This window comes from Silene latifolia, chromosome 9 (assembly GCF_048544455.1).
Source record: "Silene latifolia isolate original U9 population chromosome 9, ASM4854445v1, whole genome shotgun sequence".
Taxonomy (NCBI): Eukaryota; Viridiplantae; Streptophyta; class Magnoliopsida; order Caryophyllales; family Caryophyllaceae; genus Silene; species Silene latifolia.
The window spans coordinates 75,547,263-75,619,351 of record NC_133534.1 but is presented as its reverse complement, the minus strand read 5'-3'; the positions used below and the strand labels follow the sequence as shown (position 1 = coordinate 75,619,351).

The window sequence follows — 72,089 nt, the reverse complement described above, 5'->3', positions numbered from 1 at the left end:
GTTTCATAACATTCGGTGCCCGGTCGTGGATAGGACCTCCATGGTGATCCTAAGAGTCGATTCTTTTGACTATCGACTGTCTCTTGAGACTAAGGCAGATTTTGGGTGACTTTGGTTTCTTTCTCACGGTCATCCGTAACAGGGGGCCAAGTAGATTGTTTCTGGGTCATTTCATGCTGTGCTTAGATCGGAAGGAGTTCGAGTTGAAGGAAATATTCAGCCTTTATCAGGTACTCGATATTTCTCAGGGCCACTCGAGGAGTCAGAATCGAAATGCATGGCCATGCTCGAATACGAATTCGTTTTATCAGTTAAGTTACTCTCTAGTCGGGAAACCACTCTAGATACAGATCGATTGTAAAATACGACCTTTGCGGATCCGGATCTGCAAATTGTTTTACATTGAGTGGGAGAAATTTTAAATGAATATGAGAATCGGTTATCGCACATACACTTGTACGGACAAGTGGGAGTTTGTTGGAGCTGTGTCCTCCAGTTAGTGCGGATAACGTCATTGCACATACACTTGTACGGACAAGTGGGAGCTTGTTGGGGCTGGTGTCCTTTACAGTTAGTGCAAGGACTTATAAATCTCTAAAAGGATCAAAGGGTATACTTTTGTATTATAATCAGTTGGTCCACGTTTATCAATAACGGTTGACTTGCTAGATAAGTTTGACGTTATTGTCATACAGATGGCGGTGATCAACTGGTCCCTAAAAGTCACACCCATAGGATACGTTTGAGAGATGTGACGGTATGAAAATACAGTCATGTTTGATGCCAAATTTGACTAACCGATTAGTCGGAGTTATTGACTAATAATTAGTCAAACGCGATGTTGAGATAATTATTTAATACGGATTAAATAAAAATGGCTAAGACGAATTAAGCGGTTAATTCGTAAATTAAATATAAGCGATTTATATTTGATTAATGTATATTGGGTAAATTAATTATACGATATTGTCTTTATCGGACATGTATTAAGAATTCAACTAATCCGCGTTATTAGTTGATGCTTTAATAACCGATAACCGATGACGATTTATAACAAAACCGCGTCATATACATTTTAGCAATTTACGAACCGGACCATGAGCTAAAACTAAAAGGAAGTGGAAGCCCACTTCCCAAGAGGGCTCACGTTTTGGCCGGCCAAGAGAGAACAAAAGAGAGGTTCTCCTCTCTTTTGTAACCTAATTAATTTTGACAAAAAATTTAGGGCTTTGAGAGACATTTTTTCTCTCAAAACTTTAGATCTCACATCTAAAAGAAAACTCACAAAATAATCCTCTCAATATTGCAAGGCAATTAGAGGATTCATTCTAGCACAAGGGAATTTCTCAGGCGATCTTGGGTGCATCATTTAGGAGGAGATCTACTTTGATCTCTCATTGCCAATTTGCACTAGGACCGAAGGTTAATTCTTAATCTTTATCGTCTCTTTGTTATTTTCGTTTATGACAATAAATCACTTATAAAATTTGCGTTATAGTCCTAATTTTATAGGGTATTATACGGATATAACCCTTCAGTTGACTCGTGTAAACTTGCACCAATTAAATTTAGGTACATCAGACAGATCGAACACGCAGCTTAATATACGAGTGCTGGGATAATCACTAGCTACCCCCATCAACAAAACAGAAGCAATATATACAAGAAAATTCCTCTTAAAATCATCTCCAGCATCCCGCTGCTCAATCATATTCTCTAGTAAAACCTTCTTGGTAATATCTGTGGTACTAAATTGCTCCTTAAATCTCTGGACATCCTCTAAATAACCCTCTTCTTTACAGTACCTCCCAACTGGATTGATATCTAATGGCCCCATAGGAATTCCCGTGACAAGGTAGACATCCTCATCTGTGATAGTCAAATCCCCATTCATCAACGAACAACTGAATGGATTGAAAGACTCCACAATCCATCTAGCCAAATGGCCATGGATTTCTTCCCGAAGTTTTAATGACTCTCCAAAACCCATGCTCTGAATAGCTTCAATTTGCTTCTCAGACGGGTTTGACTTGATAAAATTAATTATCAAAGAAGGACTCATCCTAGTTACCAGCGTATCATAATCTTTATCACACTTCCTATGTGGACTTACTTTCCTACTAGCAATGCTGCTAGCATCTTTCTTATCAGTAACAGTGGACACTCTCCTTTTCTTGGTAGATGGTTCTTCAACATCTTTCGGTAAGACATCCTCATCAACTAGTCTTTTAGTACGAGGACTCACTCGACACGGAACAACTGTTTCTGTTTTAGTAGCTTCCTTGTCAGCTATTTCTGGTTTAGAAGCTTCCTTGTCAACTGTTTCTGTTTTAGTAGCTTCGTTGTCAACTGTTTCTGATAAGACATCCCCATCATCTGTCAAATGTTAAACAAAATTAATTAGGTGATATACAGAAGTTTTTAGTGAAGTAATGTTTCAGCATTTCACCTAAAATGAGAAATTTTAGCATTAATGCATCAAATAGCATAGCAACAGATGTAAAATTTTAATGCACATATAGTGCTTTGTCATACATGTAGAAGACTATTTAAAGCACATACTATGCTTTTTCATTCATGTACAAGGTTGTTTTAATAAAGATACCCTTGAGGGGTCGAGTGAACACTTTTTTGGGGACGGGATTAAATGTAGAAGGCCAGGTATCCTAAAACGGGACGGGAAAGGGTTGAGGGTTGGATTAGGCGGACCGCTACCGCGGATCCGCCTAATCCAACCCTCAACCCTTTCCCTTATTTTTTATACATGTAGAAGACTATTTAATGCACATACTCTACATTGTCATGCACATACACAATTGTTTAATAAACATATGTTGCCGGGTATCCTAAAACGGGACGGGAAAGGGTTGAGGGTTGGATTAGGCGGACCGCTACCGCGGATCTGGCTAATCCAACCCTCAAACCTTTCCCTTCTCACATTATCGGCCGCGAGACCAAGAGACACCCTAGAGGAGATGAGTGAACCCTATTTTGGGTACGGGATTTAAAGTAGGGGGCCGGGTAACCTAGAACGGGACGAGAAAGGGTTGAGGGTTGGATTAGGCGGACCGCTACCGCGGATCCGCCTAATCCAACCCTCAACCCTTTCCCTTCTCATATTATCGGCCGCGAGACCAAAAGACCCCCTAGAGGGGATGAGTGAACCCTTTTTTGGGGACGGGATTTAAAGTAGGGGGCCGGGTATCCTAAAACGGGACGGGAAAGGGTTGGATTAAGCGGACCGCTACCGCGGATCCGCCTAATCCAACCCTCAACCCTTTTCCTTCTCACATTATAGGTCGCGAGACCAAAAGACACCTTAGAGGGGATGAGTGAACCCTTTTTTGGGGACGGGATTTAATGTAGGGGGCCGGGTATCCTAAAACGGGACGTGAAAGGGTTGAGGGTTGGATTAGGTGGACCGCTACCGCGGATCCGCCTAATCCAACCCTCAAACCTTTCCCTTATTTTTCAGACATGTGGAAGACTGTTTAATGCATATACTCTGCTTTGTCATGCATGTACATGGTTGTTTAATAAACATATATTGCCGGGTATCCTAAAACAGGACGGGAAAGGGTTGAGGGCTGCATTAGGCGGACCGCTACCGCGGATCCGCCTAATCCAACCCTCAACCCTTTCCCTTATTCCTCATTGTAAGGTGATGTTGCATTTTGTGAGGTTGTCAAATTTAATGTTGATTAGTTCATGCAGGTGTAGGGTTGTTTAATGTACATATATTTTTCTTTCATGCATGTGCAACGCTACGTCATGTACTGATAAGGAATTTTGTTTTCATGAATGTGCAAGAGTAAACTTATTTTCTTACTCAAATTGCTTGGGTCAATGAGAATCGGTTGTTGCGACTTTCGATTTTCTTTGGAAAATAATCTTTGGTGACCGACCTCCTTTTAGTAGAACTTTTTTCTTGGATGCAACACTCTTTCGCCTCATATCTATCAATCATTTGAGGGATATTGTAAAGACAGTTGAAAGACAAACTGTTGTACAAATCACATGTTTATAATGAAGGTAGATTGCAGCATTTCACAGTTAATTATGTTGCAAAACAATGGTAAAAAGCATAATACAACTTGATGAATACAGATGAAAACTAAGTAAAATTGGGAAATGAAAGAACATAAGTTGTGAAAGTCAAACCAAAAAATAAAAAATATATATATATATATATATATATATATATATATATATATATATATATATATATATATATATATATATATATGTCAAACCAACATTCATAACAACTTCTACAATCCAAAATGCCAAAACTAATTACATATTTATTAGTAAAGCCTGACAAAAAGGAACATTTAAACCATAACGTTCAATACCCTAAGTGGCCTAAGTACAAATACAGTACGTTGGCCAGAAAGTTGTACAAACTTATGATAGACCTACATCAAATCAACGACTTCAACATAAGAGAACCTTCGACGAGCTAGTAAGGGTGTTGCTATTGCTTTCGCTTCTTCATGTAACAAAGGTGGCATATCTCGCAATATCTAATCAACTTGCTTAATTTGACTGTCATTAAGTGGATTGAGATGGGTGTTCTGAAAAACATTTCTTCGTTGGTGAACGTGCATGACGAATTTGGCTGCCATATTACCCATCATAAAACACTTGCATCTTTTGGAAATTAGTCTACCACGACTACGCACAATCCTCACGCCATTAATGTCATTAAATCGCAAAGTTTGCAGGTAAGTTATCAGAACACCAGGTGAATACGGGAAGAAAAGAAAGAGTTTAGCCCACAATTTGCACACATTGGCCATGCTTGCCCTATCAGAGCATTTATCAAGGTGATTGAAGATTTCTAACACAAGATTTTGATCAGTTAAGATATCATTTCTTGATTGATTGTGACGATTAGTGAACTCCACTTTGTTAACTTGACCAAGGTAAGTCAGAGAGTCAGTTTTCTCTTTGACATAATCTTGGATAAAAAGTTCTTGTTCTAATTCCTCGCGATTGACTACCCAACCTTTGCACCAATTTTCCATTTTTTAATGTTTCTGTATGCAGAATTGAAAAGAAGGAATACTTTTAAATGAAGAAAATATGTAAAAATTTACTTAACTCAGTATAATAGTTACTAACGTTAGTAGCTTTAGTCACAACGCATATGCTACTTAGTATACATTGTTTGAGCTTGAGATTTAAACAATTTCAGTAGAAAATCAGCAACAAACATCAACAACAACATGGGGAATCAGGGTTTGATTATTGCGTAATTAGTTTAATTAGCGAAAATGTGAACAACAAGACTACAAATCTAAGAATCTGCCATATAAGGACAATGAATTAGCGTAATTAGCAAAAATTTTGGAAGTTCAGTCCCTAATTTCATGATTTCAACTAAGAATCTGCCAACCCTCATTTCCATGTTTCCCCAATCTAATTCACAAAAACCCTAATTTAACAAACATAATTCATTCTTCCGACTGTAACACATTAATGAAGGCGTAAATTCAACTAATATGGTCGACAAATTTAAAAATTACAAAGACAGAAACACTGAAACCCTAATTTCGCAAAATCAGTCCTTAATTTCATGATTTCAACTAATGTACCTAATTTCACAAACATAATTCATAATTCCGACTATAACAAATTAATGAAGGCTTAAGTTCAACTAATTTAGGCGACATAAAAATTGCAAAGACAGAAACACAGAAACCCTAATTTCGCTAAAAATTAATCATGAATATCGGAAGTTTACCTCGTTGAATTACCAGGATCTGTTGCTGGAAAAAGAGTCGAAGATTTTGATGGACGAGGAAGTTGATCGGAATATTTGTGACGCTCGAAAATGGAGGAAGGATCTAGAACGATGTTTTCGAAGAGAGAGAAAGGGGGATGAGTGAAAAGGGGAAGTTGTAAAATGAAAATGATGGACGGGTTTGGGTAATGGCGTTAGTTACAATGTTTTGTTTAATTATAAGTGGTTCTCATGGTTCTCATTTTCTTGTTGGTTCTCATAGGTTCCCAAATATATATATATATATATATATATATATATATATATATATATATATATATATATATATATATATATATATATGATGGGGCATATTTCGCACCCGTGACCGATCAACATATTGAGCAAGGTCAAAGATATCCACAGCAAGTCAACGGCTTAGACGGCCTAACCGACGCAGCCTGTCGGTCTGTCTCTTGGGTCCCGGCTGGGGCAACTAGCCAGCCGAGGCACACATCCGCGAACTCATATCCAAGACCCCTCGGCGGTGAGTCAACAGGGCCCGTCGGCCTGCCATGGGTCCCTCGGCCGAGGGGTAGATCAGTCTTTCCACCTGCTTGCCACTTGGCCACTTGGCCACTACGTGACAAAAGGTGAAAGTCTATAAATACTCCTCAACTCTCATTGAGGAGGAGATCGACAATTTAACCTAAGAATCACTATTCATCTGGTAATATTTTCCTTATCTCTCTACAATATATACTTCGCCAAGTAACAACAACTTATCTCTCTAAGCTTACTGACTTGAGCGTCGGAGTGAGATCGCTCGGTCCAAATCCGAGCCCTCAGTTTGTTCATCGTTTCAGGAGACCGCAAGGAGGATTCAACCAAAGACGTCACTCTACAAGCACGGGTGGTAACAAATAACTGCTCTGGAATTACACCCGGAACAATTGGCGCCGTCTATGGGGAAGAAATACTAGAAGCTAGTCACATTCATTCCCAAACAAAAAGAAAACACAAAACAAAAACCCACCCAAAAAGCTAAGAGGATGTCGAAACAACAAGAGGTATTCATAACTGACGAAACCGAATTCTGCCAAGATGATACCGTCCACAATTCTGGGGTTGCGCAGCCCTCCACCGGCCGGGTAATTCAGCCCGAGTACGGGATGCCAATAATACCAGATACGCCGCTGCCTGCCAACCAGGTCACCATCATGGGACATGTGGTTGATGCAGCGAAACTGAAGCTACTCCTGGATATAATTGGTAGTATGCCGGCTCACACTGTCACACCGACAAGAGCGGCGGAACCCGTCCAGGAGACCAGGCCCAGAATGTGACTCCAAGAGACTTGAACGGAGCACTGGAGGAAGCTGGCCCTGTCAAGACGCCGGAGGAGCCCAGAGCGCTAGTGGTAGACCTTAGTCCTTCCCGCACTCGCGGGAGGGCGGCCACGGCCCGACGAGGCACCCCCGGAGGAGTGAAAGAAGTCCGACTCACCGAGTCGGAGAAGAAGCCCGACTCACCGAGTCGGAGAAGAAGCCCTTCCCGCCACGGGGAGAGGAGCCGGACTAGGGATGTGAGGAGCCTATCGCCGCGTGTCGTTCGACACGTGGTCGACACCCCTCGGCGCCACGTCCTAGATACCCCGGTGCCGACTAAGCTGAAGTTGCCACCCATAGCATACAAAGGAGAAGGCGACCCAACCGACCACGTTGAGGCTCACGAGTCTCACATGTCGGTATGGGAGCAACCCGATGAGGTTTGGTGCCGAGTCTTCCCTACGACACTGCATGGGATGGCACAAAGTTGGTACAAGGGGCTACCCGACGGGTCGGTATACTGTTACGCCGACCTTAAGGACACATTCCTAACCCAGTATTCTTGCAACAAGAGGAGGGCTGTGGAGACATCGGACGTCCTGACTATCAGACAGGAGGGAGGCGAGTCTCTCCGAAGTTATGTGAAGAGGTTCGACGCCAAGGTTCAGCAGATTCGTGAGCTGAACAGCGAACTGGCGGCCTTCGCGCTGATGAAAGGCCTCCCGCGAGGAGACCTAAAAAATGAGCTCATCAAGTGCGGCGGCCTGAACCTAGACTCCGCCAGGAAGATGGCTGATCAGGCCATAAAGGTAGAGGACTACCACAAAACCTGGGTAGGCCCCAGCGAGGCTGGGCACTCAGAGAGAAAGAGCCGCCGGGAGGATAACCCGGACGAAGGACGCCATGACAATACTAGGTCGCGGTCTGACAGGTCCACCAGAAAGCAAAACTCGGCGGGCGCCGGGGGGAATTCAGGACCGTACTACCAGAAGCGGTTCAATGGCCACACCCCCTTGGTCGTATCTGCCGCCGAGGTCTTCGCCCTGAGCAAGCACGAGGGTCAGAAGTGGGAAAGGCCCCCCAAGCCGAAGGGGGAAGGTGACACGAGCCAGTACTGTGAGTACCACGGCCACACCGGTCACCTTACTGACAACTGCCGGCACCTGAAGAATGGCATTGAAGAGCTGATCCGGAAGGGGAGCCTCGGCAAGTATGTTGCCAAAGGCCAAAAGACTGAGGCCGGCGGTTCAAATAAGAAATCCGTCTTTGAACGGATAGGAGTGATCCATGTTGTCATCGGGGGCAACGAGAACGGTGGGTCCGCTCATGGGCACAAACGGCACCTGAACGAGCTGTATCAGGCCATCAACTTTGTGCCCAAAACAGCGGTCCTCGCTTCCAACATCCCCGACATGACTATTGGGAAGAAGGACTACGAGGGAGTCATCGCCCCTCACAGCGACCCACTTGTAGTCCACTTGGACATATCCAACCACCTGGTCAAGAGGTGCCTGATTGACACAGGTGCCTACACGAACATCATGTACGTGGAGTGCTTTCTCAACCTCGGCTGAAGGTTGAAGACTTGAGCCCCCGCACCAATCCGTTGTCTGATTTTTCCGGGGCCGGCCTGGTACCCCAGGGTTGATCGGATTGCCGGTGATGTTCGGCGAGGGAGATGCGGCTAAGAATATCCTAGCTGAGTTCGTGGTCATCGACGGTTCGTCCGCCTACAACGTTCTCATAGGCCGAGTCACTCTGAGCGAGGCCGACGCGATGATGTCCATCGGGCCCCGACAACGATGTATGTCTCGGACCGGGGTGAAGCGCATAAGCTCGTCTCCAAGGACGAGAAGGAGGAGGTGGTCAACACCCAGATATCCGCCAGAGGGTGCAACATGCAATCCCTCAAAGTGGCAAAGAGGTCAGAGAAGGGGAAGAGCCCATCCTTGCAGCAGGAGGGCGATCCAATGAATACAAACGTCAGCATGGTTGAAGGAACCCCGACCGACCAAGAAGAACCGCATCCCGGCATATGGGAAATAACTACTAGCGGGCCCCCTACGGCGGCGAACGGCTCAGAGCGGCATCCTTATCACCAGCCCAAACGGGGACGTGTTTGAGCACGCCTTGAAACTTACCTTCTCGGCCTCAAACAACGAATCCGAATACGAGGCGGTGATAAAGGGAGTCGAGTTAGCTAGGGCTGCCGGGGCGGAGCACGTCGTGGTAAAAACATGCTCACTATTGGTGGCCAACCGAATCAGGGGAGAGTATGAGGCTCGAGACGACGGGATGGTAAGATACCTGGAAAGGATAAAAGCCGACACCGCCAAATTGAAGTCCTTCCGGATACAAGTACATTCCCTGTGTCCGACGCTCTCTCAAGACACACCTGCCGGTGACAGACATGGAGGGTGCGCCTTTGATAAGCCATTGGGACGGACAATCTCGGGGAAAATTTTGTATAGCGGCGGAGGTGCCCGAGACAACTGTGGGCACCCCGACGCATGTTTATATCTAAATGAAGAATCATCCAAGTTTCCATCAAAGTGTTCATTTTCCCCATAGTCACAATCAAGCGAGACACAACGGCGGTCACCCCAAGAAGTAGACGCTACTTAGTCACCCCAAGAGGTAGACGCCGCAGCGGTCACTCCAAGAGGTAGACGCCACGACAATCACCATCAAGAAATAGGCGCCACGGCAGTCACCCCAAGAAGTAGACGCTACGGCAGTCACCCCAAGAGGTAGACGCCGCAGCAGTCACTCCAAGAGGTAGACGCCACGGCAGTCACCATCACGAAATAGGCGTCGCGGCAGTCACCCCAAGAAGTAGACGCTACGGCAGCCACCCCAAGAGGTAGACGCCGCAGCAGTCACTCCAAGAGGTAGACGCCGTGGCAGTCACCATCAAGAAATAGGCGCCACGGCAGTCACCTCAAGAAGTAGACGCTACGGCAGTCACCCCAAGAGGTAGACGCCGCAGCAGTCACTCCAAGAGGTAGACGCCACGGCAGTCACTATAAGGAAGCAGGCGTCACGGCAGTCACTACCAGCACTGTTGATGCTCGCAAAAGCAATCGAACATGCCTTGGAAACGTTAAACACAGTTGAGATACGCACTCCAGACTGCCTCGGCCAGGCCGAGGCGCAAACAAAAGAAGCGCTCAATTAATAACGTAAGAAGACAACTCAGACGAAGACAAGAAAAGACCTCGGCCAAGCCAGAGGCAAAATAAGCAAACTCTTATTAAAAATGATAACAGGTTACAAGGAGAATACAGACGACGGCCGTCCCCATAAGGATAAGCCAAAACACAACCTACCAAAGTTGTACAAAATACAAGGAAAAGAAAAGCAAAAGGTTACAGACATATCATTTGAAGCGCGAAAAAAATGGCAGGGAGGGAAGGCTTAATAATTGGCTCCCGAACAGCTGAAGCTATCCGAGACGCCGGGTGAGCCTGGTGACGACCGCCCGTCTCCCTATGCCTGTTGCTGCTTGCCATCAGCAGCGTTAGCAGCATCGTCTTTGATGGGCGACCCAGAAGCTGTCTTGGCAGTCTTAGCTTTCTCAGCAGCCTCAGCCTCAGCAGCCTCAGCTGCCTTCATCCTCTCGGCTTCCTCTTTGGCCGCCTTAGCCTCCCCAGCAAGGGCTGCCTTCTCCGCGGCCGCCTCTTCCTCCTTCTTCACCCTTACCTCCTCCTTGGCCTTCTCCTCCGCGGCTTTCTCCTTAGCTTCGAGCTTATCATCAAACAACTCGTTAAATTTGTCCCACGGAAAGGAGCCATCAAGAGGGAAGAGCTCCCCAATCACTTCCCTGGCGGCTTCTTCGGCCAGGTCCCGGTATTGGGCGCACATGTTAGGGAGGATAACGGTTTGGAGCGTCTCAATGTCCTCCTCCCTTTGGGTGATGATAGCATCCTTGTTCCGAACCACCTTCCCATGGACCTGGAACAAGCCCCTAAATTCGTCCCTCTGCGTACGGTAAAGGTCGGCGTGCTTCTGAACAAGGTCACGCATCTCCGGCGCCTTAGCGGCTTCATTTGCCGTAGCCTCGGCCTTGGCTCTCTCAAAGCAAGGACTTCCTTTTCAGCGTCCTCCCGAGTTTTCTCTCAAAGACGGACGCCTCTTGACCTCGCCTTGGCCCTCTTAGCCTCCTTGTTCGCCGCGTCGAGTTCCAGCCTTAGCCGCTCGAGCTGTGGGGCGGCTTCACCATAGTCTTCTGTTGCTCCATAATGTGGGAGCCGGCTAGCTGAGTCCATTTCGCTTGACCTCTTGCATATTCTCATCCCCTCCGCGAAGCTCGGTGGGGGAAACCTTCGGAGTAAGGAGTTGACGGTGACATTTCTATCACCCGCCTTCTCGTGTCGCTTCTCTAATTGCCGCACAATGAGAACGGCGGCCGCCGACGGTTGATCTACAAAAATTCAATTAAAACATCCGTGTCAGTATACATGGACATATCGGAGAGCCTGTCATCAGGAACGCCTAATGAACCGGCTAAGTCTGAGCCACAGGATATATCTGTACCATGCTTAGCCTTCTTGCTCGCCAGACGCATCTCCTCGCCCGCAGCAGTTGCAACAATAGCAGCAGAAGCATCAGCAGCAGGGGTGGGCTCTTTCCTTTTACGGACAAGGGGAGACCCCTCCGCATCGGAGTCCTCCCCATTGGTAATATCAACGATCACCACCGTCTCCTTCTGGACTGAAAGGATGGGAGGCGGAACTGATGTCGACGCCGTCGCCGCCGAAGGCTTTGTTTTCCGCGTTCGGCGCGGCATGTTACAAGCAACCTTCGCCTGGGCCGCCTCCACATTCAGGCCTTTCACTGCGATCCATCGATCATTCGGCGACGTCCTGCGATCACGGGCTAGAGCCTTAGGGTGCAAATCAGCAACGGTCTTATCCTTGTGCAGCCCCATTCTCCGGAGGATATCCTGAGACAGGTCCGTTCCAAAGTGGTCTGCAAAGGAAACAAAGCAAGAGTTAACTAGAAGTAAATCGAAATTCAAGAAACAGAAACATTGAGAGCCAAGATGGGCCTCACACCGACCCCACTCATCCTGTGCTAGGGCCGGTATGAGGCCGACGTGTGAGCGACTCATCCCGAAGAATGATCTGCGTTGGGGGAATCCCTCTTTCGGCACCCCACTCTTGTCCGCCTCAAAAGCCTCATCGCCTTGACCTCTCATCCTCATTAAGAGGGACCTTCTTGGCGTCCATCTTAAGCTTATTCGGGTGACCCATTTGTCATGCTCCGCCTTAGTCTCGCACCGCAAATTAACCGTCTTTGAAAGGACCGGGCGGCGGATAGTCATCCGGCACCTCAACGTACACCCACCGATCTTTCCAGTCTTTGCAAGAAGTAAGCTTATCGACGGAGACGTAACCCGGCTCCATTTGCACGCTGTACCATCCGACGCGACCAGGGAATGACGGTCGAAGGTGGTGAAGCCGACGGAATAAATTAACCGTTGGGACCTCCCCCTTGAAGAGACAGAGCCAGACAAAGCCGACTATGGTCCTAATAGCCAACGGGTGCAGTTGGGCAACGGCGACATTCATGGCCCTAATGATGGCCATAACATAGTCATTCAGCGGAAACCGGAGCCCGTACTCCAAGTGCCGGATGTATACGCCGGTGCAACCCGGTGGAGGGCAACAAACGGCCTGACCCTCCTCAGGGATAACAATTTTGTATCCCCTGCCAAAGTAGAAATGGCCCTCGAAAAATGTCTCCCCAGAACAACTGGCGAATTTATTGGTCCAGGCACGGTCAAGGCGGACCTTACAGGCCTCGCCGTGATCCATGATGAACTGCCTCTCAACACCAGAAGGAATCCTTTCCTCACCGTCATCATCAAAGTCTTCATCAGCTTCATCGTCATCCTCCCAACCCTCCAGAACTTTCGGGTTAACTTCGGGAGAAGGCGACCTAGGACCCCCGGACCTTAGCGGGACGGCGGCCAGTGCCTCCTCTTCATCAAGATGCGACGGGGAACCCCCCGGCGCACGGTTACCAGGACCGGCATCAGCAGAAGACATGATTCACAGCGAAAACTTAACAATGAAAAAGTTAAAAATTTGTTTGTTTACCTTGAAGAAAAGTGCTACGCCGGAGTAATGATTCTGAAAGCTAGAGAGAAGTTTCGTCAAAGAGGGCTAGAAAGAAGAAAATTTTTGAGAAAATGAAATTAGTGGCCAATTTCAGGGATTAACTGCCCTATTTATAAGGGAAAGCCCATGAAGAAGAACCAACCAGGACACAGCCCATGAAACGTCAGCCAATCAGCGAACATACACGTGTCAGACATGCAACCACGGAATGTCAATCGTTGCAACAGTTGAACGTCAATCAATGCAACAGTGACCAAGCGTCTTCAACACGCCCCTTCAAATCTCTCTGCCCATTCATCTTCCTCAACAAATTCCTAAATGTCTGTTCTCCGCCGGCCACATGATCAACCAAGCTTGTCAGCACCGGCTGGGGGCAATCAAAAGCACACGGCGCTCACAACCTCGGTCTCGGCCAGCACCACTTTCTTTTCCACATCAGATGTCCATTACACATCCATGTGGAGGGGGGATATGGTACGGCCTAAGCAGAGCCACGCCGAGGTAGAAGAAGCCGGGGCAGAAAAATTTCGTCTTACGCAGAATATACGCTCAACACACATCGGAGCCCATACCACGGGATAGACTACGCTGGGGGCAAATTGATGGGGCATATTCTGCACCCGCTGACCAGTCAACATATTGAGCAAGGTCAAAGATATCCACAGCAAGTCAACGGCTTAGACAGCCTAACCGACGCAGCCTGTCGGCCTGTCTCTTGGGTCCTGGCTGGGGCAACTAGCCAGCCGAGGCACACATCCGCGAACTCATATCCAAAACCCCTCGGCGGTGAGTCAACAGGGCCCATCGGCCTGCCATGGGTCCCTCGGCCGAGGGGTAGATCAGTCTTTCCACCTGCTTGCCACTTGGCCACTTGGCCACTACGTGACAAAAGGTGAAAGTCTATAAATACTCCTCAACTCTCATTGAGGAGGAGATCGACAATTTAACCTAAGAATCACTATTCATCTGGTAATATCTTCCTTATCTCTCTACAATATATACTTCGCCAAGTAACAACAACTTATCTCTCTAAGCTTACTGACTTGAGCGTCGGAGTGAGATCGCTCGGTCCAAAGCCGAGCCCTCAGTTTGTTCATCGTTTCAGGAGACCGCAAGGAGGATTCAACCAAAGACGTCACTCTACAAGCACGGGTGGTAACAAATAACTGCTCTGCAATTACACACGAGGAACAATATATATATATATATATATATATATATATATATATATATATATATATATATATATATATATACACACACACACACACACACACACACATATATATATACGCATAAAATTATACGTAAATATAACACGTACTAATACTAACCCAATTAGTCAATTAGTACGATTTTATTAATTAACAATTAATTAATAAAATCCGTCTCTACCATTTATTTAATACTCGTGTAATTAAATAATAACTTTAACCGACACGAGTTCTCAACTCAATCTCTCTAAATTATATTAATCCACTAACTTTTAGTCAGTTTATCAAGGGACTAATTAAACTGTATCTTATACAAATAATTAGTTTAATATTAGGGCTCATTCGTATAGGTGTGACCTAAAGGATCAACTGATCACCACCGTCAAACGACAGTAACGTCAAACTCTAGTGAGCCAATCGTTACCGATAAATGGTTATCAGTTGACTATATATATTTAATCATCCCTTACGTATTCTTATTATGCGATTTAAATATGTGATCGCAGTATTGTCGAGGACACATACTCCAACACCTGGCACCAGTGGTTGTGGGTACGTCTGGGCGTGTCCCGGTACCGGCGTGACGCTTGGATAATTGTGTGTCGTTCATATCATGGTCATATTGTTGACTCATGCACTTGAGGCGTGTCACATTTTCTTTTCTCGTTACTGACGTTTGTGTGTCTGTGTCTTTGTCACCTATCTTTGGGTGGCCTGTGTTGATCCATATGATATTCTTTGGTCATATGGGGAGCAGGTTAAGTACAGGTTTATTTGTTGACGTAATCGGGATTCGGGCCGCGCTACGGACTTTGGAGTCGAGTACATAGTCACTAGGTATATGGCATAGTCATAGACGAGTTGTATTTCATTTATTAGTTTACGTTTGAAATAACTAAACTTGTTATTTATTTAATAAAGTTTCTTAATTGTAATTCCGATTTCACTGTCTCGGGAAACCGATATGGTAACGCTCCAATTATCTCGGCCGGATAGTTGGGTGTTATATCTATACACATCTACTCTAAATAAACACAATATCTAGTCCTAACAGCACACCAACAACATACGCATATCCAAAAAGTTCCCAAAAGGAACATCCACAGCCAATATTCCGTCCTCCTCCATGCTAATATATACAAGAAGAAAAGGACGGATAAAGGAGAAAGGATTGGAAGAATTTTACCAAGCGTCTTCTTCGATGAATTGCACGCATTGTTTATCAAAATGGTTAGAACAAAGCAATATATACAATATAAACAATGCAATTTTTATGGAAAGTTGGGAAATTTTTAAATTGTTAGGCATTTTTTGAAATTTTCTCAAATTTACATGTATTATTTACAAATATATACAAAATGGTTATTTTCCTCCCCACACTTAAGATTGAAATCGTCCTCGATGGAACGAAATGTAGGGAGGAAACACGAAAAATAAAAGACATGTTTTTGTATTTTTGAAAATTTTCTTGAAATTGAAAGAATTTGTTTTTGTTGTTTTTTTAAAAAAAATTCTTATAAAATAACTTGTTTTTGGGCCTCCTCTCGCCACTTGATATTTACAACATCCAACGACAGATGAAGTGTGATTGGGAGGCAAATTTTTATAATAAAAGAATATATTTTTGGATTTTTAAATATTTTCCAAATAAATAACATGTTTTTGCATTTTTAAATAATAGAATTTCCTCCCCACACTTATTTATTTACATAATTTCCAATGGAAATAAATGTGTGGAGAATATTCGGAAATGAAATACATGTTTTTGTAAACAAAAAAATTATTCTTCAATTTTTTTGTGATTTTTGAATAAAGTGCAATGCATGTCCTATTCTAAATGCAAATTTTACGTACGATGCAAATTATACTACATGAATGCAATTTCTAAATGTGACAATATATTACATGAAATAAAATTCTAATGCAATCCTATATGAATGCAACTATATGAAACTATTTATAATATATTACAAGTAAACTAAATGCAAGCTATTCTAATATGCATGAGAGATTTGAATTTAAGGAGTCATACTTGTGCTTTGGATTGAGTTTGGGAGCAAGACAAGCCATTGTAACTAGGCCGCCTACGCATCATCTTCATCATCCCCGTCACCATCACCAAAATCATCATCACCGATAATGTCATCCGTGTTCAGGGGGATCTCACCGTCACCGTCATCATGACTCAACCTCCCGACCCGCAAGCATCGATGTTTCACCCAAAGTAGGGCGTCACCCTTCCGAACAATTAGGTGCCGTGCTCCTATTGTTGTTATAGATAAAAAATACGAGTGGAAAGGTAGTCTGATTGGAGATTTAGGTCTCCATAGACAATGCCCCCGTCTTGGTTTGATATCTACCATTGAGCCATAAGTGGTAGGAGGGGTAGTTTGCATTGAAAGGCACGTATCCCCATCTACAAAAGTCGTCATAAACGAGGACTTAACATACGGCTTGGTCATAGTAGATGCGGTCGAGCTTCCTTCCCAAAACTTGTCGCTCGCTCATCGTTGTTTGCTGCCGAGGTTCATATTTTCCATCCAATCAACTAGAGATAGATGGAGAGGAGGTGGTTGGGAGGGTTGGCTTGAAGACCCCTATCCTTGTTGAAATGCTCATGGAGCGGGTTGTTGGAAAGAGCGAGTAGGCACGGTGTAGCGCGGAGTATATTCGGTTGTAACTAGCTGATCCCTTCCATATACAGTTAGTGGATCATTAGAAGGATCACGTGCTTCATCCTCCACCTCAAGTTCAAGGAGGTAGCTTTCTTCATCGGGTTTAACTTTCATTCTCCCGGCATTTGGAAGCGGAATGGAATTCCGCTGTTGGATTTGCCAATATTCAAGTCCGTCCAATGGGTGTCTTTTATTCCACTCAAGTGAGTGCATTAAGTAGTGTTTGGTCAAGAATGTATCCCCGGGTAAGTAGTTAAAGGTGGACAAGTCCACCGGCACGTCAAGACCTTTGACAATTCGGGTGTAACACAACCCACATGGAACGGGACTCGTTGCGACGAAGCATTTCCTAGATTCATTAGGTGAAGGGCCAAGTGATGACCTATGTTCATATGGTAAGGCACGAGTTGGTGATTAGATAAGAGCTCAAAATTTCAAGCTCATCGGTTCAGAAATACCATGGCTCATTCCTCGCAAAACAGTACACCCCATAAATCTTTGCATATTTTTATTGGGCCATTGTGACATGATGTTGCTGCCTTTTTTAACCCAATTTGATCATCAAGGCCTGAGATGTCCTTCCACACCCGAGAATGATGAATTTCCATGGGTACTTTATGAGACAGTGCATCCTCCAATCCGAAAATTCTAGCAAGTCGGGAAAGGGAGATTGAACGGTCCTTATTCATAATACAGAAATGTAGCGCGGTTACCATCCCCCTAGTGCGATGCTTGTCTATTCAGAGGGAACTCAAAAATTCCCATGTAAGGCGTGGGTATGTCCGTTCTTGAAGGTTATACATTTCTTTCATTCCTACCCCTTTAAATATTGCCTTCGTCTCCTTATCTTGTCCTAGGTTCTGCATAAACGGGCGACATATGAACCTAGTTAGGATAAGGGGATGATTTTTGAAAAGCACAAATTTAACTTTTTGGACGGCCGTCACAAATTCGACCGTTGGATAGTCTGGATCCGGTGTTATGTCGGAAGCCTCCTTCACCACAAGTTGTGCTTGGGCCCTTAAAAAATCGCCGCTTGCTCTCCTTGTACCCATTTTCTAAGATAGGGGAGGTTGGTGATGTTGTTGGGGTGGTTGGTTGTTGATTCGGTAAGGGTAGGAGGAGGTTTTGTGGTGTTTTAATGTAGATTTGTTGAAGAGGGAGGTTTTAGAGTGAAGGAAAGAAGAAGAAATAATGAAGAAAATGAAGGGGCGTCGTGTTGTTTTAATTCTGATTTGGGGCTCCCTGCCGGTCTAGGCACCGACTACCGGCAGGGTTTCCTATGCCTTTTGAGAAAATTTTCGAATTCTTTCTTGAATAATAAGGTCCCGCTACCGGTGGGGGAACTGGTTCCCTTTTACCTTTGCCTTGGTTTTGCTTCAGTTGTGTGCTCTTTGTCGGCTGCCGGCCTACCGGCAGAGAGTACTCATCTCCTCGTCTCTTCGTGATTTCCTCATAGATGTGTGTCCTTGCCGCTGAGCCGACAGCAGGCCTACCGGCACGCACCCCCCTTCACTTAAATTCAACAAAATTCCTCAAAATGAAATTGGTATCGCTGCCGGTAAGGGCACCGGCTGCCGGTCTACCGGCAGGGGACACAATTTCGTGAATTCCAAAAAAAAATTCAAGTCTTAATTTGAAATGAGCTCTGTGCCGGTGGGGGCACCGGCTGTCGGTCCACCAGCCGGGAGCTTCATTAGTTTGATTTTTGCTTGTTTTCCTCATCATTTTCGAAAAATCAAAACCCGAGTTCGTTACTTAGTCCATTTTCTCGTGTTTTCCACTTCCAAAATGACGTAACATGTCGGTTATGGGGCAAACTAAGGTTATGCTTGTGTTCCTCAATTTTCCATCGAATTACTTTCACGTGACAACCGTCACCAAATAAAATTTGCACAAGTTGAAAGATCCAAATGCACCCATGTCCTATCTAAATGCATGCAATATTTACAAAAAATGGTGGTTCTTGAGAAACTCCACCAAACCTATCATGTTTGAAAAGCTTTCAATCTGACTCCTCCTCGGGAAGGGGTTCTACGAGGTAGAGTACTTCTATGGTACCCCTTTCATCTCCTTGGTAATACCGCTTCAACCTTTGACCGTTAACTTTGAAGCTTCCAAATTCTTCGCTCCAAATCTCAAATGCATCATAGGGAGAGATGTCCATCACTTTAAAAGGTCCCGACCACCTAGAACAGAGCTGGCCCGGGAACACTTTCACCTTTTAATTGAAAAGGAGAACTAGGTCTCCCACATTTATCTTCTGGTCAACAACTTTGGCATGCCACTTCTTCGTTTGATCTTTATAGATCCTTGAGCTGTCATAAGCTTCCATTCACAATTCCTCTAACTCACTCATTTAGAGGAATATTGTTTCACCGACCGCATCAATATCAAAGTTCATATCCTTCAAGGCCCACCATGCCTTGTGCTCAAGTTCAACGGGTAATTCACAAGCATTTCCATAAACAAACTTGTACGGTGTTGTCCCAATTGGGGCCTTATACGCCGTTCTTAGAGCCCACATGACATCGGGTAGCTTTTGTGACCAATCTTTCCGGCTTTTGTTAGTTACCTTCTCCAATATTACTTTGATTTGGAGATTAGAAACCTCCACTCGCCCACTAGTTTGTGGATGGTAGGCTGACAGTCTTATGTCGCACTCCATGAGATTCCAACATAGCCTTGAAGGTGCTTTTTTGAAAGTGAGAACCGCCATCACTTATTGTAATACCTCACATTTTATAAGACCGTACTCGACCGAGTAGACAGTCCACTCGACTGAGTGGAACTTGGGAAGTGGCTTTTGAAACATGGTCACTCGACCTAGTGGAGCCCCACTCGATCGAGTGCCCGGTCGTGTCCAGGTTTTACACGAGATTTAGTTAGTGGCGTGTCGCTTTCGAGCCTTATACTTTTCAAATTTCCCCCACCTAAAGTCACTTTCAACCTAATCCTACCACTCTCTAAACACTTTAAAGACTCACCAACAACCACATAAACTTATCCTCTAAAAATCTAGTATCCACATTTGAAGAGTTCTTGCCATCCTTTCTCCCTAGTTCATCCACATCATTTGTAAGTCGATGTACACCTTGTTTTCTTAATCTTATCTTAGTAAACATTAATTTTTCGTAATATATTATTTCATAATTAATTTGGGTTATGGGTACTTAAGATGGGCAATTAAGGGATTAATTAGTAAGTTTATTGTAGTGGATTAAAGTAATGAATGTAGTAATTAATTTGTGTAGGAAACATCATTGAGGAGCATTTCTAGGCCTTAGCTTGAGGCTTTGTGAAGATAAGCTTGAGGTAGGGTTTTCCATACTTAGCTCTAATAATATGGATGTTTAATTATGCATTTATTGTCATTAATTATACTTGTCTCATGCTAGTTGCATTATAACATGTTTATTGGTAATTAGGGTTTGTGACATGATATGGTCTTGTGTTAATCATGCTTATGGTGAAGGAGTAAGTATGGTTAAATTTCATATAAATCGTTAGAATGCATTATAACATGTTAGGAAGTAATTACATGAAAAGAGGTGAATTAATGAAGTATTGAGCATTGTGACATATTATGCTTGGTGTGATTTCATGATTACTCTTGTAGGAAATTAATTTTATTCATTGTTGTATTGATTGGTGTTGGAGGATTGTGAAGTATACTTGGTTGTTGTTGTGGAGACGAAAGGCGGTTGGGAAACCGTCTTCCTCTTGAGTCACCTCTAGGGGCTTCCCACTCCAAGGGGGATGTGCACATTTAGTACTTGAGTTTTGGAGGGACTCGTGCGGTTGAGACACGATGTCTGGCAGGGGACTCGAGTCGCTCTCGGGCCCGGTACCACGGACGTGTTCTGAGTACCTATTGTTGGCATGTGGTGTCGTGTGCGTGTCCCTGGCATCGGTTATATGGAGGTGACAAACTTGGAGGATGGTTTTATGAAACTCTGACACTTGTTGGATTCATGGTTGATTGTCTTAGAATTTATTACATGAGCATCAAGTTTTTCTCATTTGCATTCATTGAGCATTTGTATTATTAAACTAACACGTGGGTTTTTAAAGTTTTGTGGTGAACCATATGCTGATTTCCGCCCATATGGGTAGCAGTGATTTGACAAGTTAACTTTGCTTAGATACGGTGGCTTGGGAGCGGTCTTCACTTTGTTTTCATCACTTTTGTTTGTCTAGTTTTTGACTATTTAAACTCTACTTTCATTTGTTATGGTTGTATTAAATGGGATGTTATTTGCATCCCTTAACATGTAACTAATTATTTAACTACAACTTATCTATTTAAAGTTTAGCGTCTTGAATCCTTCTTTACTCGTTTGTCCGCACTACAAGCTTGGGAAACCAAGTCTTGTGACGCTCCCATGTGTTGGGGTTGCCTTGAGGAAGGATTCCGACTTATGGAGGTGTTACAAAGTGGTATCAGAGCGACGCTTTTGGAGCCTAATCTAATGAACCAATGAACTTAGGTGTGTCAATTTAAAATAAACCTTGTTTGAGTCATAGAGAACTCGTGACAAGCTTGGGAGACGTCCCAAGGTTGTACTCTTGTTCTCTTAGTTCGAGTCGGTCACAACATGTGGGGTATTGGGACGTTATTGATGCATATGGTTGTTGCCTATCCTTGTTTGATGTTTGTGAATTAGCTTCATGCTTTATAGCACTTTAGTGGTAACATGGATGGTTGTAGTCAAGCTAAAGATAAACGTGTTGGATGTTTATTTGTGAGCATGTTGAAGTGTTAAAGTTGGTATTTTGAAAATAGGAATGTGAATCCCATGCTAATTATCATCATGTATATATCGTATGTCGTATCTATGCTCCTATTTTCCCGTGCTTGCATTTAGAAACATGCAAAGTAAGGTTATGTGTGGACTTATATGAGTCGGAATGAGTACATGGTCCTTTAGGAGGTGTACTCGGTCAAGTGGTAGAAGCAAATCGGCCGAATTGATGGCACTCGACCGAGTGGACACTTTTCCCGACTCTGGAAAAGTTTCTGATATTGAAACACTCGACCGAGTGGAGGACCCACTCAACCGAGTGGACAAGTTGAGGAACTTTGGAAACCTCCTGAAGTTGAGACACTCGACTGAGTGGGACACCACTCGACCGAGCGGAGCCTTAGTCGGCCGAGTGAAGTACTTCACTCGATCGAGTGGACCTATATAGTGGTCAATACCGTTTGTCTCTTATTGTGGGACATGTATTGACATTTGTTATGCCTATTGAAGAGATATTATACTGAGAACTCGCGCAAGGACTCCTTCACCACCACTTCGACGATCCGAAGAGGAGGTGGACCGGATCATTGCCCAAAATGAAGCTCTCACCGAGTCTCTTTGAAACGTCACTCGGGAGAGGGATGCGGTAATGGATGCATCGGCCGTGAGCACCTCCATATCACGCCACCGACCCACCAAGTACCTTGGAGTAGGTGAGCCTAACCTCTTCACGGATTGGGTGAGGGAAATGGAGAATGTTTTCGAGGTGGTAAGATGCCCCGACGAGCTCAAGGTGGAGCAAGCCGCCTTCTATCTTGGAGGACTAGCTAGCCAGGGGTTGGTGGTATTTGAAAATAGACGCTATGAGGGACTACTATGATGAAAGGGGTGAGGCCGCTATTCCTTGGGCCGACTTCAGGATGGAGATGAGGAATGAGTTCATTCCCGAGCACGTTAGATGTAAGCTCCGGGCGGAGTTTGATTGGTTCGTGATGACCGAGGCAATGACAGTGCAAGACTACTATATCCGCTTCAATGAGCTTGCCACCTACGTGGAAGACCTTCATCTTAGCCAATCTCATTTGGCTCTCAAGTTTGAGGGAGGGTTGACTCTGAAAATCATAGAGAAACTTCCACTGGGTGAGTTGTCTAGTATGAAGAAGGTGTATGCTAGATGATACCCGTCGCTGTGAGTACCAAAGATAAAATTTATAATTCCTATTAAGACTAACCTAGGCTAGTGGTAACAGGGTCGATCCGCAAGGAGGCAGTTGTAAACTTTAGTTGTCTAATGAAAGTCTAAGGTAACAATTATGGGGGTTGATTTGAATTGTTCTATAGCTAATGGCAATAAAAGGAAAATAAACTAAAAATATGAATTAAACAGATAAAAGAAGGGTACTAGGATGATCGGGTCATTATAGCTTTGGCGGCAGCAAACTAAGTCGGTCTGAAATAAACACAGGTAAGGCGGGAAATAAGAGGTCCTCTCGGTCCACTCCTAACAAATAGCATCTCTCGATCTCGTTATAGGTCCCTAATGTTACTAATACTGACTTTCGTCCTGAAAAGCGACTAATGGTCTAAACTATACCTATCTTTCGATTTCAGCACAGTTTAGTCGAATTAATTGACGGTCAAGCAACCTACCCTACCTTTCGGTCTAATGGGTCTGTCACAAAATAGGTATCTAACTGGTCGCATGCATTCGATTTGTTAAATACAAGTTTAAAAACAATTAAAACGAAGGGTAACCTTACAAGGTCAGTCGATCGACCAACAATGTCAGTCGATCGACTGACACGCGGGTTCAGTCCGTGTTCAATCTAATGCCGCCTAGCCATAACTCGCCTACATCCTAGCACTAACTATTTAGCTACTCATGGTGAATGTAAAAACAACAAATAAACTGATGACTATTACGGAATTCATATTTAAGATAAATAACAACGATGATGAAGCGATAATTGGCTTGGGAATGCTAACTATCAATTCTATACTAACAATAGAAGCGGAGCAATGAAAACTGGAATTAGGGCAGAACAATTACCAAGATTCAAAGGAAAGATTAAGAGCGAAGGCAGAAATCCAATGTTAAAATCGATAACCCGAAACCCTAACTCGTAATAAGCTAGAACTAAAAGCAATCGTATTGTGATCGAAACTTAGATGCAAAACTTGATTTGAAACTAGATGTTGGTGTTACGTTATATAGCAATAAACGCAGCAACTTATTTCTAAAACCTAAACTTCACGGGCCTTGAGATTCACGACTTTCTAATTCTCGTCTGGTAAAGAAATCTGGTCGATCGACTACGCAAGCTGGTCGATCGATCGCTCCTCAAACAAAGTAGCTTCGGGATCCGATAGTTGGTCGATCGATCGATGGGACTAGTCGATCGACCGGATGAGCTGCTACTTGACTTCTTTATTCTCGTGGTCTTGTCTTTTGGGCCTTGGATCGCGCACCAAGCTCGTTCCTTAAGTGATTCCTTTACGTCATTTGCAATGCAGATTACTCGGGGGCGGATTTGGCTTGATTTCCCGTCGATTTCTTCACATTTCTGCAATAAAGTACAAAATACGGAAGTAGACGGAAATAGGGAGAAAAGCAACAAATATTACACAAATGAGCTCTGAAATGCGTGTAAAAAGAGATGTAAAACATCATAAAATTGACACGCATCAAATCTCCCCAAACCAAACCTTGCTTGTCCCCAAGCAAGAACTAGACTCGATCTAACGACCTAATGGAACGAGTTCAATCTCAGAGCGAATTGACAACTGTAAAGCCTAAACCAATTTAATGCACAACCAACAATCAATTAGTAATGTGAATCATGCAAACGAGTTATAAAGTCGTCGAAAACTGCTGAACCGTCAACCATAGAGACTTATCAAATTGGACTCTCACGGGCCACTCAGATCACTCAATAAGCGCAGGTGATATATATGTAAGATAGGAAGAATAAATTTGTAATGACTCTCACCTAACTGCGACCTATGAAAACATGCCAGCAATAAATTATGAAGATGACCTCTATGACCGTACATATGCATTCCAACCAAACAGATGACCATTGACACATGCCGAGGTATAATTATGGAAGTGTGAGGTATGGGTAAGAAGGGGCAAAACATTTTATGGTAAAGTGGAGGTACAGGTGATCAAGCTAGTACCAAAACGGAACCAAGAGAACAACATCCAACTTCTTTCTCATAAACAGATGAACCGGTGCTATAGCAAGCACAAATCTCACAATCTCCAAATTATCAAATCAATAAAACTCCCCATAGGATATAAATGAAATATGGGAGCAAAAATCGCCAAAAGATAAGGTATAAGTCATGCGAATTGACTTTTTTTTTTTTTTTTTTTTCTCTTTCACGAACTTTAGTCGATCGACCTAACGGAGCAGTCGATCGACTGCTTTGAACAGTACAGAAACTTTTCTCTTTTCTTTCTTTTTTTCGAATCATTTTCATTTTTTTGGCTTTTCTTTTTTTTTTTTTCTTTCTTTCCTTCTTTCCTTCTTTCAACCATCATCTCAAACATGAGCAAATGCTACCAAAAACGAGTAACAATCCCAAAAACTAGGCTACTAGCTTGACAAAGGCATGCTATGTGTAGTATGTAGATAGGACAAAAAAGGATATTTTTGGCATAGTGGAGTTTATGGATAAAATGAGAAAAGGAAACCTCTACCACATGTGTCAACTAACCACAAACCGAATGCATACAGGTATTAAGTAGATCAAGTTCATAATTATGCAAATTAAGGACACATGTCTCATAAGGAGTACTACTCACATTCCTAGATGAACTGGTCATGAATGTCACCGATTATGGGCTCTAATACTCGAAATATGATGTAGTTTGCCAATTATTAAAGTCAAGTCTCAAGTTCAGCAAGAATGTAACGAAAACTCGTAGATATGCACTTACGATTCTACTAATAACATGTTAATCAAGCAAGGCTCAGGCAAAACAGGTGCAAATGCTAAATCATCATAGAAATACTACCGTTCCGACTCGACCTATATGCTAAAATAAACGTGCATTTTATGGAATTTTTTGAAATTTTTCAATTTTTTTTTTTTTTTGAATTTTGTATATATAAGAGAAATGAAATAAAACAATGCAAAACAAAATTAAACGTGAATGCAAGCAAATGATATGCGACGCAAAACCCTTCCCCAAACCAAATCGCACAATGTCCCCATTGTGCAAAATCATGTAATGAAAGCTAAGAGAAATGGGAATTTGCGAGAAAAAGGGAAATAAAAACACAAAGACATAAAGTAAAGACTTGGGAACTCACAAGACTTTAAGCGCAGCAAAGGAAACCTCCCCAAACCAGCGTGAGCTAGGAGGTTTCAAAGAGTTAGCAAGATGCTACCAATAAGGACCCGAAAAGACAATTAAAAACCACGCATAAGACTGAGAAAACAATTTTGGAGCGTAAAATTGTGCAAAAATGAGGCAATAGAAGAAATAGACAATTTGACGGAAATAAAGCGGAGTAGAAGACTCCCTTAGGACCGCATATCGACCAAACACAGCAGGGGAGAGGTCGTGAATGAACATAGCAGCATCAGTGGTCGATCGACCTAAAGAGGCAGTCGATCGACCAGGTGGGCGTGAACAGTAGCTCCTGTAAACCTGCAATTCAGTCGATCGACAAATGGTGCCAGTCGATCGACTGAAAATACTGCTGCAGCGTCTTATTTCTTCGTAATTGCTCAATGATTTGAGCTAATAAGCTCTAATTACCTGCAAATGCACAATAGTACGCGCCCAAAATTGCGCAAAACCCAGAACGAAGTCTAAAGTACTTAAAAATCGTAAGCAATCGAAATTAAAGGCGAAGTTTTCGCGCACACAAAAGCAATAAAAATAGTTCGAAAGCAATAAAGTGAAGTTTATAACGAATTTTGATCAACTAATAATTGATCAAAAAGGACCACGGTATGGCCCACTTCGTCGGCTTCTGGCTACTAGAGGTAGCCTCAATGGTGCTCATGTTATCAGTTGCACCCTTCTTAGCTTCGACAGTTGGAGAATTCAACTGATCAGCTTCGTCATCTCCCCAATCAAGGATTTCCTCGGAATCGTCAGTCTCCAAATCCGCCCATTTCACCTTAACCGGCTCATCTTCCACCTCCTCGTCAGTCCCATAGCTTAAGCATCCAAGACCTCCTCGTTGAATGATAGGCTTTGTCGCAGCTGGAGCATCCAGCTGTTCTTCCTTCCCCAAACCAGCTCCTGCATTATCTAAAACAACGAGTTCTTCCTCCTTCTTGCTCCCAGTTCGGGGCGGAGGGGTTAACACAGCAGTAGATATAGGGACAGGCAATTCAGGAAGCACAAAATACGATTTCTTTTCAGAAACCGTGTTACAGGTGACAGGCCAAATGGGATCCTTTTTCTTAGCCGGCTGGGCAAAAACAATAGAGTGTTTTCCCACTTTGAAAGTCAAGGTACCTAGACCGACATCGATGATGCACAAGTGTGCGAAATGGCCTACCCAAAATGATGGGAATATGGTCATCCTCAGGCATGTCAAGGACAACAAAGTCAACAGGGAAGAAAAACTTCCCTATCTGGACGGGTATGTCCTCTAGAACTCCTATGGGTTCGATCGCAGAGCGGTCGGCCATCTGGACTGTCATCTCAGTGATAGCAAACCTGGTCAGTTTAAGCTTCCTAGCTAGACTCAAGGGCATGACACTTATGCTAGCTCCCAAGTCACATAAAGCTTTTTCGATAGAAAAGGTACCTATGCTACAAGGGACTAAAAACGCCGGGTCTTTTAACTTATGGGGCGAGTGTGAGACAAGTAGGAGCAAGACTCTTTAGTTAACGCAACAATATGAACATGTTCAAGTGATTTTTTCTTTGACAACAACTGTTTCATAAACTTAGTATATCTTTGGCACTTGGTTAACTAACTCAAGAAAGGGTACCGAACATTTAAGCTACGAATAACTTTCTCAAATTTGCTAAAGGATACCTGTTCCTTGGTCGGCACGAGTCTCTCCGGATATGGGGCTGTAAGGAGCACCTTAGCCCTCTCCTCTAATTCGCGCGCGCCGGCGTCCTTGAACTTTGGCTGGAAGTCCGTCACCTTTTCTTTGTTGAAGCTAGACCCCTCCTCAGACCGTCTCAGATGAGATCCATTAACCGTCATTGGATCAAACTTGAGCCGGGATCGACCATCAAGACTCGGGTCCGCCCCTTTAATTGTCGGGACGGTGGTACCAAACAGGTGGTCTCGTAGATTATTTGGCATTAAAGGACGAAACTCTTCAACATCAGCAGTAACATGGGTCGATCGACTATCCTCCTCAGTCGATCGACTGGATTGCACAGTTCCAGAAGCTCCTGTAACCCGTGTTTCAGCCGATCGACTAGGTATGTTAGTCGATCGACTGAAATACCTGGCAGACGGCTGTTTTTTTTATTTATTCACATTCTGGCTTTGTTTGGACTCGGACCGCCTCATTCTTCTCAACAGGCTTTCTCGATCATGGCGGGACCATCAAGGGTGGACCCGCTCCTCAAGGTGATGGCATGTAGGGTCTCCTTTTGCTCGGGTTGAGTGGGTAGGTGCCCAGGAGCTCGAGTGTTACTCTTGCTAGCCAACTGACCTATTTGGCTCTCTAGCAACTTCATCCCGGCCTCTCTTGCTTGGGACTCCTTTAGCAACAGATTTTTCAGCTCGGAAAACTCAGAATTTTGCGTTTGTTGCTGCTGCGGCACATAAGGAGGCTTTTGGTATTGCTGTTGCTTTTGATGCGGAGGCACATATGGCTGCTGCTGCGGCGGAGGTTGAGTTGGATTCAAAACATTCTGGCTTCTCCAACTCAAATTCGGATGCGGTGGCTCGTAGTAGGTGTTGTTCTGCCTGTAGTGTTGAAAGGCAGCACAAGATTCAAAGGGACTAGGGCAGTTCTTCGAGACATGGCCCTCTACTCCACACCTTTCGCAAAGGAAGGGACCGTCTGAAACAGCGTTGACTTGGTACATCCCACCCTTAGAGGCTCCTCCTAGCTCATACTTGTCAAATCTTGCGGTGAGAGCCTCAAGTGCAAAGAACAGAGGAAGATTCAGCAGCTCTCCTCTCCGGTTCCCTCTCGAATTCCCATACTCGGCCTTGTGGGTAGCTAGATCGTCAATGATCTTCCACCCCTTGGTTGCTCCCAAATTTTCAAAGAAATCTCCCATTGGTGCAAAGATCCAAAATGGCCCCTCGATCGTCGTACAACCCATTGTAAAAATGATTGCACAAACTCCACTTTTCAAATCCATGGTGCGGTATGGTTCGCACTAACTTCTTGAATCGGACCCATGCCTCATGGAAATTCTCATCTGGCCCTTGTTTAAAACCCGTGATTTGGGCTCTAATAGCGATCGTCCTTGAAGCAGAAAAGTACTTCTTGTAGAACGCCAATGCCAATGTATTCCAATCGGTGATCTCCGAGCGGCTCGGTCCGGATCTCTATACCACTCCCTCGCAAAGCATCACGAAGGGAGAAGATGAACATGGTCTCTTTGATTTGATCCCGGGTCACGCCCCGGTGGTGGGGGAATGGAGCAGCAGAGTCGATAAAGGTCTCCATATGTCTAGTTGCATCTTCATTTGCAGCTCCCCAAACCGATTTCTCTCGACCATAGTGATGTAAGCGGGCTTTGGTTCGAATTTCCGGCATCTCCGTAACTCGAACCCTTTGTATAAATTGTCGGCTGTCGGCTCGGAAAAACTAGCTATACTTGCTTCCTCGGCCATGACTGGAATTTCCGGAGAAGTAACTGTCTCGGCTGAAGAAGTGGAAACGGGTGAAGACTGTGGGTCTTCTTCGAACAGTTCGTTCTCGTGATAGCTTGACAGAGTACTCAGCTCTTCCTCTGTCGGTAATACTCGTCGCGTTCGCCTCAACTCGCGCAAGGATCTCTCAATCTCAGGGTTCAATGGTACTAATTCTCCACCCTGTGACCTGCGCATAAGAGGAAACTACAACAAAATATAAGAACTGTTTAAGGAACGGATGTTCCTTAAACTAAGAAAGACTGAAAATTAAACAACTAAAATTAGGACTATTGCCTCCCCGGCAACGGCGCCAAAATTTGATACCCGTCGCTGTGAGTACCAAAGATAAAATTTATAATTCCTATTAAGACTAACCTAGGCTAGTGGTAAATGTGGTCGATCCGCAAGGAGGCAGTTGTAAACTTTAGTTGTCTAATGAAAGTCTAAGGTAACAATTATGGGGGTTGATTTGAATTGTTCTATAGCTAATGGCAATAAAAGGAAAATAAACTAAAAATATGAATTAAACAGATAAAAGAAGGGTACTAGGATGATCGGGTCATTATAGCTTTGGCGGCAGCAAACTAAGTCGGTCTGAAATAAACACAGGTAAGGCGGGAAATAAGAGGTCCTCTCGGTCCACTCCTAACAAATAGCATCTCTCGATCTCGCTATAGGTCCCTAATGTCACTAATACTGACTTTCGTCCTGAAAAGCGACTAATGGTCTAAACTATACCTATCTTTCGATCTTAGCACAGTTTAGTCGAATTAATTGACGGTCAAGCAACCTACCCTACCTTTCGGTCTAATGGGTCTGTCACAAAATAGGTATCTAACTGGTCGCATGCATTCGATTTGTTAAATACAAGTTTAAAAACAATTAAAACGAAGGGTAACCTTACAAGGTCGATCGATCGACCAACAATGTCGATCGATCGATCGACACGCTGGTTCGATCCGTGTTCAATCTAATGCCGCCTAGCCATAACTCGCCTACATCCTAGCACTAACTATTTAGCTACTCATGGTGAATGTAAAAACAACAAATAAACTGATGACTATTACGGAATTCATATTTAAGATAAATAACAACGATGATGAAGCGATAATTGGCTTGGGAATGCTAACTATCAATTCTATACTAACAATAGAAGCGGAGCAATGAAAACTGGAATTAGGGCAGAACAATTACCAAGATTCAAAGGAAAGATTAAGAGCGAAGGCAGAAATCCAATGTTAAAATCGATAACCCGAAACCCTAACTCGTAATAAGCTAGAACTAAAAGCACTGTATTGTGATCGAAACTTAGATGCAAAACATGATTTACGAAACTAGATGTTGGTGTTACGTTATATAGCAATAAACGCAACAACTTATTTCTAAAACCTAAACTTCACGGGCCTTGAGATTCACGACTTTCTAATTCTCGCCGGTAAATAAATCTGGTCGATCGACTACGCAAGTGGTCGATCGATCGCTTCCTCAACAACGTAGCTTCGGGATCCGATAGTTGGTCGATCGATCGATGGGACTAGTCGATCGACCGGATGAGCTGCTACTTGACTTCTTTATTCTCGTGGTCTTGTCTTTTGGGCCTTGGATCGCGCACCAAGCTCGTTCCTTAAGTGATTCCTTTACGTCATTTGCAATGCAGATTACTCGGGGGCGGATTTGGCTTGATTTCCCGTCGAATTCTTCACATTTCTGCAATAAAGTACAAAATACGGAAGTAGACGGAAATAGGGAGAAAAGCAACAAATATTACACAAATGAGCTCTGAAATGCGTGTAAAAAGAGATGTAAAACATCATAAAATTGACACGCATCACTAGAGCCGGAGATGCGGAAAGGCTTCTCAATATGACTTAGGATGACAAGGGAAGGATCGGGGAAAAGAAATTTACCTTCAATCAACTTAAGTACTATTCGTGAGGATCTCAAGTTAGTAGCTTTGGGAAATCGGGCAGCTATGTTGGAAGAGCCACTTGTGAAGGTAGTGGGTTAAGGTGCTATAATTGTGGTGGCCTTGGCCACAACAGGAATGAGTGTACTAGCACTCAAAAGGGGCCTAACCGCAGGTTCGGGCAAGGAAATTCTTACTACACCTCTTCCCAAAGCGGAGCAAGCAATTGGACCTCGGGGGCATGAAGCAACGAAAGGAATGCCAATCAACCCTACAATGGTGGAAACAACCATGGGAACTTCAACCGGGCAGCATAAGCAAGGGCGACGACCTACATTAGAGGCAATGCTTTGGGAGCTAGGCCAACCAATTCGGCAAGTACGGTACAAGGAGAGCCTAAGGATAGTGGCAAGCTCTTTGCCATTGACAAGAAAAGCACCGAGGAGGATGCCCATGTTGACTCCGGTACATTTCTTGTTAATTCTCATCCTTGTTTTGTTTTATTTGATTCGGGAACCACACATTCGTTCGTGTCTAAGAGTCGTGTGTCGACCCTAGATTTGAGGCAGGGTGAATTAGCCAATGATGATGTGTCCCTACCTTCGGGAGAGTCTTTTGTGTGTTCAAAGGTGTATAAAGAGGTGTCGGTTTTAGTACATAAAATAAATTTTCCGGTAACCTTTTTTAATTTCATTTGGAGGGGTTTGAAGTAATTTTAGGAATGGAGTGGCTAGGTAAGCACAAAGTCAATATAGATTGTCACCAAAAGAAAATAGCCTTGACGGGACCCAAAGGTGCTAGGGTGTCATACAGGGGTTACTTGGTCAAGCCCAAAGTAAAACTCATTTCAGCGATGACCTTAAAGACGTGTTTGAAGAAGGGTTGTCCTATGGTTTTGTGTCATGTGTGGGATACTAGTATGGAAAAGCCACAGGCTTAAGAAATACCGGTAGTTAGGGAGTTCGAGGGTATATTTATGAGGAGTTACTCGGATTACCTCCACCAAGGAAAGTAAAGTTCGGAGTGGACTTGAAGCCAGGAGCGGGACCAATCTCTAAGGCCCCGTACCGGATGGGTCCAAAAGAGTTAGAGCAATTAAAGAAGCAACTTTGGGAATGGGAAGATAAGGATTACATTAGACCGAGTGTTTCACCATAGATAGCACCGGTTCTATTTGTGAAGAAAAAGGACGGGACTATGAGGTTATGTATCGACAATAGGGAGTTGAATAATGTCACCGTCAAGAACAAGTACCCACTACCAAGAATCGACGATATATTCGATCAACTTGGTGGAGCAGGTGTAGTTTCAAAGATTGACTTGAGGTCAGGCTATCATCAATTGAAGATTAAGGATAAGGACATTCCGAAGACCACATTTAGATCGAGATATGAGCAATATGAGTTAGTGGTGATGTCGTTCGGGTTAAAAAATTCCCCGGCCGTGTTCATGGATCTCACGAGTAGGGTGTTTAGCCCATATTTAGACAAGTTCGTGGTAGTGTTCATAGACGATATCTTGGTCTACTCTAAGACCAAAGATGAGCACGAAGGGTACTGGAAAATTGTGTTGCAAACCTTAAGGGAGCACGAGCTTTATCCAAAGCTTAGTAAGTATGAGTTTTGGTTGGAGAAGGTAACTTTCCTAGGCCATGTAATATCAAAAGAAGGAGTTGTCGTGAACCCTACAAAGGTCGAAGCCGTGTCAAAATGGGTAGCACCCAAGAATGTAGCGGAAATCCGAATTTTCCTAGGTCTAGCCGGATATTATCGGCGGTTTATGATAGACTTCTCCAAGATCGCTAGACCTTTGAAGCCATTGATGAGAAAGAAAAACCATTTCTAGTGGGACGGAAGTTGTGAGATGGCCTTCTTGACCCTAAAAGAGCGCCTAACCACGGCCCCGGTATTATCCTTTCCGGAAGGGAGCGAGAATTTGGAAGTGTATACCGACGCATCAAAGAATAGCTTGTGATGTGCACTTATGAAAAATTGTAGATTCATTGCTTTTGCATCGCGATAATTGAAGTCCTATGAGGAGAACTATCCAACACATTATCTTGAGTTGGCAGTCGTTGTCTTTGCCTTGAATATTTGGAGACACTACTTGTATGGAGAAACTTTTAAGGTGTTTTTCGATCACAAGAGTTTGAAATATATCTATTCCCAAAAGGATTTGAACATGAGACAAAGAAGATGGATTGAACTCATTGAGGAGTATGACATGAAGATAGTGTACGATGAAGGAAAAGCCAACGTGGTGGCCGGTGCCTTGAGTAGGAAGTTGGTGCACTCCTTGTGTACCGCCTTCTCCATGCTAAGATTAAAGGAGGAAGTGAAGAAGATGGGCATTCATATGATACAAAAGGAGGAGGCAATTGGAAACTTAACCTTAGAACCCGAGTTGTATGATGAAATTCGGGAGAAGCAAGCAAGTGATGTGAAGATCTATGTTTGTGGAAAGGAGTGCTAGAAAGGGAAGAGCCCTTAAAAGGTTTTAGTTGCATGGGGATGGAAGCCTTAGATTCAAATGGAGATGGTGCATACCAAATGATGAAGAGCTTAAGAAAAAGATCATGAATAAAGCTCATAACACACCTTACTCGGTACACCCGGGTAGTGATAAGTTATACAAGGACCTTAATAAGACCATTTGGTGGTCAAACATAAAGAGGGAAGTGGCGGAATTTGAGGCAAGATGCTTGACTTACCAAAGAGTGAAGGGATAACACAAGAAACCACAAGGGAATGTTCAACTACTTGAGGTGCCGAAATGAAAGTGGAAGTCGATATCTATGGATTTCATAGTGGGGTTACCAAGAACTAAAAAAGAGAACAACATAATTTGGGTTATTATGGATAGGTTAACCCAATCAGCTCATTTCATTGTAATGAAAGACACTTGGAGCAAGGTGGAGTTAGCAAATGCATATTGCAAGTATGTGGTCAAGCTTCATAGTTTTCCAAAAGATATTGTGTCAGACCGTGATTCGCGATTTATTCCAAGGTTTTGGCAAGAGATTCAAAGCTCCTTGGGTAATCAATTGAAGATGCGTATGGCTTTCCACCCGGCAATGGATGGATAAATGGAGAGAACCATCCAAACATTGGAAGGCATGTGTAGAGCTTACATCTCGGAATTTAGGGGTTCTTGGGAAGATAGGCTACATTTGATCTAATTTTCCTACAATAATAGCTACCATGCTAGCATTGGCATGGCACCTGAAGCCTTAAATGGGAGGAAGTGTCGAAGTCCGATATGTTGGGATGATAGCACTGAAGCCGTCTTGTTGGGACCTCAAATGATCCAAGACATGATTGACCAAGTCCATATAATCCGAGAGAAGATGAGGGCGGCACAAGATAGGCAAAAGAGTTATGCCGACTTGAGGAGAATTGACATCGAATTTGCGATGGGAGGTAAGGTTTTACTCAAGGTTTCACCCATGAGGGGAGTAATGAGATTTGGGAAAAGAGGCAAGTTGAGCCAAAAGTTCATTAGGCCTTATGAGATATTGAGTAGAGTCGGGGAAGTGGCCTACCATTTAGCACTTCCCCCGGCCTTAGAGCGAGTTCACAATGTCTTTCATGTGTCTCAATTGGGCAAATACATAAGTGACCTTTCACATGTGCTTGAGGCGAAAACGATCGAGTTAGATGATGCTTTAACATATGTGGAAACGCCAAAAGAGATCCTAGACCGAAAGGTAAGGAACACAAGGCGCGGTGAGAAGGTTTTGGTAAAGGTATTGTGCTCTAACCATCTAGTAGAGGAAGCCACATGGGAGGCCGAGGAAACCATGAAAGAACTATACCCTCACCTTTTCTCACAGGTTTGAGTTTGGTTAAGAGGTTGTAACCGTGTTTCTAGAGGGGTAGGGCGTATTACACAAGTACAAGAAGTACAAGTTTTCCTTCTTTCTTTACATAAGTTGACATCACCGCACCTCATAGCACCTTAGTTTGTCACACCGTACTAGTCTCATGTTGTTGTGGTCTAAGGGACATAGATTTTATTTCAGTAGATTACTGTACCGAGTGTGAACTTCGAGAACGAAGTTCCTTTTAATGGGGGAAGATTGTAAAATCTCGCATTTTATAAGACCGTACTCGAACAAGTAGACAGCCAACTCGACCGAGTAGACAGTCCACTCGACCGAGTAGACAGTCCACTCGACCGAGTGGAACTTGGGAAGTGGCTGGAATATGCTGAAACATGGTCACACGACCGAGTGACTGTTCACTCAACCGAGTGGACCCCCAATCGATCGAGTTGACCAGGCACTCGACTGAGTGTCCGGCCATGTCCAGTTTTTACGCGAGATTTGGTTGGTGGCGTGTCGATTTTGAGCCTTATCCTTTACAGATTTCCCCCACCTAAAATCACTCCCAACCTAATCCTACCACTCTCTAAACACTCTAAACACTCACCAACAACCACATAATCTTATCCTCTAAACATCTATCATCCAAATTTGAAGAGTTCTTGCCATCCTTCCTCCCTAGTTCATCAACATCATTTTTAAGTCGATTTACACCTTGTTTCCTTAATCTTGTCTTAGTAAACCTTAATTTTTTCTAGTAGATTTTTTCATTATTAATTAGGGTTATGGGTCATTAAGATGGGTAATTAAGAGGATTAATTAAAAACTTTATTATAGTGGATTATAGTAATGAATGTTGTAATTAATTTGTGTAGGAATCTTCATTGAGGAGCATTTCTAGGCCTTAGCTTGAGGCTTTGTGAAAATAATCTTGAGATAGGGTTTTCCATACTTAGCTCTAATAATATGGATATTTAATTATGCATTTATTGTCATTAATTACATTTGTCTCATGGTAATTGCATTATAACCTGTTTATTGGTAATTAGGGTTTGTGACATGATAAGGTCTTGTGTTAATCATGCATATGGTGAAGGAGTAAGAATGGTTAAATGTCATATAAATGGTTAGAATGCATTATAAAATGTTAGGAAGCAATTACATGAACAAAGGTGAATTATTGAAGGATTGAGCATTGTGACATATTATGCTTGGTGTGATTACATGATTACTCTTGTTGGAAATTTATTGTGTTGATTGTTGTATAGATTGGTGTTGGATGAATATGGAGTATGATTGGTGTTGGAGTATTATGGAGTATACTTGGTTGTTGTTGTGCAGATGGAAGGCGGTTGGGAAATCGTCTTCCGCTTGAGTCACCTCTTGGAGCTTCCCACTCTAAGGGGGATGTGCACATTTACTACTTGAGTTTTGGAGGGACTTGTGTGGTTGAGACACGATCTCAGGCAGGGGACTCGAGTCGCACTCGGGCCCGGTACCACTGACGTGTTCGGAGTACCTAGTGTTGGCATGTGGTGTTGTGAAAGTGTCCCTAGCACCGGTTAAGTGGAGGTGAGAAACTTCGAGAATGGTTTTAGGAATCTCAGACACTTGTTGGATTCATGGTTGATTGTCTTAACATTTATTATATGAGCATCTAGTCTTTTTCATTAGCATTCATTGAGCATTTGTATTATTAAGCTAACACTTGGGTTTTTAAATATCTGTGGTGAACCATATGCTGATTTCCGCCCATATGGGGAGCAGTGATTTGACAGGTTAACTTTTCTTAGATACGGAGGCTTGGGAGCAGACTTCACTTTGTTGTCATCACTTTTGTTTGTCTATTTTTTGACTATTTAAACTCCACTTTTATTCGATATGGTTGTATTAAATAGGATGGTATTTGCCTTGAGGAAGGATCCCAACTTATAGGGGTGTTACACTTATGACCACTCTAAGGGTTACGAACCTTAGGAAGATTGTACCCTTGAACAACTTCATCACTACCTTTGAATCATTAGTAGGGGATGCTACCACTTCAATCCACTTGGAAACATAATCGATGGCGACCAAGATGTATTCATTTCCATATAAGTTTGGGAATGGGCCCATGATTTGACTCATATTTGAGCACATTTAGTCCCCGAATTAACCTCGTTCTTATGCTTTATAGCACTTATTTGGGTCATTTACTATATTTAGTTTCCCATTTTGCATATTCTTTGAGGTTTTGTCTCCTTGGTAGGAAAGGATTGCTAACCTTGCATTTAGGAGGCGAAATGGAGCTTAATTGATCGCATCTAATGACCAAGCATCAAAGAGAAGACTAACACTAGAGGCCTAAGTAGATAATAAAGTGAAATGGGCAATGATGAAAGGATCCTTGCAACCCCGACATGATCCTTGAGGATTGTTAAGGAGGAAAAGAAGAAATGCAGTCTGTCCAAGAATCCGAGCGGATCGAGCACGATTCGGGCGTCTCTGAACACCAAGATTCGGGCGTCTTATGCCCAAGACGAGCGGCTTTCAGTAACTGGATCCGAGCATCTTCCCCAGGATCCGAGCAGATCACAAGGCAGAACAACTCGTGCCACAGCACGAGACGGACGGATCACCACAGGATTAGCAAGAGGATCCGCTCATTTCCTTCGGGAGTAGCATTTCCTCTACTTTTCTTAGGGTCTTAATAGTCATTTAAGCCCTTAGTAATCCTAATCCTTGTACCTAATCTTTAGTATAAATACCCCTTTGTACTACCTAGATTAGGATCCATCCTTAATCAAGTTGTAATCCTCTCTTAATCTCACCCTAATACTCTCAAATTAGATTTAATTTAGTTGTAATACATTTCTCAATATTAATCACAACTTAATCTTTCCTTAATTTCTCTATTATTCTTCCTTTATTTTGGGTAATTAGAAGATTATTTGGGTTTATTTGGAGGACTGACAACCTTATATCAATCATCAAGTACTTCTATTATTCTTTGCTTTATTATTTGGAATCATCTTCATATGTATAATTCTCTCTTAATCTTGTTTACTTATTGTTAATCACTTTCATTTATTCATCATGTTTTGCTTTGATGATTGACAACCTTATTAGGATGCTAAACATGATAATGAGTGAGTAGTTTTCTTAGCTAGGGTTAATGGGGAATTAGTGGAAATAAACATGGGGATTGATTCATGCTTAATTTAATATGTCTTCATAATTAATTTGCTTGCTTGTTGTGATTTCAACTTATGCACATGTTATGTTTGATGAAATGCGAGCCTATGAATCCTTGCATTTTTTTGATCCATCACCTATCTTTTCGATGAGGCTTGTAAGCTTATACACCAACTTGAGCCTCATTAGACCATGCATATAATTGGATAGGAAGGATTAAGTCGACTTCTTGGTGTTGTACAATCTAATCGATTCGGCCCGGGATCCAAACCTTCTTAGGGATTGTAAGATATACACTAACTCGATTGTTTACATCCCCTTTTAAGTACCTTTCTTGTTTTCATTGCTTTACTTTTATCTTGTTAATTAATTTAGACCAATTTCATCTCAACCCAAATTGTGACACCCTAAGACACAACCATTTGCAATTAAGAATCCTACATCAATACCCGTCCCTTGGGATCCGACCTTTACTTACCTCTTTACTAAGAGTAGTTTGTGAAGTTATAAATATTGTTTTGGTTGGTAGCCTTTGACGACGAATTTGAACCGACCCAAAAATGGCGCCGTTGCCGGGGACGGTGTTAACTTGATTTTATTTTCATTAATTGTTTTTAGTTGTGTCTTTCTTTACCTTAGGGAAATCAAACTCCTCAAGGTTATTCTAATTGTTTTGAAGTTGTTTGATATTTTGCATGACTAGGAGATCACAAGGTAATCCATTACCTATTGATCTTGAAATTGAAAGGACCTTAACCAACAATAGAAAAGTTGCTAGAGGAACTTCAAGAGTTATAGGTATTGGTGAGATTGTGGACATTCAACCAAATAACATTGAGTTTACCAACCCTTTTGCAAGAGAAGGAGAGGACAACCCAATACAAAATCCACCACAAAATCAACCCACAATGCCTAAATTTTCATCACATTCCGTACCAACCGAGGAGAACCTACGAAATGGTACTCCTACACCATCACATTTAACCGGTAATTTCATTGCCAAATGCGCATTCATACAATTAGTTGAGAGAAGTCAATTTGGAGGGATGCCTAGTGAAGACCATCATTCACATATGGAGACTTTTTGTGAACTATTGTGATGCGATTTCTTAAACCAGAGTTACTCAAGATCAAATCCGATGGGTATTATTTCCGTTTTCTTTGATTGGTACCGCAAAGCAATGGTTGAAGAGCCTAGACATGGCTACCCTTGGTATTGAATCATGGAAGAAGTTGACACTTGCATTCCATAAGAAATTCTATCCTCCGGAGAAGACCAATATGTTGAGAGCCCAAATCACCGGGTTCAAGTAAAGAGATGAGGAATCATTGTATGAAGCATGGGAGAGATTTAAGGACACTTGTCGTTCTTGTCCACACCATGGACTTAGCGAGTGGTTCCTTGTGCAACAATTTTGGAATGGTTTATATGGCGATTCCCGCAAATTCTCAATATGGGATCCAATGGAATATTCACCGAAGTTGATGACAATCAAACACATGGGCCAAAATTGAAGAGATGGCGGTTCATAATTCACAATATAGTACGCCTCGAAAGGCTACTAGAGGAGGAAAGCATGAGGTAGATTCCATCCCTCAATTGGGTGCTCAACTAAGTGCTCATATTGACACCATCAATTTGAAGTTTGAGAAGGCCATGGCTAAGCTTGATGAAGCTTCCAAGTCACCCAAACAACATGTTAATGCTATTGTGGCATCATCCTCAATTCCAAGTGGAGTATGTGAGAGTTGTGGAAGATTGGGACATGATCAAAGTGAATATAAGGGAACAAGTGAATGTTTTCCAAGCATACAAGAGTGGCACCCCTTATTCCAACTATTACAATGAGAATACCAAATTCCATTCAATTCTTTCATACAAGAGCCAAAATGTTCAAAACCCTCAACCAACATACACCCCACCTCCAATGAGAAATCAAGCTCAAAGACCCTTTTACAACCAAAGCCAAGGTTATCAAAATCAACCTTCTTACAATCAATCCAATGACCAAGACTTTGATGTTCAAAAAGCGGTCCTGAACTGTTTGGGCTAAAAATAGCACATTAAGGAAGGCCCATTTAATAAAATAAAAGGCTAAGGGAGGAGTAATAAGGAGGAAGGAAGCCCGAAAGGGAAACGGGCTAAAGGAAGATCAGGAGCCCATCATAGAAGACGTCCGGATTAAGGAAAGGGAAGTTAGGGAGAAGTTAGGGAGAAGTTAGGGAGATTAGGGAGAATTGGGGAAGGTGGCCGAGTATGGAAAGAGTTCTTATGGAAATTATATTCCCTTTCCATAATCAAAGTAGGACATATCTAGGGTTCTCACCCTTTAAATAGCCAAGGAAGCGAATCCAGAAGGAGATTCACATATTCGCATTCAAGAGCACATCAGCACCACGACATTAGCACATTACTATACTCAGATATACATCCGTTCAAGATCTTGCAGGCCAGACGCCTAGGGCCAGCAGGATTAGCCTTGCGCCTCAATTGTAATCATCCTCCTATTCATGTATAGTGCAATATTTGGCAGGGTACCGTCCCACCCGCGGTTGTTCCCACATTGGGTTTTCCGCGTCACCAAATCTCACGTGTCAATTTACAGTACGTACTTTATTTATCTATTTATTTATTAAACATACGGACGATCATACAATCAACCAACGAGTAAGACTGCATTGACACTAATCAATCAACTTGGTAAAAAATACCTAAACAGTTTGGCGCCCACCGTGGGGCATTGTGGTCGTCAATCGTTGATACTCTAGATACACAATGGATAAGCAAGCATCGGAAGCCGTGTCAGGGAGCCGACAACCATCGCCACCACCGCCCTCTACTTAAAACCCAATATCAACGGTGGCTACACAGGCTCCCGGACACACCTCAAGAATCATACCGACAACAAAAACATCTCTACCTCCTAGGACTCCTGCCGTCGCGACCCAAGCCAGATCAGATAAGGGAGCCGCAAGTTCAGGCCTCACCCCACCACCTAGTCCAACACAAATCTTACTCACTGGCATAGAAAATCTTTAGAAAGCTATGGAAAACATGAGAGAAGACCAGAAGAAAGCTGAAGCTAAAGCAAGAATGAGGGATAGAGAGCTCTGGGCACAGATAGACATCCTGAAGCAGCAATCTGCCACCCCAGCAAGTAGGGTAGACGTGGGAAGGTCTCCACTAGTAGATCTAACGCATGGGGCATCAGGCAGCAGGAATCCGCTTCGACAGATACCGACTGAACTGGTAACCAGGTTGGATTTGTCCACAATACCATCAGATGGAAGAATAACCCCACGAGGGCTGGAATACCTCACGCCGGATAACTGGCCCGCGGCTAGCTTTGTGGAAGCACAAGCAGGTGGCATCCCCGTCAGGAGCCCCTCCACGATCGATCAGACACCTGAAGCAGGATCCGAGTCAAACCAACAAATGGACTGGCAGCAGGGGACAGTCGTTACAACGACTCGTCTAGCAGCGGGAACACATCAGAACCTTCAAGAGCTCGGATCAGGAGGCAATATATTGAACCAGCAGAAAATGACAAAGCGGACCCGCATTCAGCAAAGATAACAAATCAAAGAAGATTTAGAGTTAAAAGAAATACTGAGCAGGGTCCCAGGATTGCCACCCCCACTCGAGAAAGCAGCATTAGATAGCTATGGCGACTAACCATTCGTGGACACCATATCCATCACAGCCATGCCAAAGGGATTCACAAATCCAAATATGCCTCTCTTCGACGGCACGGCAGATCCTTTTGATCATATAAGCCAGTACAAGCAGAAAATGATGACAGTAACAGCTGTAGGGCAAGTCAAGGAGGCTTGCATGTGCAAAGGGTTTGGGTCCACCCTAACAAGACCGGCACTTCGATGGTTTGTGAGTCTGCCCAACAGGTCGATATCTACATTTGCTGAATTGGTGAACGCATTTACTCAACAGTTCGCAAGCAGCAGAAAACCACAGAAACACGCAGGAGATCCGAGTAATCGTCCGGGCGGGGAGAGAGCATTGGAGAATACAATACCAGGTTCAACAATGAGAAGGTAGCAATACGAGAGTGCGATGTCTCAACAGTAGTAGAAGCCTTCAGAAGAGGCCTCCACCACGACTCCGACCTATACAAGCAGCTAACTATGCATCCCTGCCATAGTTTCGAGGCAGTGCAGGTGAAGGCAGCTGTAGTAATCAGATTGGAGGAAGATATCCTAGCCAGAGCCAGCTTACAAAGCACACCAAGTTTTTCTAGTACCTCAGCTGTGGAGAAATCGGGAAGAAAGCAAACCACCAGGAAGAAGGATGAGAGGTACAGACCATATGGAACGGGAGTCAACAGAATCGAGGAAAATCAGCAACTCCCCACTCTGGCAGAGTATGGATTCACTACAGGTATCGGAGGAATCTTGAAGGCACTCAGGGAGATGGGAGATGGAGTCAGGTAGCCGAACCCACCAGTAGGAGAGCAAGCATGGAGAAAGGATAGCAAGAAGAAGTGTGAGTTCCACCGTGATATTGGGCACAACACTGAGGATTGCTACACATTACGAAGAGAGATCAAGTGCCTGTACGAACAAGGAAATCTGAGCCACCTATTACCACGTGGGGGCAAGCAGCAAGATAAGGTAGTCTCCGCCAAGCCTGCAGACCCACCCACATGCACCAAAATCATAAACGTGATAACAGGCGACTCAGACTTAAGCGGGCTGACATACTCAACAGCTAAAAGACGTGCCACCGAGACCAAAGGGGACAGGCCAGCCAATTCTTGCAGAATTTCTCACAGTGACCTACCAGCGGTCAGCTTTGATGAAGGAGATACATACGACGAGCGAGAACATCATGACGCACTTATCATCACCTTATCAATGGCCAATTGCACAGTCAGGAAGGTCTTGGTAGATACAGGAAGCTCGGTCAACTTAATCATGCTGAAAACTATAGAAAACATGGGATTCAGCGAGAAGGATTTGCAGAAGAAGATTATTCCGCTAGTAGGCTTCAGTGGAGAAACAGCCAGCTCATTGGGCGAGATAGTCAACCCAACCTATGTGGGAGGTGTCAACAAGCAAGTCAGATACCTGGTCATAGACGGCCCCTCCACCTACAACGTCATCTTGGGAAGACCATGGTTGCACCAGATGAAGGCAGTCCCCTCAACATACCACCGGTGCATAAAGTTCCCCACATCAAGGGGAGTAGAAACAATAAGAGGAGGTCAGGAGGAAGCTAGAGGCTGCTATAAGAAGGCACTTAAGTGCACTGCCAGCCCTCCCGCATAGCAATTACAGAAGCAACCTATCCAGGACGAATACATCAAACCCCAAGAAGAAGAGCTGGATCAAATCAACCTAGACAAGCTGCACCCAGAAAGAACCGTGCTCATTGGAGCAGGATGCACAGGAAGCTTAAGACAGCAACTAGTCAAGTTCTTACAGGATAACATAGATTGTTTTGCGTGGTCACATGATGACATGATAGGAATAGATCCGTCCATCATAACACATAAGCAGAGAAGAAGAAAGTTTGCAGCGGAAAGAAACAAAGTAATCAACCAAGAGGTGGATAGCCTGCTGGCAGCAAAGAAAATAAGAGAAGTAAAATATCCAGAATGGCTGTGTAACGTAGTGGTAGTGCCAAAGAAGAATGGAAAGTGGAGAGTATGTGTGGACTTCACCGACCTCAACAAAGCATGCCCTAAAGATCCATTCCCGCTGCCTCATAGTGATGCAATGGTGGACGCAACAGCTGGACATGAGATGCTGACATTCCTGGATGCGTGGAGTGGGTACAATCAGATTAAGATGGATCCTACAGATCAAGAGAAGACGACATTCATGTCCGAAAGAGGAATATATTGCTACAACGTCATGCCATTCGGCCTAAAGAACGCAGGCTCCACATATCAAAGGCTGGTTAACCGAATGTTCAAAGAACATATAGGAAGAACAATGGAGGTGTATATTGATGACATGGTGGTGAAATCAGAGAAGGCCAAAGATCACATGCGGCATCTGGCAGAAACATTCAGCACCCTCAGGGAATACAAAATGAAGCTAAACACATCTAAATGCACCTTCGAAGTATCTTCTGGCAAATTCTTAGGCTATATTGTAACTCAAAGACGGATAGAAGCCAACATCGAGCAGATCAAAGCTGTCTTACAACTAGAATCACCTGAAAAGCCTAAGGATGTTCAAAGACCAGCTGGAAAGGTAGCAACCCTAAACAGGTTCATTTCAAGATCTTCCGATAAATGCAGGCTGCTTTACGACATACTAAGGAAAAGCCAGAAGTTTGAATAGACCTCGGAGCACGAGCAAGCCTTCAGAGAGCTGAAACACTACCTCAGCAGCCCGCCGCTACTGTCAAAGCCGAAGCCAGGGGAACCACTATTCCTATACCTGGCCGTCACCGAGGTGGCAGTAAGCGCTGTCCTGGTCAGGGAGAAGGAAAAAGAGCAGAAGCCAGTATACTACGTGACCAAGTCTCTGCTGCCGGCAGAGACCAGGTACACATCTCTTGAAAAATTAGTACTAGCATTGGTAGTAGCATCTCGAAAACTGCGCCCCTATTTTGAGTCCCACATCATACATGTCGTGACCAACTACCCGCTAAAATCTATCATGAGGAAGCCTGAACTATCGTGCGAGAATATCAAAATGGTCTCGTACACCTCGGTGGGTACGATATCCGATATGACCCCCGGAAACAAAGAATCAAATCGCAAGCACCGGCCGACTTCGTGTCGACTTTAGCCCACCATCCGAACCGCAGATACGAGAGATCCTCACCTTAGAGGGAAGCAAGGAGAGAGAAGTCCGCGGATGCATATTGACGGAGGCTCCAACCAAAGGGGGGCAGGTGTGGGATTAATCCTGCGATCACCACAGGGAGACCTGATAGCGCAAGCAGTAAGATGTGAATTCAAGGTAACCAACAATGAAACAGAATATGAGGCCTTGATATTGGGAATGAAGCTAGCTCTGGAGTTAAGGGTCAGGCACCTGCACATATACAGTGACTCTTTGCTAATAGTCAACCACGTAAACGATGAGTTCATAGCCAGAGACTCAAAGATGATTGCATACTTGAAAATAGCGAAGGAATTAAAACAAAAATTCGCAACTTGCAAGCTTAGGCAGATTCCCAGAGATGAGAATGTGGAAGCGGACGCCTTGGCAACTCTAGGGGCAACATTTAAACCAACAGAGCTATCCAGCATTCCAATATCACACATGCTGGAACCTTCTATCCAGAAGGCAGATGAAGTAGACAAAGGAGAACTGGAGGATCCACAGAATGGGGAAGGAACCCAGGCAGTTACAGAGGAAGGCGAGAGCTCACAGTCACCTGATCAAACATCTAAGCGGGCAGATGACTGAGATTGGCGTACACCTTACCTAGACTGGCTGCGTCATAAAAAGCTGCCAGACGACAAGAAATAAGTGAGAGCTTTCAGAGTGAGGGCCTCCAGGTTTATACTCATTGATGATATATTATTCAGAAAGTCACTAGCAGGCCCCTACTTACGGTGCCTGGACAATAAAGAAGCGCAGACTGTATTACATGCTCTCCACAGTGGCGAATGTGGAAACCATGCAGGGGCAGGAGTCTGGCAAATAAAGCCCTCAGACAGGGATACTATTGGCCTACAATGAAGGCAGATACAGCAGAGTACGCACGCAAATGTGATGCCTGCCAGCGCTCAGCACCAATGATCCATCAGCCAGTAGAACCCTTGCACCCTCTCATTTCTCTCTGGCCATTCATGGCATGGGGCATGGACAAAGTAGGACCTCTGCCACGAGCCATAGGAAACAGAACCTGGATTCTGGCAATGACAGATTACTTCTCCAAGTGGATAGAGGCAGAAGCATTCACAGAAGTAAAAGATAAACAGGTCATTTCGTTTATAAAACGAAACATCATTTGCAGGTTTGGTATCCCATCGAAATCATATGTTACAATGGCTCACAATTCATCTCCAACGATACCGAGGGATACTGTGATAGGTGGAACATCACCCTAAAAAAGTCAGCACCTAGGACTCCAAAGTCCAACGGGCAAGCTGAATCCAGCAACAAAATCATCATGGACAATCTGAGAATGAAGTTATAGGAGTTAGGAGGAAAGTGGGCAGATGAATTGCCACTAGTGTTATGGTCAGACAGAACGACACCAAAGATAGCAACAGGTCAAACACCCTTCAGCCTGGTGTTTGGCGCGGAAGCAGTCATTCCGTCAGAAGTCCTAGTTCCCACTCACAGGTATGAAAATATGACAAGGGAACTGAACAATACAGAGATGATCAGAAGCCTAGACACAATTGACGAGCTGCGAGCAAGCGCAAAAATCCGTCTGGCTGCCTACAAGCAGTCAGTGGCCAAGAGCTATAACAAGAATGTAAAAGTCAGGCTTCTGGAGGTAGGAGACCTGGTTCTCCGAGAGGTGTTTCAAAACACCAAGAATCGAAAAGCAGGCAAATTCACCTACAAATGGGAAGGACCATACCAGGTAGAAGGAGTTGTTGGCCATGGCGCATACAGACTGATGACTATGGACGGTCAAATCATACAACGCCCATTTCATTTTTAATGTTAAAATAAAAATCCGGTAGTAGGCATACTGCCAATTTCACTTTTATTTCTGGTATCTCTAACTCTTTCAATGATTTAAACTACTATTAGATGGCGTGGTCTGGTAGCGTCCTGGGACCACAATTGCTCTGGTACCCCATGAGATGGCGACAGGTACTTCACATAATTTTAATAGATTTTCTTATTTTCGGGTTTCTCTAAGTACATCACTTTGAACCCTAGTGTATATGGTACATTGAAATGATGTCTAGCAGGACTGTCAACTGCCAACGCAGGGTGACAAGGCACATGGAACTCCAACATGCCTAACCTATTTTCTCCACAAGGAGCACCCTCACCAGGCGGACTGTGGAAGATACGAAAGGGAGCCTGGTTGACAGCTAAAAACGCTTACCCAGCTACCCCTGAAACCACCCCCTGGACGTAGCTTGCACTAATCGCAATTAATCAGGGCCCCTACATGCATGCACAGGAACATAGAATGTAGGGATATCTGCGCTACCAGAATCCTGCAGTGTCCCATTGGTCCTAGAATGACGATACACTTGCCTAAATTACGCCCTTGTTGGCTTTAAACGTGATGAGCACACCTTGCGTCATGAATAAGGTTAAGTAGTCCAAAACTGCGGCATACGCCTAAATCGCCATCGGTCGACACGACACTAACTAGCTTAGTCTGGATCAGCCTTTTCAGGCTGACCAGGCTGGTCTAAATCAGCCTCTTAGATTGACACGACCACTCCTCCTTACATTGCGGCATATGCCTAAATCAGTCAAGCAGGCTGACACGGCAGCTAGCTGATCAAAACGTCAGCCCTTTTCAGGATGACAAGACTCGCTTAAATCAGTCAAGCAGGATGACACGGAAAACTTCCTAAACTAGAGAAACTAAATAACAAGCACACAATATGAAAGCTAAAACCTTGCCAAACTATGACAAGGGGCATTCCACAACATGGTCAAAATACGGCCCCAAGATTAACCGCCACCTTGGCGGAGCAACCACAAAAGAAAGTTTTAAAACTTACAAGTCTTCCACCTCTGGGCCAGACTGCCAAAAAAGTTCATCAAAACATAAAAATGCTTAATTATCGGTCACATTAATGACCTCCACCTCTGGCATCTCCTCTGCCTGCTGACCTCCCGTTTCAGGTACCGCACCAGCTTGCACATCCTCAGCTGCCATAGCTTCCTGAGCTCCATCAGCAGCATCCTGGGACATTCCAGCATCACCCCCGGCAGCTTGCTCAGCCAATGCAGGAGAATTCACCTCCCCAACTTCAGGTATCAGCGCACTCAGATCAGGTTGGGTGGGGTAGAGCATCTTCAGCTGCTTCTCCTCCTCCTCTATAGCTTGCTGGGTTGGAGCCTCCTCAAGAGTAGCACGCATCCCGCTGATTTTTCCCCGCCAGGTAGCATAGGCAACAACGTTGGTGGCTAGGGAGATCAGCTCGCTGATCTTATCATCAGAGCGCTTGAGGGAGTCCGAGAAAGTGCTGCACACCGCTTGAGTGCGAGCCAGCTAATCAGCCCCCTCCTTCAGTTTCTTCTTGGTGACAGCAAGCTCAGTCTTAAGCCCGCTGCTGCGCCAAATCAGCAATAGTCCCCTTCAGCTCCTGGTTTTTGACATTGGTAGCACGGCTGGTGGTCTGCACTATGTTGATCATCTTCCTTTTATAGAGTGCAGACTGGAGGGTCTGGGCCAAGAAAGACAGAAGTCAGCAAGAGGAATCTAAGGAAAACCAAACAGACAGGTAGAAAATGAAGAGTATTTACCATGAAGGCATTGTGCACGTCGTTCTCAGCCATCTCCTCTAGGGAGAACTCTGAAAATGTCTCCTTCAGAGGAGGGAAAAGCAGCTGGTCGATCTCCGGCCAGTACGGCACCTTGTCCACATTCCGAAAACCCTCTGGGAAATAAGCGGTAATGCCTCCGCTGGATGAAGCACGAAGACTGGAAGGAGAAGTAGGCGGATGACGAGACAATGGGTCAACCTCCAAGGGCTCGGGTGCAGCAGAACTGGAAAACTTAGGAGGAGTCTGGAAGGAAGCAGCAGGAGCACTCCTCTTGGAGGCAGAGGCCACATCAGGGCTGGCAAAAAGTCTCTTCCTTTTGGCACTTTGGAGGATGATTTCTATAGGATCAACTTTGGAGCCTGCAAGCAGACATCACCTCAGGCGTCAGGATACTTAAAACATCAGGAGAAACAGCATGCAAATTAAAATAGTTGTAGAAGCCTTACCAGAAGACATGCTGTGAGCCGACTGAGGAGGGTTGTAGGAAGAGGCAGGTGAAAAACCACGGAGCAGGTCTGGGAACTTTCTCTCAGACTCAGAGATACTGAACAATTTGCTGTAGGCAGGGATCTTGGCACCAATGCGGGTCAGGTCACAGGGGCCTGCACGAAGACGATGAAGTAAGCTAGTAAGCGGCAAGATAAAATAAATCAGGTGATAGGAAGGCTATTTACTCGAAGTTAGAACCCATTTCTCGAAGATGTAATCAGCAGGAGGCAGGATGGAGTCCTTCCTCACAAAAAAGAAGTCCTCAAACCATTTCTCATCACGGGATTTGGACACGTGTTTGAAGGGAGCCTCTCCACGGCCCCGGAATGAGAATTGACCCCTGCCCAGGGATCTGATGTTGTACATATGGGCTAGATCGCCCAGAGTGACAGGTTTACCAGTGTTCTGATCGGCGGCCAGAGAATAGAGAAGAACCCTCCAGATGGCAACAGACATTTGTGCCATGGCGAAGTTGTTGGTAAAGATGAAGCCTTGGATGAGTTTAAGGAAAGGAAAACGGAGGCCGTATCTAAATGGGTACAGATAAAAACTAACCCACCCTGGACGGAGGGCGTCAGCTTTCTGTCCCGGTTCAGGGATGGCAATATCCACCGCGTCACCAAGACCAAGCAGACTTTTGATCGTAGGAATGTCGGTCGGAGTCAAAGCGGAGTCACAGTCGTGGGGATGTTTAAAAAGTCCCCGAGAAGGAAAGGTTGGGTCGAGATTACGGTCAGCAGGTGTAGAGGTTGATGAAGATTGTCGATTTTTACCCATGGTGGAGAGAGAAAATGGAAATTAAAGAAGAAAAGGAGGAAGAAATACCTGGTGAAAGAGACGGAGGGGAGTGGAACAGTGAAGCCGGCAAAATGAAGAAGAAGGAAGGTTGTGGGTTTAGAGAGAAGAATCTTTTTTAAAATGGGTTGGAGTAAATGAAAGTACAAAGTGGGAGTTGGGGTTATAAAGAGGAGAGAGGGAGTAGGGTGCGAGAAAAGAGGAATAGGGCGGCTGACGTGATGGATTGCATGAGAAGGAGTGCAAAAGACGGCTTAGGGTTTTGGCATACGATTACGTAAATTCCTTGCTCGACACCTTAAAGCGTACTTCACAAGAAATTTGGGGCAAACTATTTGGGCTAAAAATAACACATTAAGGAAGGCCCATTTAATAAAATAAAAGGCTAAGGGAGGAGTAATAAGGAGGAAGGAAGCCCGAAAGGGAAACGGGCTAAAGGAAGATCAGGAGCCCATCATAGAAGGCGTCTGGATTAAGGAAAGGGAAGTTAGGGAGAAGTTAGGAAGAAGTTAGGGAGATCAGGGAGAATTGGGGAAGGTGGCCAAGTATGGAAAGAGTTCTTATGGAAATTATATTCCCTTTCCATAATCAAAGTAGGACATATCTAGGGTTCTCACCCTATAAATAGCCAAGGAAGCGAATCAAGAAGGACATTCACATATTCGCATTCAAGAGCACATCAGCACCACGGCATTAGCACATTACTATACTCATATATACATCCGTTCAAGATCTTGCAGGCCAGACGCCTAGGGCCAGCAGGATTAGCCTTGCGCCTCAATTGTAATCATCCTCCTATTCAAGTATAGTGCAATATTTGGCAGGGTACCGTCCCTCCTGCGGTTGTTCCCACATTGGGTTTTCCGCGTCACCAAATCTCACGTGTCAATTTACATTATGTTGGAGTAAGTGTCCCCGATAATAATGCGATCACAATTGTCGATCATATTGATCACATATTTAAATCTCATACCACGAATACGAAAGGGATGATACATTACATATATAGTCAACTGGTCCACACATATCGGTAATGATTGGCTGGCTAGAGTTTGACATTACTGTCGTGCGATGGTGGTGATCAGTTGATCCCTTGAGGTCACACCTAAAGGACGATTCCCTTAATTGAAAAGGTTAATTAATTGTATGCCGATACAGATTAATTAATTCCTTAAAATTGAACAAATTATTATCATAAGAGAGAAAATGACATTTTATTATAATGTGATTAAATAAGATTTTATTTAGTAATTTAAGAAGTTATATTACTAAAATTAATCGGTGATTGCGAAACACGCGAATTGAGAATGATAAGTTAGTTATAATTACAAGATGTTGTGAATTATACTAACTAGTAATTAAATGACCATTTTCTGTGAAAGTAATTTTGAATTACTAGTCAATTTATTAAATGTGATTTATTTAATTTGTAAATGATATTTAATTTGTTAAATATGCATTTTAAATTAAAACATGACATAGGACATGTCACATGTCACATGACATACAATTGTACAATTGACAAAAATAAAATGGACTCCATATTACACATATAAACCGAAATTGGTGGGCAAGTGTTAGAAGTTTTGTCTTTTTCCATTTGTCTTATTCATTTGTCTAATATGCTTGATAGTGACATGACTATAGACAAAGGCTTACACATTTGTCTTGTGAAGACAAAAAGAAAAAGAAAAATGGTCCATAGACCATAGAGGCCACCGGTTTTATGGAGGAGGTTTTTAGAGAATTTTTCTCAATTATTCATTCATTCTCTTATGTTTAAACAAAACATAAACTTCTCTCTCTTGTTCATCATTAAATCAAGTTTTATGAATCTAATTTGTATAAATCAATAACTAATAATACTAGTAGTAGTATATGAGTATTAGTAATCAATTTTAAGGTAAACCACATTACAAATATATAGTACATATTAGTTTGTGGGATTTTGGGATAGTCTTGGGTGCTACTAATTGGAGGGCTTCTATTTTGAAGTCATGAATGTTCATCCATTATTGAAAAGCTCAAGAACTAACAAGAAGGAGATCTTGTTGGTGCCCATATGATGACCGAAATTTAGATGGTGAGAAATCGATTTTCTTATCTCTTCTTATTTAGTTTGCATGCATAAGATCTAAATTAATTTCATGACTAAATTAATTTGTAACATATAAGAATATGTTGTATAATGAGATATAGATTTCGAACACATTATGCACTTTATTTCTCTATTTATTTATTAAACATACGGACGATCATACAATCAACCAACGAGTAAGACTGCATTGACCCTAATCAATCAACTTGGTAAAAAATACCTAAACAAGAACCAACAAGAATTTTTCACCCAAATGCAAAAAGATAGCCAAGCCAAAGACATCACCATCAACAACATACTTGCCCACACCAAGATGTTGGAAACCCAATTGTCTCAATTAGCATCTTCTAGCTCTCAAAGACAAGGTGGGCAATTACCACCTCAAAGTAATCCCCCAAGACATGAATCGGTTAGTGCCATCCATTTGAGGAGTTGTACAAGGTATGAAGGGCCAAAGAAGCCAATTAATGAAGATATTGTGGATGCTAGTAACAAGCAAAGAGTTGTGGAGAACTCTAAGGAAGAAGAACCCAACACCAATGAAGTTTCAAAGAAGAAGAATGAAGAGAAGGCTAAGGAAAAAGAGCCTATTGTGATTAGACTTCCATTCCCAAGTCTTCAAGCTAAGCTTATGTTTGATGAAAAACTTGGAAAGTTCATGGAAATTGTGAAGAACTTAGAAGTCTCAATCCCATTCACGGAATTGATTAATCATGTTCCAGGCTATGCAAAGTACATGAAAGACATTCTTACCAAAAAGAAATCCATCCGGACTCTGAAGACTATTGCATTCACTAAAGTGAGTAGTGCTATTCTTCAAGGAAGTTCCCCTCCAAAACTCAAAGATCTGGGAAGTTTCTCCATTCAATGCACCATTGGCGACACTACAATCAACAAAGCATTATGTGACCTTGGAGCAAGTGTAAGTGTCATGTCATACTCGGTGTGCAAGAGGTTAGGAATGGAAGAGCTCAAGTGCAATAACATTACTCTTCAAATGGCGGATCGATCAACAAAGATACCTTTAGGGGTATGGGAGGATGTGCCCGTAAGAATTGGCAAGTTCTTCATCCCGGTTGATAAATCACTACAAGTGATGGGCATACACGATTTAAATAGTGGAAAATCCAATATTTAAAAATTGTATCAAGAATGACTGGAAAAGTCGAAACAAGACCCGATATAATTTGATCATTATGATCAAATCCAAAATCTTTGTAGATAGAGCCAATCATTAGTTCCCAACCGTGGGGCGAATGAAATCCAATACATAAATCCGTTAATAACGGAATAGAAAAAGCTTTTATTGTGTCACTTAAGTTATATAGGAATTCCTGAACCCAAGAATTAATAAAAATAAGTTCTTTATTTGCCAGAATAGAATAACTGCTTAGAAGAAAGAAACATATTATAATTGTCAAGAATTAGAAAATCATATGGATACAATCCTCATTATACATCTTGATAAATTGAATCGTTTCGTTGTGGATTCCGATACGAAGTTTTTTTAGATGCGTTTCCGGGTATTCCTTTACCATTTCGTCCAACAAGCGCAGCTCTTCTAATTCCATGAATTTTTCTAGAAAACTCTTTTCTTGAATATCATTCAAAAAAGTTTCAAATTTCTTAGTATTCCACCAATTAGTAACCCAGACTTTGTCATTGTAGACATGGAGGAGGATTCCAACATTCCTATCATTTTAGGAAGACCTTTCTTGCATATCGTGGGAGCGGTAATTGATGTGAAACATGGAGAGCTTACACTTGAAGTGGGGGATGAGACAATCACTTTTAATCTTGACAAAACAATGAGAGCTCCCCGACTACATGAGCCATGTTTCATGATGGACCATTAGAGCCGAGAAAGTGATAGGAAAAAGTTGGCATCTCAATGCAAAGATCAAGCTATGGGTAAAGAATCACCACCCATATGGAAGAAGAAAATGGATAATCTTCAAGATGCTCTATCCGGAGAGCAAGAAAATTTCGTCAACAATTAGAGCTTGAATAGCTCACCACCAATCATGCCAAGAAAGGAAGAAGGCCTCATTGGCCATGACAACAAGAAATAGGAGTTGCTTTCATCAAATCATAACATCAATGGAGAGCAAGCTAATAAATTATGTGGTCTATTGGATGACGAATTCGAAGGACTAGTCAATCCCTACATCGGCAATGTTATAGACTAGGGCTTTGGTGACCATCTTGACTCGAGTCACCACCATGAAGAACACAATGTGCAAAGCTCTATGCAAGATCTTTATAATGACAATGAACAAGCCTTTGACTACTTTTACAAGGTGTTGAGCAACATCAACAACACCTTGGCTATGCCTCCTTGACATCTCATTCAAGAGTGAGAGTTTGGTGGAGTCCTCCCTAAACCGCCATTTGTAAATATTCTAACCCTTAACATGCATTTTACTTCTTGTATTGCATTTTTGTCATTCCCTTGGATTTACATTATTTTTATACTTTGATCAAGATTTTCATCATGAGAGAAAGTGAGGGAGGTATTTTAATGTGTTTTGATGTGTAGTGTTTGACCTGGTGTGGGGATAGCAATTGCCTAGGATAACCGAGCCATCATAGTGCACCCGAAACAATGGACAAAGGAATGAAGAAAGAATGATATGGAAAATGAAGAACTCATGGTGCAATTGCGTTTATTAATGAATGACCATTAATGCATAAATGATTATTGTGATTCTTCTCAACCAATTCCATAAAATATATCTAATCATGAGTAATTAATAGATAATATAGATTCATTAAAAAAAAATATTAAAAAATCAATTTAAATACTTCATATTATTTTCAATTTATATAAATTGAAGTGACTTCAAAAAATTATCTAACAATTAATGCATAACATTACGACATTGAAAGATAATGAGTAAATAACATGTTAGTAAATAGAGAATGAATGGGTGGTGTTAATGGTGGGAGGTCGTGATAGGAGATGGGTCACGATGGGTAGGTAATGATGGACTGGGGAGTTGAATAAGGTTACGAGAAGGGTTGGGAGTCACGCATGGGGTGGGGCCGGGCGGACGTAGAAGATGATGGAGGCAAGAGGAGGGATGAGTAGTTGGAGGACGTATGATATGGATTATAGTGTGATGGTTAGTTGTGGGGGCTGCTGAGATATGAGTTGAGAGGGACGTTGTGGTTCAAGGTGTTTAGTGCAGTGCAGTCATCATTGTGATGAAAGGTCTGTTGGTGGGTTTCAAGGTTGTCAAGTCAATGATGAGAGAAAAGGAAAAAATAATTGAGAGAAGAATTAACAAGCGGGGTAATATGATATAAAACGTACAACAATGAGTCAAATTAAATGTATATTGCGTAAATAAACAGGTTATGAAATCTACAATAATTTTATATTTACTTTTCAGATTTTGCTTTTCATAAGTTAAAAAATCAAGGAAAAAAAAAAAGCAGAATACTTCACAATTAAGCAACATAAACTTATAAAAAGTGTATGGGTAGACCATTTTCTAAAGTTTAATTTGTAATTTACTAAATTCAAAAAGCACGTAAGTTTACTTTTAATAATACTTTACGTTATCACCCGTGCAGTACACGGGTTCAAAAACTAGTTGATGATAATCGGGTAAGTCTCTCACTTAAGTGAGGGAGGCAAAGTTTTGAGTTTTACCTTAGGAGATAGTAAGCCCTCAACTTTTTTATCATTAACTTCATGATCTTCATCCATCTCGTCATCATGGATGGCAATTTGGAAGGCTTCTTGCATTTCCGACTCTTCCCTAGTCACTTCCTCAACTACTTCATCAATGACTTCAAGTGTGCATTCTTGGTTTAACTTTGGTCCTTTCACAAGATTAGGAAGGTTAAATTCAACTTTATCACCCTCTATTCTGAAGGTTAGCCGCCCATCTTTCACGTCGATCAACACTCCATCGGTAGCAAAGAATGGCCTACCGAGGATGATGGGGGCGCGGCTATCCTTTGGAATATCGAGGATAACAAAGACGGTGGAAATCAAATATTTTCCAACCTTGACGGGTATGTCCTTAAGTACCCCCAAGAGCGTTTGACGGACCTATCCGCCAATTAGAGAGTCATGCTTGTCGGGACCAAATCATACATACCAATTCTCTTAGAAACTTTCAAGGGAAGCACACTTACACTAGCTCCTAAATCACATATAGCTCTAGATATGGGGACACCGTCAACTACACAAAGTATAGAGAAACTTCCCGGCTCACCAAGCTTATGTGACATTTTGTTTAAAAGGAGTGTGCTACACTCTTCATTCAAAGCCTGTTAGGTTCATAAACCCCTAATTAGACTCATCTAATTAGTCTCTAAATTACTTGGTAATTTAGATTTACAAGATCTAGTGCATGCAATGTATAAATAAATGAAATAAAGAGAAAATGGATTTATCCTTACTAAATGGTGGACTGATTTATTTAAGCACAAGGTAGGACACCTTCCTAACCTTGTTCTTGAGCTTAATAATATTGGGATGATCCTCCAAGATCTTCAAGTTTCAAGTATAGAAACACTCTTCTTAGTTGCACCCAAGACTTACCCTTAACACTAATAATATTATTAACTAGATAATATTACTAGTAACCTTAAATTTATTCTAATAGAATTATTATTACTACACTAGTAATGTTTTTGAGATATTAGATTTTTTAGAACAAATTCAAGTATAAAACTATTTTATGTGAGAAGGTCCCTGTAATACCCGTCCTTTTAGGGACCCATTGACCGACGTTGACTGACCTTAGACACCGATCTTGACCTTGGGAAACCTTACGGGCGATGCCTTTTGACGATGTGAGCTGTGTTTTGTATAGGACTCGATCTAGCTGAGCCTACTCGATCGAGTAGTTTGGGAGCTCGATCGAGTAGGGGTCACTCGATCGAGTAAGTTAGTTACTCGAATGAGTAATGAGTTTGCAGCGGGGATTTATAAATCGATAATCGTGAAACCCCAAATCATTTCCGCACTTCATTTCCTAAACCTAGATGCCGTTACTCTCCCTCTCCTTCACCATAGCCCTTAACTTGAGGATGCTTACATCATAGGGATGGGATGCTTGAGTCAGGTAGCGGTCTTGACATAGGGTTGCTATGCATAGGTATGTTATCGTCATCGTCATCATCATCGTTGTTTTCAGTTAGGGTTGCAGTGATAGTGATATATGCTTGTACTGTTTGTATAGGTGTGTTGCTTGGTTGTTTGGTACCAAGTGATCGGACGTGGAATCGTTGCGGTGCGCTAAAGGTAGGTTCGCTTACTCAGTACTGTTGGTTGTCTAGAGTGTCTTTGATGTGGTTTGGTTGATTAATGTCGGTATGGTTGGTTGATTGTGATAATCGGTTGATGTCGTGTTGTTTTGATTATCGTTGTTGTGGTGCAGCTGATTGTGATTGTTTGTCTATGGTTCTATTGGTGCATCCTCAGTTGAGTGGAGTCACTTGCGGGAGTGGCTTCACGCCCGTAGTTCGCCCTCCGTGAACCCGCCACGGGAGGGGATATGCACATTAATGGACTTGCGTTTATCGCTCGGTATGATGAGTGGGGCTTAGGTGAGAATGGCTGCAGTCCTCCACTGGCAGGGCTGGTCCAGTGGACAGTCGGTGACGAAGATTGATTGGAGGAGATGTGGTGTGTGTGTGTGTGTGTGTATTGTTGTGCCTGTTTTGGTGTCTGTGATTGTGTGTCAGTTTCCTGAGCTGCTGACCTTGTGTGGTTTTGTTTCTGTTGTGTCTGCCGTGATCCTCTATGATGAGCAGTCAATCTTACCAGGTGTTGTTTAGATGATAGCTGGGTGCTTGGAGGGACGAGTCTATCACGAGTCATGACAGAAGTAGTTCACTTAGTAGATAGTGGTTTTGAGTTGTTCCTTTTGTACCGTCTGTTGTTTGTAATCACTTGTAATATAACTTAATTGTTCTTTTATCGACATTTAATTATTACTATCCTCGGGCAACCAAGATGGTAACGCCGTTACATGCTAGGGAAGGTCTTATTAAGGCTCCTTGGTATATGGGGGTGTTACAAAGTGGTATCAGAGCGACGATTTTGGAACCTGTAACAAATGAGCCTAATAAACGTAATGCGTATAATAAAATGAACCTGTTGTATGTATATTGGGTTCCCCAGCTGATGCTAGATTTTGGGTGAGTAGGCGCCGTCATTTCAAAATCATGGCCCCATTATGCTTAAGCCAGTCACCGGTTATGGGATATGGAGCCGGGAATTATGTGCTTAGTGTATAATGGTTACATTAGAATATTGGTGATGGAGTCTCTGTTAATGTTAGTATGTGTGATTGTGATGAGGAACTGTGTACGTATGTAGTTGAGTTGAAATGTGTATGAAAGTAATGGAAGTGGTGGAATGTTTATAGTACGTGACAGTGTTGTGTGATGTGGTGATAGTAGCGTATTATAAATCGTTCTATGCGTGTTGGTTATAAAGGAGTTGTGAGTCTTGCAAGTGGTGATGATAGTAAGTAGTAAGTTTGAATTAGTTGCAACGTTTGTCAAGTAGTATTTGGTAAATGTGATGGATGAACGGTTGAATGCTTCCGTGATATGGCAAGTTTAAGTCGAGTAATCTAGCTGGTAATTTGTTGTGACATGGTTAAATTATTAGTAAGCTTGAACGATAAAGGATGGTTAAATGTTAGATGAATGCTTAGAGTGATATGATTATAAGTTGTATTGTTGAAGTTACAAATGCGTGATTAGAGGTAATGAAATTTGTTGAATGTATGCATGAGGAAGTTATTAGTGTAGTCAATTGGTTTCGTAATGTTTGTAATAGAGTGAACTAATATGTATCATGGCTGAATGAAACCGTTGCATTGTATTTGAGTAGTGGTAATATGTCGTGAATGAATATAATAATCTGTGACGATTTCAGAATTTACTTTGGAATCGACACGAGTTGTTCTTTTGCAGGAACCGTTACTCAAACTCGTAACTTTTGACCTCATTCTTATTCTTTCCCAACCGAGTAAGAGTATTTACGCTATCGAGTAGACCTCATTCGATCTAGTTAGGAAGCTATAGCACCGACAAAGTTGGATCTGACAGCGGAAACTCGACCGAGTAGCTCCAACTCGATCGAGTAGAGGCCACTCGATCGAGTAACCCACTTATTCGATCGAGTAAGTGAACAGTACGCAGGGATTTTCGGGATTCATAACCCTTCTCCCTGTTCTTTTCTTCTTCATTGTTTTCATTCACAAAACCCTAATCTCTATATCTCTCTCTAGTTGCCTTAATCCTTGTTATTGGGTGCTTGAATCTTGGTGTTTTACTTGTTAATTTCTTCATCTTTACTTGCCAATCCTTCAAGGTAATAATATTCATCTCTTTTTGTGTTTCAATTAATTAAAAACACGTATAATAGTTGTGATGTGACTTATACTTAAGCATATTTCGTCCCCGAATTAGCCTCGTTCCTATGCTTTTTATTGCATAATTGGGTAATTTACTATCTTTAGTTTCCCGTTTTGCATATTCCTTGAGGTTTTGTTCCCTTGGTAGGAAAGGAGTGCAAACCTTGCATTTTCATGGCAAAATGGAGCTAAATTGATCAAATTCAATGACCAAGCATCAAAGGGAAGACGATACTAGAAGGCCTATGTAGATAATAAAGTAGATTGGGCAATGATGAGAGGATACTTGCATCCCCAACAAGATCCCCGAGGATTGTTGAGGAAAGAAGAAAAGAAAAGTGCTGACCCTCGATCCGAGCGTCTCCCTACCCAGGACGAGCGTCTCCCTGCCCACCAATCCGACCGTCCCGATGCCAAGACGCTCGTCTTGAGGCCAACAGATCCGAGCGTCTCTCCCCTAATCCACTCGGATTCCCTTGCAGAACCCACCGTGCTTACTGCCTAGAAGCTCGGGACGCGCAGATTTCTTGAAGACTACCAAAACGGAGATAAGCATCTCCTTGGAGAGGAGCACTTCCTCAACTTTTCTTAAGGGTCTTAATAGTCATTTAAGCCCTTAGTAACCCTAATCCTTATACCTAATCTCTAGTATAAATACCCAATTGTACTACCTAGATTAGCATGTCATCTTATAAGGATCTTAATCTTATCTTAATCAAGTCTCAATACTCTCTTAATCTTGTAATCAATTCTTAATTTAGCATTAATACAAATCTCATTTCTTAATCTTTCGTTAATTTCTCTATTGTTCATCATTTATTTTGGTTACTTAGAAGATTATTTGGGTTTATTTGCAGGGTTGACAACCTTCCATCAATCATCAAGTAGTTCTATTATTCTTTGCTTTATTATTTGGAATCATCTTTATAGGTATAATTCTCTCTTAATCCCTTTTTAATTATTGTTAATCATCTTCATTTGTTCATCATGTTATGCCTTGCTAGTATGATTGACAACCTTGTTAGCATGTTAAACTTGATAATGAGTGAGTAGTTTCCTTAACTAGGGTTAATGGGAATTAGGGGAAACCAACATGGGGATTGATTCATGCTTAATCTAATATGTTTTCATAATTAATTTGCTTGCTTGTTGTGATTCCAACTTATGCACATGTTATGTTTGATGAAATGCGAGCCTATGAATCCTTACATTTTTTACCCATCACTTACCTTTTCAATAAGACTTGTAAGACATAAACCAACTCGAGTCTCATTAGACCATGCATATAGTTGGATAGGAAGGATTAAGTCGACTTGTAGGTGTTGTACAATCTAATCGATTCGCCTCCGGGACCCAAACCTTCTTAGGGATTGTAAGATATACACTAACTCGACCCCATCACAACAATAAGTGCTTGCATCTAGTAGAGAACATGTTTGTATGATCAAATCCCATGAATCCCCTATGAACCCATGACACCCTAGTGCTTTCAATCAATTGTTTACAACTCGTTTTAATCATCTTGCTTGTTTTCATTGCTTTGCTTTTATATTGTTGATTAGTTTAGTTGATCTCCTACCTCAACCCAAATTGTGACACCCTTAGACATAACCATTTGCAATCGAAAATCCTACATCAATACCCGTCCCTTGGGATCCGACCTTTACTTACCTTTTTACTAAGAGTATAGTAGTTTGTGAAGTAATAAATATTGTTTTGGTCTAGGTAACTTTTGACGACGAGTAACAAAACCGAATCCCACCAAAAATGGCGCCGTTGCCGAGGATGGTGTTAACTTGATTTGATTTTCTTTTATTTTTTTTAGTTGTGTCTTTCTTTACCTTGGGGAACTCAAACTCCTCAAGGTTTGTTCTAATTGTTTTCAAGTTGTTTCATATTTTGCATGTCTAGGAGATCACGGGTTAACTTGTTACCCATTGATCTTGAAATTGAAAGAACTTTGACAAACAATAAAAGACTTGCTAGAAATACTTTGAGAGGTATTGGTGAGATTGTGGACATTCAACCAAATAACATTGAGTTCATCAACCCATTTGCAAGACAGGGAGAGGATAACCCAACACATAACCAACCACAAAATCAACCCACAATGCCTAAATTTTCATCACATTCTGTACCAACCGAGGAGAACCTACAAAATGGTACTCCTACCCCACAACACTTAACCGGTAATTTCATTGCAAAATCCGCATTTATAGAATTAGTTGAGAGAAGTCAATTTGGGGGGATTCCTAGTGAAGACCCTCATTCTCATATGGAGACGTTTTGTGACTATTAAGATGCGATTTCTCAAACCGGAGTGACTCAAGACCAAATTTGATGGGTGTTATTTCCTTATTATTTGATTGGTTCCACGAAACAATGGTTGAAGAGCCTAGACAAGGATACTCTTGGTATTGACTCTTGGAAGAAATTGGCACTTGCTTTCTACAAGAAATGCTATCCTCCGGAAAAGACTAACATGTTGAGAGCCCAAATCACTAGGTTCAAACAAAGGGATGAGGATTCTTTGTATGAAGCATGGGAGAGATTGAAGGATACTTGTCGATCTTGTCCACACCATGGACTTAGCGAGTGGTTCCTTGTACAACAATTTTGGAACGGCCTATATGAAGACTCCCGAAACATTCTCAATATGGGATCAAATGGTATGTTTACCGAAGTTGATGATAATCAAACATGGAACAAGATTGAGGAAATGGCGGTCCATAACTAACAATATAGTAGACCTCGGAAGGCTAGTAGAGGAGGAAAGCATGAAGTGGACTCTATTACTCAATTGGGTGCTCAACTTAGTGCTCATATTGACACCATTTATTTGAAGTTTGAGAAGGCTATGGCTAGACTTGAAGAGGCCTCCAAATCACCTAAGCAATATGTTAATGCCATGGTGGCATCTTCATCAATTCCAAGTGGAGTATGCGAGAGTTGTGGAACTTTGGGACATGACCAAAGTGAATGTAGGTGAACAAGTGAACAAGTGAATGCTTTTCATGTTGGAATATTGATGCGACCATAATTGGCGCATATTTAGCCCCCGAATTACCATTGTTTCCATGCTTTTTAGTGCCTATTTGGGTCATTTCTTATCTTTAGTTCTTTGTTTTGCATATTCTTTGAGATTTTGATCCCTTGGTAGGAAAGGAGTAAGAATCTTGCATTTTCATGGCAAAACGAGACTAAATTGATTGTATTCAATGACCAAGCATCAAGGAGAGACAAGACTAGAAGGCCTTTGTACATATTATAGTAGAAGAGCAATGTTGAGAAAAGGATCCTTGAGTCCCCAAGGAAATCCCCAAGGAATTCATGAAGAAAAGGGAAGAAAAGAAGAAGAAAAGATGCTGCCAGACAATCCGAACGGATTGTATACAATCCGCCCGTCCGTCCAGCCCAATCCGAGCGTCCCTCAAAGGAATCCGCTCGGATTCCCCCTCGCCAATCCGAGCGTCTTGCCCAAGGATCCGCTCGGATTCCTCAGCCCAGATCCGGCCGTCCCGACTCCCATCCGCACGGATTTCAAGACAAAGACGTTTTCATTCTTCAAGCTACGATTAGAGAAGCCCTTCTCTCGAAGATACCGAGTCTCCTTGCTCAACTTAAAAGTGTAATTACTAGTTTAGCCCTTAGTTAACCCTAATGCATCCTCCCTAATTTTCACTATAAATACCCCATTAGTCTAATTAGAGGAGCATGTTCTTCTTATCAATAATTAGTGTAGTTAATATCAATCAAATCTCTCTTCAATATTGTAATCAAGTATTAATCAAGTTTTAATCCAAGTTTTAGTTCTTTAATCTCTCTCTTGTTCTTCCTTTATTTTGGGTAATTAGAAGATTATTGGGTTTATTGGGAGATTGACAACCTTCCATCAATCATCAAGTTCTTCTATTATTCTTTGCATCTTTATTATTGGAATCATTAGTAGGTATAATCTCTTAATCTCTTTTTAATTATTGTTAATTACTTTCATTTATTCATCATGTTTCATTATGTTAGTATGATTGACAACCTTTCTAGCATGATCAATATGATAATGAGTGAGTAGTCTCTTAGCTAGGGTTTGATGGGTGATTAGGGGAAACCAACATGGGGAATGATTCATGCTTAAATTAATATGCTTTCATATCTTATTTGCTTGCTTGTTTTGATCTTAATACATGCACATGTTATATTTGATGAAATGCTAAGCATATGAATCCTTGCATTTACTATCATCTTCTATCCTTTCAACTTGACTTGTAAGACATAACCCAACTCGAGTCTTGTTAGACCATGCATGTGTTAAGTAGGAAAGATTAAGTCGACTTGTAGGTGTTGTACAATCTAATCGATTTGGCTCCGGGACCCAAACTTTCCTAGGATTGTAAGATATAACCCAACTCAATCCATCACAACAATAATTGCTTGCTTATAACTTGAGAACATGTTTGTATGATCATATCCCATGATTCCCCTATGAACCCATGACACCCTAGTGCCTTTAATCAATTGTTTACACCCCCTTATTTTATTCATCTTGCTAGTTTATCTTCATTGTTATTTTAGTTTAGTAACCTTCTACATCAACCCAATTTGTGACACCCCTAGACACTACTAGTTACAATAGAATTCTCATTTCAATACCCGTCCCTTGGGATCCGACCTTTACTTGCCTCTTTACTAATTGTAGAGTTGTTTGTGGAGTATAAATTGTGTTTTGTATCGACCATTGACCAACGACCACATATGCTTAATTGTGAACACCAAATGGACTCGATTAAAAATGGCGCCGTTGCCGGGGACGGTGTTTAATTGATTTAAGATTTCTTTTATTGTTATTAGTTGTGTCTTTTTTCACCTTGGGGAAGTAAAACTCCTCAAGGTTTGTTCTAATTGTTTTCGAGTTGTTTGATATTTTGCATGTCTAGAAGGTTACAAAGAAATTTGTTACCTTTTGACCGTGAAATCGAAAGAACCTTGACGAATAATAGGAGACTTGTTAGGAGGAATTTGGGAGGTGTTGGTGAAGTTGTTCAACCCACTAGTGAGTTTGTCAATCCTTTCGCAATAGAAGGAGAAGAAAACCCATTAAACAATATCCCACAAAATCCACCTACAATGCCTAAATTCTCGTCACACTCTATACCCACCGAGGAGGATCTACCAAATGGTACTCCTACACCACAACATCTCACCGGTAATTTTATTGCCAAGTCCGCCTTCATCCAACTAGTTGAGAGGAGCCAATTCGGGGGAATGCCTAGTGAGGACCCTCATTCTCATATGGAAACCTTTTGCGATTATTGTGAAGCTATCTCTCAAACGGGCGTGACTCAAGACCAAATAAGATGGGTCTTATTTCCTTTTTCGTTAATCGGCACCGCAAAGCAATGGTTGAAGGGCCTTGATAAGGCCACCCTTGGAATAGATTCTTGGAAGAAGTTAGCTCTAGCTTTCTACAAAAAATTCTACCCACCGGAAAAGACTAACATGCTAAGAGCTCAAATTACGGGTTTTAAGCAAAGGGATGAAGAATCTTTGTATGAAGCTTGGGAGCGGTTCAAAGGTATTTGTCGCTCATGTCCTCACCATGGACTTAGCGAATGGTTTTTAGTGCAACAATTTTGGAATGGTTTATATGAAGATTCAAGGAACATTCTCAATATGGGATCAAATGGAATGTTCACCGAAGTTGATGACAATCAAACATGGAACAAGATTGAGGAAATGGCGGTCCATAATTCACAATATAGTAGGCCTCGCAAGGCTACTAGAGGAGGAAAGTATGAAGTGGATTCCGTTACTCAATTGGGTGCTCAACTTAGTGCTCACATTGAGACAATCAACTTGAAGTTTGAACAAGCTATGGCTAGACTTGAGGAAAACTCAAAATCATCAAAGCATCATGTCAATGCCATGACGACATCCTCATCAATCCCAAGTGGGATATGTGAGAATTGTGGAACTTTGGGTCATGACTCAAGCGAGTGTAGGGGAACAACCGAACAAGTTAATGCTTTCCAAGCTTACAAAAGTGGTACCCCTTATTCAAATTTTTACAATGAAAACACCAAGTTCCATCCAAATCTCTCATACAAAAGCCAAAATGTTCAAAACCCTCAAACAACATACACTCCACCACCCATGAGAAATCAAAATCAAAGACCCTTTTACAATCAAAACCCAGGTTACCAAAATCAAAATCCATACAATCACCAAAATGACCAAGGTTTTAATGTCCAAAAAGCGGTCCTCCAAATGCAAAAGAATCAACAAGAATTTTTCACTCAAATGCAAAAAGATAGCCAAGCAAAAGATACCACCATCAACAACATTCTAGCTCACACCAAGATGTTGGAAACACAATTGACCCAACTAGCATCTTCAAGCTCACAAAGACAAAAGGGGCAATTACCACCTCAAAGTAATCCCCCTAGACATGAAACGGTTAGTGCCATTCACTTGAGAAGTGGTACAAGATATGAAGCACCGAAGGAGCAAGTTGAGAATGAAGTTGTGAAAGCTAGTGAGAATGAAGTTGTTGTGCAAAGTCCCAAAGAAGGGGAATCATCAAAAGAAGAAAGTTCAAAGAAAAATGAAGACAAAACCAAAGAGAAGGAGCCCATTGTGGTTAGACTTCCTTTTCCAAGTCGTCAAGCCAAGCCCAAATTTGATGATCAACTTGGAAAGTTCATGGAAATTGTGAAGAATTTAGAAGTCTCAATTCCTTTCACGGAATTAATCAATCACGTTCCGGCCTATGCAAAGTACATGAAAGATATCCTCACAAAGAAGAAGTCGATCCGGAAACTTGAGACTATCGCCTTCACTAAGGTGAGTAGTGCAATACTTCAAGGGAGTTCACCTCCAAAGTTAAAGGATCCGGGAAGCTTCTCAATACCGTGTACCATTGGCGACACGACGATCAACAAAGCCTTATGTGATCTAGGGGCTAGTGTGAGTGTCATGCCGTACTCGGTGAGTAAAAGGTTGGGAATGGGAGAGCTTAAATGCACCAATATCACTCTTCAAATGGCTGATAGATCGACGAAGACACCATTAGGGATATGGGAAGATGTCCCCGTGCGAATTGGGAAGTTTTTCATCCCGGTAGACTTTGTCATTGTTGATATGGAGGAAGATTCCAACATTCCAATCATCTTAGGAAGACCTTTCCTACACACCGTGGGTGCGGTGATTGATGTGAAACATGGAGAGCTCACTCTAGAAGTGGGAGATGAAAGCATAACTTTTAATCTTGATAAAACCATGAGAGCTCCTCGTTTGCATGAGCCATGTTTCATGATTGATCATTATAGCCGGAAAGATGAAAGGAAGAAATCGGAACTCCAATGGAGGAAGAAAATTGAAGATGCTCCATTCAAAGAGCAAGTGAATTGTGACAAGGAGAGCTTGCAAAGCTCATCAAAATCAACCAAGGAAGAAGAAGATGGCCTCATTGGCCAAGAGAAGAAATTGGGAGAGTTGTCTCCATCTAAGCAAGAGATTTTCAATGATCAACTCAATGAAGTTTGTGGTCTTTGGGACGACGAATTTGAAGGGATCTTTAATCCCTACATTGGGCATGCCATCGATCATGATCAACAACAAGGGCCACGGTCTATTGAGGACCTCTACCATAACAATGAACAAGCTTTTGATTACTTCTTCAAGGTGTTAAGCAACATCAACAACACCTTGAACATGCCCCCTTGACATCTCATAAAGAATGAGAGTTTGGTGGAGTCCTCCCTAAACCACCACTTGTAAATATTTCCAACTCCCTAACTTACTTTTCAATTTTTGTATTGCATATTTTTGTCATTTTGGGATTTTATTTACTTTGATCAAAATAATTGTCATGAAAAGAGAGAAGTGAGGGAGGGATTAACAATTTCAATTGATGTGTAGTGCTTTACCTTAGTGTGGGGATGGCAATTGCCTAGGCTATTCATGCCTTAGTAGTGCCCCCACAATGAAGAACACAAGATTTGAAAGAAAGAAAGAAAGAATGATAAGGGAATGCGTTTGTGCACGGATGGAACTGAATCCGTGTACACAAGGACCAATCCGAGCGGATTCCTGAGAATCCGCCCGTCTCGAAGAAGATCCGAGCGCCTGCCGAGAAGACGCCCGTCCGAGCCGAGCTGAAATTGCAAAATTCTTGATCACAAAGAATTCGAGCGGATTTTTCGGAAAGACGCCCGTGAAACGTAATCCGTCCGTCTTGTGAACAAGACGCCCGTCTTGAAGCTGAAGAAAAACAAAGAAAAATCTCTGGACAGAAATCCGTCCGTCCTGCACGAAATCCGCCCGTCCCCCAAAAAGAATCCGAGCGGATTCCCCAGAATCCGCCCGTCTCTAGGCGGGATTTTGAAAATTTTGAAGCTGTAGAATCCGCACGGATTGCGCCCAATCCGCACGGATTGTCCCTGCGTTTTGAAATTGCCGAGTTCTTTAAATACCCATCCCACCTTCATTCATTCATTCATTCATTCATAAACACTACCCAAAACATCAAAACCCTCATCCTCTCCATCACAAAAACAAAAACCCTCAACAAAACTCACCAAAATCAAATCAAACCATCCTTCAAACAACAAATCAATCACTCCATCTTCAATAACAATCAAACCCAAGCACAAAATCTTCAACCTTTGAGTCGATTTTTGTTCTCATAAAGGCAAAGCCTTTCACCTTCAAGATCGATTTGGGCATTCTACAAATTGAAGATTTTTGATTCTTTACTTGGTTAGTTCATCAAATGGCAAGAACAAAGGGAGCAACAAAGTCACCAAAGGCAAAGGCTCTCTCTCAAAGACAAAAAGCTCTCCAAACAAAGAAAGCTTTGGCAATGGTGGTAGCAACACCAAATTTGGAAGTGCAACAACAACAACAAATTTCTATGGGAGCATCACCTTCTACTCCGGTAATCGATCAACGCTTACATTATCCGGAGGTAACTTTTATTTCCGATACCCATAGAAATACATTTGCCAAGTTTGCTATGAAATCAATTCAATCCACCAAATTCATATGTAAAGATGCTTTGGAGAAATTAGGTGTTCTTGAACAAACAAAAGCCTTTTTCAATGCCATGGGTTTGAAGAAATTGTTTGAAATGAAGGAAGTAACATACCCCTCCCTTGTCTTAGAATTCTTAAGTTCTTTAAAAGTGACCAAAGTTGAGAATAGGGAAAATATTGAGTTTCGTCTAGCGAACACTAGTAGACGCATTACCTTTCCGGAATTGGGTGAAATTTTGGGTCTTAGCGATGAACATAAATATTATAAGCAATATGGGAAGTATGACCCCGAGCCTCTTTGGGAGGCAATCTCCGGGAAGAAATTTGAAGATTTTCATGCTTGTCGTTCTCTTTTGGTCCATCATCCGGGCATAAGAGTATGGCACAAAGTTGTGGGAAATACCATAATTGCTAGGAAACACACCAATCATTTCACAGGACTCGATTTTATTCTCCTTGAATCAACTTTGAATATTGGAAGAATTCACACCAAGCCTTACAATTCTTTGAGGCTATTGGTTGATAGATGGCTTCATGTTGATAGTGGGAAGAAGGGTACAACCGTTATTGTTAATGGCGGCCTAGTCACGGTCCTAGCCAAGCACTTTAATCCTAATTTCAATAAGGATAACAAGTACAAGGCAAAGGAAGGTGGCCATCTTATTGATATGTCCATCATGATTAACAAGTTCAAGTGGGTTGCTCACAATCCCCTTGACACCAAGTTTGGGTCGCTTACTAGTGAGGCTCGATCATTCACTTTACCCGCGAAGATTTGTCGTCTTAGTGTCCACCGGACCAACTATTTACTTCCCCTATCCGAAGAAGCCGAGTACATCATTCAACAACAAAAGGGTGATCATGAAACTCCCTCCTCTTCCATTGTTTTACCGCCTTACCCCTTTGTGTATGAAGAGTTCAAACCGCAAGGAGTTGAAATTGGGAAAGACTATGTCACTCTTCTTATGCAAGCCATGCACAAGCAAGCTTATGAAGATCGGAAGAATGCTTATTTGGCTCAATATCCTCCCCTCTTACATCTAGCTAGGCAAGGACTCCTTGATCCATCTTGTCCTTTGCCTAGTTGGGCGAATAAAGAAGCCTTATTTCCGGGTGCATCTAGGGACGTGGTGGAAGACAATGAGGTTGTTGGAAATGGTGAAGAATTTGATGAAAATTTTGAGGAAGAAGCAAGTGGAGATGAAGAAAGAGATGGTGAAGATGATGATGAAGAAAGTGATGAAGAAAGTGCCAAGGAAAGTGGCAATGTAACCACTTCTCATGAGGGAAGTGGTGATGATGATAGCATGATGGAAGACTAGCCTTGGAGACTCCTACACTCCCATGGTTTGTCTATATCTCTTTGTATTCTATTTCATTTTGATCATTGTTGGTTTAGTCCTAGCAACATCAAAGGACTCACACCTCGGTACCATTGAGGTGTTCTTTATTGTTCCCATTTTGAAAATCCAAAATGACAATCTAGTTTCATGCATAGCATAGTGTGTGCATGAACTATACCCATGCTTTGACATTAGCAATAGTGTCTTATTTGGTTTGGGGAAGTTAATGCATACACAACGGGAGGTAATCTAAATTACCCTCTCCGTCATAACAAAAACCATGCATCATGTAGTATAGCTTAGTGTAGAATTGCATTTAGTATAGAAATCATGCATCATTTTTGCATAATTTCCATCATTTTGGCCATTGAGGACAATGCCCATATTAGTGTGGGGATGGGAATTCTAACACTTAACTTTTATTCAAAAACCCATAAAAATTGAAAAATTTCAAAACACAAAAAAATTTGAAAAATTGAAAAACCAAAAACAAGTTCATTTCCTTTGTATTGTATATATTGTGTTTGTTTATCCTTGTTCACTTTGATTGACTACGCCACATCCGAGACATGAGGATATTGAAGACCGCATGGTATGATCTTTCCAATCTCCTTTTTCCTCTTTATGTTAATGACTATGTGGCTTTATTTTGATTGATGCGGTAAAAACAATGTGAACTTAGGACTTGCATTTAGTTTATATGCCATATTAGTTGGTAGAATCATTTGCATTAGGATGTGTATATGTTAGTTGCATCATGGCATGTAGTTTGCATGTTAGAAAAATTTTATGAAACCGTCTACTTGGGAAGCTTGACAAGTGTATATAGGCCCTAGTAGATGCTTTTTATTCTTAAGACTTTGCTTGTTAGAATACTTGTAAAACACCCTAGGATGTGTCATGCTAGTATCCTTTGACCCATGGTTTAAGGCCTAGTCAAGAGTACCTTGTGGTGTGATAACTCCTTGGCTACCGTTTATTCCAAGGTGACCCTTGAAACCATGCATACTTCTATCATTCATCCATGTTCTACCACATTTTTGTCATCAAAGGGAATGGGCACAAAAAGAAATCAATTTGAGTTCAATGAAATGAAAAATGAAAGAAAGTTTGCAAAAATGCATCAAATGAAAAGAGGAGCAAAAATAGACCCCTAAGCTTCAAATACAAGGCACCCTCGTTACTAATTGGGGTGACTTTGAAAATGTTCAAAAGAAATGCAAAAAAAAAAGTTGTCAAGTATTGAAAAGCCAAAAATCAAAAAGAAATGGCAAAGAAAGTGTTCTCAAATGTCAAATGCCAAATGAAATTGGGGGGAAAAACAAAAATGAAAGCAAACTCCCAAAGAGAAACTCAAAAACTATTGGTCCCTTTATCCATCGTATCCATTTTTGTGCATGGTAGAGAGGGGACGACCCTTCTTCTTGTCTAGGCAAGAGGGGGAATTCCGCGATCCTCCAGTGTTTCTAACACCATAGGGAGTCTACTCTTGACAAAAGCATTTAACGATTGAGGACAAAGGTACCCTAGCTTGACACCTTTTGGAGGTGATTTATTGGTATCCTTCTACGCTTAGTAGTTTGAACAAATTGCATCTATGAAGGATTGTGTACCCTAGAATTGCTTCCCTTGTAGATAATTTCCGCCACTTAGATGAGGAAAGTGGCTATTCTTTTTGTAGATGCATCCATTATGTGATTCTATGTGCTTTAATGTTTGGATGTGTCGCCATTTTGGCAAGACCCACCTTGCCTTGCAAGAAGGCATCCTACCTCATGGTTGTCTTGTTGTGAGTTGAAGGGGCGGAGTGAGACCCGCTAATTGTCTCATATCGGCTATTATTATTAGGTTAGGTTAGTATTGTTCCTAGTCTTTGCCACCTCTTTACTCGGGACGAGCAAAGGTTCGGTTTGGGGATATTTGATGCGACCATAATTGGCGCATATTTAGCCCCCGAATTACCATTGTTTCCATGCTTTTTAGTGCCTATTTGGGTCATTTCTTATCTTTAGTT

At 42.4% G+C, this 72,089-nt stretch overlaps 1 protein-coding gene, 4 non-coding genes and 1 pseudogene across 5 annotated transcripts; 2 read left to right on the top strand and 4 right to left on the bottom strand.

The window, feature by feature from the left end:
* Window positions 1–29,120: 29,120 nt before the first annotated feature.
* Window positions 29,121–29,227, top strand: LOC141603917 (small nucleolar RNA R71). Its single transcript, XR_012525752.1, has one exon. It is a non-coding gene; the product is annotated as a small nucleolar RNA R71 (small nucleolar RNA).
* A 5,519-nt stretch (window positions 29,228–34,746) lies between these two features.
* LOC141601228 (uncharacterized) lies at window positions 34,747–35,370 on the top strand. Its single transcript, XM_074421490.1, has one exon. It carries the CDS (start codon window positions 34,747–34,749, stop codon window positions 35,368–35,370), a length of 624 nt encoding a protein of 207 aa, XP_074277591.1.
* A 4,440-nt stretch (window positions 35,371–39,810) lies between these two features.
* On the bottom strand, window positions 39,811–39,917 carry LOC141603973 (small nucleolar RNA R71). Its single transcript, XR_012525805.1, has one exon. It is a non-coding gene; the product is annotated as a small nucleolar RNA R71 (small nucleolar RNA).
* A 13,462-nt stretch (window positions 39,918–53,379) lies between these two features.
* On the bottom strand, window positions 53,380–56,557 carry LOC141601227 (potassium/proton antiporter CemA-like; annotated as a pseudogene).
* Window positions 56,558–62,185: 5,628 nt separating this feature from the next.
* Window positions 62,186–62,292, bottom strand: LOC141603497 (small nucleolar RNA R71). Its single transcript, XR_012525368.1, has one exon. It is a non-coding gene; the product is annotated as a small nucleolar RNA R71 (small nucleolar RNA).
* A 2,904-nt stretch (window positions 62,293–65,196) lies between these two features.
* On the bottom strand, window positions 65,197–65,303 carry LOC141602787 (small nucleolar RNA R71). Its single transcript, XR_012524696.1, has one exon. It is a non-coding gene; the product is annotated as a small nucleolar RNA R71 (small nucleolar RNA).
* Window positions 65,304–72,089: the final 6,786 nt, after the last annotated feature.

Excerpts from the sequence above, each read along its gene's own strand:
- LOC141601228 (XM_074421490.1), top strand. The coding sequence starts at position 34,747 with ATGGCACCTGAAGCCTTAAATGGGAGGAAGTGTCGAAGTCCGATATGT.